At 41.4% G+C, this 71,041-nt stretch overlaps 2 protein-coding genes across 2 annotated transcripts; both read left to right on the forward strand.

The window, feature by feature from the left end:
- Positions 1-20,588: 20,588 nt before the first annotated feature.
- LOC129553801 (calcitonin receptor-stimulating peptide 2-like) lies at positions 20,589-24,786 on the forward strand. The gene is made up of 7 exons (XM_088843455.1): positions 20,589-20,605; positions 20,984-21,044; positions 21,371-21,445; positions 21,574-21,618; positions 22,451-22,545; positions 23,265-23,396; positions 23,931-24,786. Exons 1-7 carry the CDS (start codon positions 20,589-20,591, stop codon positions 24,094-24,096), a joined length of 591 nt encoding a protein of 196 aa, XP_088699581.1. The 3' UTR covers positions 24,097-24,786.
- A 7,211-nt stretch (positions 24,787-31,997) lies between these two features.
- CYP2R1 (cytochrome P450 family 2 subfamily R member 1) lies at positions 31,998-60,075 on the forward strand. The gene is made up of 5 exons (XM_055423328.2): positions 31,998-32,222; positions 40,709-40,850; positions 50,872-51,504; positions 53,070-53,399; positions 56,334-60,075. Exons 1-5 carry the CDS (start codon positions 31,998-32,000, stop codon positions 56,507-56,509), a joined length of 1,506 nt encoding a protein of 501 aa, XP_055279303.2. The 3' UTR covers positions 56,510-60,075.
- The last annotated feature ends 10,966 nt before the right edge of the window (positions 60,076-71,041 follow it).

The following is a 71,041-nucleotide window of genomic DNA, read 5'->3' on the forward strand; positions in this document are numbered from 1 at the left end:
GATCATATTCTGAAAAATATTTTTTTACTATCACCATCAGTTTGTATCCTTTCTAGTGATGTAATATTCTATCTACTCCCCATTATGGATAGAAGCTGTGTCATTTGTATGATCACTAATATTTATTTTAGAGATGAAAAAATTGTTTTCCTATTCACCTATTAGTTAAAATAGCACTACTGATCAGCTCTTTCTATTATTATTCTATAGGAGATACTGTACATCACTTAATGATGAAATTTAGATGTGGAAAGGTGAAACAAGTTTTCTAAGTCACAATTTAAACAAAAATGTAACTTCTTTTTTTCTAAAATTACATTAGTGTTGAACCTGGGATTTAAACCTAGCTCTGTGTTCTAAGCCTAGACTCTTAATTAAAATCTATCTAAAGCTTTGGGTCAAGAACTTCAGTCAAGCTTGCACATGTGCTAAGTTGCTTCAGTTCTGTTTGAGTCTTTGTGACCCCATGGACTATAGGCTTCTCTGTCCATGGGATTCTCCAGGCAAGAGTACTGGAGTGGGTTACCATGCCTTCCTCCAGGGGATCTTCCTGACACAGGGATCAAACTCACGGCTCTCACGTCTACCTGCATTTGGCAGATGGATTCTTTACCACTAGCACCACCTGGGAAGCATTCAGGCAAGCTTATCAGTAGGAAATCCTTAGTTAAGGCTCAATCTAAGTGAGCTGTGATACCCTTCCAGAAAACTCTATCCTAAGATCATTCAAGCCAGGAATATGGGTTACAGATTTGCATTTGAATACTACTAAATCTGTTGTGTTGTCTGAGAGAATACTTGAACTAACATAACAAAGCAAGATCTATAGATCCAATGTGGAGAGAACTAAATATCGTGTTGATTCTTCTCCACACTTCTCCCAACTCAATTTCATTGTTCTATAAGAGAATGCATTCTGGTGTGGTTGTCAGTGGGGCCCCCGCCCAGCCCCACCCTCAAGCCTGCTGTGTCCACACAGAGGAGGTGCTAGTCCTGGTGCCCGCCTCCCAACACATGCCCCACACAACCGTCCCCTGGAAATAAGCAGCAGCTATCCATCCACCTCAACTCTATCCACCCCCTCACCCCCTGTGGTGATCACTGTACAATTTTTTTTATTCACAAATTCCTGCTCCTCTCTCCTCCAACCCTCACCTTGAGGTCAGTAACTTATTTATTTTTTTGGCTTCTTGGAGGCACCTCTGAGTGTTTGTCCTCAGGTGGTCTTATAGATGTCTTTCAAAAACGGTTATTTTATATGATTTGTCATGGAATTTGTTCTAATAAATCATTCTTCTATCATGTGGCAACAACATAAAAAAAAGGGAAAGAATGCACTCTGATCTAATTACATATTATACTAAAACAAGGAATTAGTAGTTAAAGAGAAAGAAATTTTGTTCGTTCAGAAAAGAAATCACAGAAGCTTCCTGCAGGAGGCTGACCTTGACTAGTAGATGAAGGAAAAGAAAGATATCTTATGAAGACGCTGACATTTCAGAGTTAGTTTCCCAAACTGGCTATGCATCAGAATCACCTGGGGAGTGTAGAGACTATTCAGTGCTCACATGTGATTCCTGGAGATTCAGATTCATTAGACGCATTTGAAAAATGATTTGATGTCCCTTTTCTCATCAGATTTGTTCCCTTGGCTTTGTTTTTTTGTGGGTGGAATACCTACTAGGTGATGTCTGTTCTTTAGTAGAAGCCAAGATTCTTCTACATTCTTTTGCAATTATCATAACAAGTTATTGTAATAACCTTTTAGCTGAATCAGATGATGTTCTATTTCCATATTTTCATTAGAATTAAAAAATGGAATAAGACTCCTAGAGCATATGCTTATGAGGTACTTGATATTTTAATATTTGTATTTCTTTTAAATGTCAACGTGAATTGCCACTGAACAGGGCAAGAGATATTTGGTTGATATTTCCTTTTTAGTGCAGAAATCACTGCCTCTTGGATCAGCTTTCTTTCTTTCAATGTGTACTAAAACTTTGAAAACTGGATGGATATTACAATGACTTACCGAAAGGACGATTTCTCCCAAGACAGATCTGTTACTCTTTGGCATTTTTCAGAACCTCCTAGAAATATCTAGAAGGCTTTTAGCTCATGTCTTCCCCAAATCTATAGTGCATTAAGCAGGGTTCCTGAAAACTGTTGAGAATTTTTATATTGGTCTTCTTATATTCTTCAAATTTACTAGAAATCCACTTATTCAAGAGGGTTTTGAACATATACTATAAGAACTAGATACAAGGGTGAACAAGGCAGATATCATTCTTGCTTTAATGGGGCTTACAGTCTGATATGAAACAGATAATTATATGGGTTATAATCATAACAAGCAGAAGGAGGAATTCACTTTCTCAACAACGTCCCACTTATTCTACCTCATCACCATAGGAACTGGTTCTCCATCTTTCTGGAGAGAGAGCATAAAAGATTTCTTAGTAGTATTTTGGCCAGTGAAAATTCCTGAGACAACAATAAAAGAAACAACTCATCACAGATTGACCACAAGGCAAACTGGGAAAAGGAGAAACCAATCCTTCTCTATCCCATGCTCTCTGCTCTGCCCTTGGGCTCCTCAGGGAACTCATTCGTCACATTTTCATTTTAACTGGAAGTTTGCTGTGATGGCACTTATTGGTGCTAAAGAGAAGTTGGACATTGATTGCTTAAGCCTGTTTAACTCTGGTTGAAGACAACTGGCCCTGGGCTGATGGGTTCCCAGTGGGCCTTTAAGATCATTTGGGCATTTTATGCCAATGGATGACTCTGATCTGAACATTTGAAAGCTGATCAAAAAACATCAGCTCAAAAAACCAATTACTTATTCGCCAAAAATGAAACATGATTTCTACTCATGTCCTCAGAACCCTATTATCCAGGGACACATTCCTCCCAAGGTTGCAGCCTGGATCACCAAGCCCTTGCCATATCACAGACTTTGTCTTGTCTTCACCATGACTTCACTCTTGAAAGAAACTACAAAACGCCCACTCATCAGGTATCCTTAGACTGAAGACTTTCCTTAAACCAGACAAAGCTAAGAAGAAGAAACCAAGAAAATAGCCTCAGGATAACCTGAAATAGGCATCACAACATTTCATTACTGCCGTCCTGACCATTACTGAATTCTTATTCAATGTCTGTAGGCTCTTCATTCACACCCAGATCTAATTTGTGTGGCTAATCTCTGTTTTTCCCCTGAGCACGTTAGTTAAAGCTGTTGTTGTAAAAGACCATGAAATTGCTGATCATTACTCATAAACGTTCACTTGGTATCTATTTACTCTGTACTTACCCACAAATCACACAAGAATTGTTTCTGTTCACCAGTACAGATTAATACAGTAAATGTCCAAAAATAGGCTTTTCCTAATTCTTAAGAAATATATAACATGTATAAATATTTAAAATGTACATTATATAAAGTAACTATATACAATAAATTTACAGGTTTGCACTCAGTGTTTGCAAGTAGGCCTATTGATCCCATACTATTCTACTAAGCATGGTTTTTGCTGTTTTGTTTTTCTTTTGTTGTGTATTTTACCACACACCAAATGAAAACAGGAGTGGGCAGACTGTTGCAAAAGACAGTTACAGTGATGTAAGATGTAATAGTTGACAACCTGATGAATAGAAATAAAATACCTATCAGTTCAGTTCAGTCGCTCAGTCATGTCCAACTTTTTGCGACCCCATGAACCACAGCATTCCAGGCCTCCCTGTCCATCATCAACTCCGGGAGTTTACCCAAACTCATGTCAATTGAGTCAGTGATGCCATCCAACCATCTCATCCTCTATTGTCCCCTTTTCCTGCCTTCGATCTTTCCTAACATCAGGTCTTTTCAAATGAGTCAACTCTTCACATCAGGTGGCCAAAATATTCGAGTTTCAGCTTCAACATCAGTCCTTCCAATGAACACCCAGGACTGATTTCCTTTAGGATGGAGTGGTTGGATCTCCTTGCAGTCCAAGGGAATTTCAAGAGTCTTCTCCAACACCACAGTTCAAAAGGATCAATTCTTCGCTGCTCAGGTTTCTTTATAGTTCAACTCTCACATCCATACATGACTACTGGAAAAGCCACAGCCTTGATTAGATGGACTTTTGTTGGCAAAGTAATATCTCTGCTTTTTAATATGCTATCTAGGTTGGTCATAACTTTCCTTCCGAGGAGCAAGCGTCTTTTAATTTCATGGATGCAATCACCATCTGCAGTGATTTTGGAGCCCCAAAAAAATAAAGTCAGCCACTGTTTCCACTGTTTCCCCATCTATTTGCCATGAAGTGATGGGACCAGATGCCATGATCTTAGTTTTCTGAATGTTGAGTTTTAAGCCAACTTTTTCACTCTCCTCTTTCACTTTCATTTAGAGGCTCTTTAGTTCCTCTTCACTTTCTGCCATAAGGGTGGTGTCATCTGCATACCTGATGTTATTGATATTTCTCCTGGCAATCTTGATTCCAGCTTGTGCTTCCTCCAGCCCAGTGTTTCTCATGATGTATTCTGCATGTAAGTTAAATAAGCAGGGTGATAATATACTGCCTTGATGTACTCCTTTTCCTATTTGGAACCAGTAGTATTATATTAATTTTAAACCAGAAAAAGAAAATAAAGTGATATCAACTAGTTCAAGGCTATTGGCCTTACATGTCTTCTTCTTTGTTTTTTTAAAATATTTATTTATTTAGCTGCCCTGGGTCTTAATTGCAACATGCGGGATCTTTTGTTGAGAAGTGTAGGATCTGTTCCCTGACCAGGGATCAAACTCAGGACCCCCGTATGGAGAGCACAGGGTCTTAGCCACTGGACCACCAGGGAAGTTCTGGTTCTGCATGTCTTACAGATGCTGAGAGTGAACAGTATTAGTGTCCGGTATGTTACATTCTTATGGTATCAATGAAATCAAGACAGTATTAAAACTATATTCATTATATTCTTTTAAGAGTGAAGAGGAGCACTGTTTGCAGATGACATGATTCTCTACATAGAAGACCCTAAAGACACAACCAGAAAATTACTAGAGCTAATCAATGAATATAGTAAAGTTGCAGGATAAAAAATTAAGACACATAAATCCCTTGCATTCCTATACACTAATAATGAGAAAACAGAGAAACTAAGGAAACAATTCCATTCACCACTGCAACAAAAAGAATAAAATACTTAGGAATAAATCTACCTAAAGAAACAAAAGACCTATATATAGAAAACTATAAAACATTGATGAAAGAAATCAAAGATGACACAAATAGGTGGAGAAATATACCATGTTCATGGATTGGAAGAATCAATATAGTGAAAATGAGTATACTATCTAAAGCAATCTATAGATTCAATGCAATCCCTATCAAACTACCAATGGTATTTTTCAGAGAACTAGAACAAATAATTTCACAATTTGTATGGAAATACCAAAAACCTCAAATAGCCAAAGCAATCTTGAGAAAGCAGAATGGAACTGGAGGAATCAACCTACCTGATTTCAGACTATATGACAAAGCTACAGTCATCAAGACAGTATGGTACTGGCACAAAGACAGACATATAGATTAATGGAACAAAACAGAAAGCCCAGAGATAAATCCATGCACCTATGGACACCTTATCTTTAACAAAGGAGGCAAGAATATACAATGGAGAAAAGACAATCTCTTTAACAAGTGGTGCTGGGAAAAGAATGAAACTAGAACACTTTCTAACACCACACACAAAAGTAAACTCAAAATGGATTAAAGATCTAAATGTAAGACCAGAAACTATAAAACTCCTAGAGGAAAACATAGGCAAAACACTCTCTGACATAAATCACAGCAGGATCCTCTATGACCCACCTCCAAGAGTAATGCAAATAAAAGCAAAAATAAACAAATTGGACCTAATTAAACTCAAAAGCTTTTGAACAACAAAGGAAACTATAAGTAAAGCAAAAAGACAGCCTTCAGAATGGGAAAAAATAAAAGCAAATGAAGCAACTGACAAAGAATTAATCTCAAAAATATACAAGCAACTCCTGCAGCTCAATTCCAGAAAAATAAACAACCCAATCAAAAAAATGGACCAAAGAACTAAACAGACATTTCTCCAAAGAAGACATACAGATGGCTAACAAACACATGAAAATATGCTCAACATCACTCATTATCAGAGAAATGCAAATTAAAACCACAATGAGGTACCATCTCACACCAGTCAGAATGGCTGCTATCAAAAAGTCTATGAACAATAAATGCTGGAGAGGATGCAGAGAAAAGGGAACCCTCTTACACTGTTGGTGGGAATGCAAACTAGTACAGCCACTATGGAGAACAGTATGGAGATTCCTTAAATAACTGGAAATAGAACTCTCATATGACCTAGCAATCCCACTGCTGGGCATACACATCAAGGAAACCAGAATTGAAAGAGACATGTGTACCCCAATGTTTATCGCAGCACTGTTTATAATAGCTAGGACATGGAAGCAACCTAGATGTCCATCAGCAGATGAATGGATAAGAATGCTGTGGTATATATACACAATGGAATATTACTCAGTTATTAAAAAGAATGCCTTTGAATCCATTCTAATAAGGTGGATGAATCTGGAGCCTATTATACAGAGTGAAGTAAGTCAGAAAAAAAAAACAGCAATGCAGTATATTAATGCATATGTATGGAATTTAGAAAGATGGTAACAATGACCCTATATGCAAGACAGCAAAAGAGACACAGATGTAGAGAACAGACTTTTGGACTTGATGGGAGAAGGCAAGGGTGGGATGATTTGAGAGAATAGCATTGAAACATGTATATTATCATATGTGAAACAGATCACCAGAACAGGTTCGATGCATGAGACAGGGAGCTCAGGGCCGATGCACTGGGATGACCCTGAGGGATGGGATGGCAAGGAGGTGGGAGAGAGGTTCAGGATGAGGGACACATGTATGCCCATGGCTGATTCCTGTCAATGTATGGCAAAAACCATTACAATATTATAAAGTAATTAGCCTCCAATTAAAATAAATTAATTAATTTTAAAAATAAAATAAAATTAATTAATTTATTTTAATTGGAGGCTAATTACTTTATAATATTGTAATGGTTTTTGCCATAGCAATCGCACTCCTAGGCATACACACTGAGGAAACCAGAATTGAAAGAGACACATGTACTCCAATATTCATTGCAGCACTGTTTATAATAGCCAGGACATGGAAGCAACCTAGATGTCCATCTGCAGACGAATGGATAAGAAAGCTTTGGTACATATACACAATGGAGTATTATTCAGCCATTAAAAAGAATACATTTGAATCAGTTCTAAAGAGGTGGATGAAACTGGAGCCTATTATACAGAGTGAAGTAAGCCAGAAAGAAAAACACCAATACAGTATACTAACGCATATATATGGAATTTAGAAAGATGCAAATGATAACCCTGTATACGAGACAGCAAAAGAGACTCAGATGTATAGAACAGTCTTTGGGACTCTATGGGAGAGGGTGAGGGTGGGAGGATTTGGGAGAATGGCATTGAAACACGTATGTTGTCATATGTGAAACGAATCACTAGTTCAGGGTCAATGCATGTTATAGGATGCTCGGGGCTGGCATGCGGGGATGACCCAGAGGGAGGATAAAGGGAGGAGGGAGGTGGGAGGGGGGTTCAGGAGGGAGAACTTATATAAACCCAGGGCGAATTCATGTCAATATATGGCAAAACCAACCAATATAATATTGTAAAATAATTTGCCTCCAATAAAAAATAAATTAATTACCAAAAAAAAATAAAATAAAATAAAAAAGAATGAAGAGGAGAATGCAATATATTTTTTCTAATTTTCCATACAAGTTGATGTAATTTGAAACTTGATGGGGTGCATGCTTTTGTGCTCAGTCTCTTCAGTCAGGTCCAATTCTGTGCAACCCTATGGACTATAGCCCCCCAGGCTCCTCTGTCCATGGGATTCTCTAAGGAAGAATACTGGAGTGGGTTCCCATGCCCTCCTCTAGGGGATCTTCCCGCCCCAGGGATTGAACCCATGTCTCATAAGTCTCCTGCATTAGCAGGTAGGTTCTTTTCTGCTAGCAATACCTGGGAAGCCCACTTGATGGGGTCGAGATAAGCTTTTGTTTAATAACAATAATAGCCCCGACTCAAGTGCATACTCCATGCCAGGCAGTGTGCCAGGTGTTTAATATAAATCATCATTAACCTGCTAGGCAGTAACACTGTAACATGCCGAGGCAGGTATCTGAGAGGACAGGAAAAGCAGATTTATTCTTTTGGACCTTGACTATTAGTTTTATTTTGAGAACTGAAAACACAGATTGGCTCTTTCTTAAGAAAGCAGAGGAGTCTGTAATGATTTCATTTAATTTACTTTATATTAACCTGATACAATTTGGCACTTGAATGGATAAACCTTGCTTATAATAATAATAGCCACTACTCTTAAGTATCTGCTTCTTGCCAAGTTGGGGCTTCCCAGGTGGCTCACATGGTAAAGAGTCTGCCCACAATGTGGGAGACCTGGATTCGATCCATGGATCAGAGGGATCCAGGATCCATGGATCCCTCGGAGAAGGAAATGGCAAACCACTCCAGTACACTTGCCTGGAAAATTCCATGGACATAGGAGCCTGGTAGGCTACAATTCATGGGGTTGCAAAGAGCCAGACACCACTGAGCGACTTCACTTTCTTTCTTTATTACTTGCCAAGTAATATGTCTGGTCTTCAACATAAATACCTTTACTACTCACAGGTAGTTATCATTATTCCCATTTTACGTGCTAAGAAACTGACTGAGGGAGATAACTGTGTGCTGGAGGACAAAAAGTGAGTGGTGGAGACAACTTAAATCCGGTTGGCTAAGACACCAACTTATTATCTTCATGACCCAGATAGCCACGATGGCGTGATCACTCACCTAGAGTCAGACATCCTGGAATGCAAAGTCAATTGGGCCTTAAGAAGCATCACTACGAACAAAGCTAGTGGAGCTTTTTCAAATAGTTGAGCTATTTCAAATCCTAAAGATGATGTTGTGAAAGTGCTGCACTCAATATGCCAGCAAATTTGGAAAACTCAGCAGTGGCCATAGGATAGGAAAAGGTCAGTTTTCATTCTAATCTCAAAGAAAGGCAAAGCCAATGGATGCACAAACTACCATACAATTGCAGTCATCTCACATGCTAGCAAAGTAATGCTCAAAATTCTCTAAGCCAGGCTTCAGCAGTACATGAACCATGAATTTCCAGATGTTCAAGCTGGATTTAGAAAAGGCAGAGGAACCAGAGATCAAATTGCCAACATCTGCCGGATCATGGAAAAAGCAAGAGAGTTCCAGAAAAACATCTATTTCTGCTTTATTGACTACACCAAAGCCTTTGACTCTGGATCACAACAAACTCTGTAAAATTCTTCAAGAGATGGGAGTACCAGACCACCTGACCTGCCCTCTGAGAAATCTGTATGCAGGTCAAGAAGCAATAGTTAGAACTGGACATGGAACAACAGACTGGTTCCAAATAAGAAAAGGAGTACATCAAGGCTGTATATTGTCACCATGCTTATTTAACTTATATACAGAGTACATCATATGAAATGCCAGGCTGAATGAAGCACAATCTGGAATCAAGATTGTCAGGAGAAATATTAATAACCTCAGATATGCAGATGACACCACCCTTATGGCAGAAAGCAAAGAAGAACTAAATAGCCTCTTGATGAAGGTGAAAGAGGAGAGTGAAAAAGTTGGCTTAAAACTCAACATTCATGTGTTCGCCATTTTGAACACACATGTATACCCAGGGTGGATTCATGTCAATGTATGGCAAAACCAATACAATATTGTAAAGTAATTAGCTTCCAATTAAAATAAATAAATTTAAAAAAAAACTCAACATACAGAAAACTAAGATCACAGCATCTGGTCCCAGCATTTCATGGCAAATAGATGGGGAAACAATGAAAACAGTGAGAGAATTTATTTTTGGGGGCTCCAAAGTCACTGCAGATGGTAACTGCAGCCATGAAACTAAAAAAATATTTGCTCCTTGGAAGAAAAGCTATGACCAACCTAGACAGCATAGTAAACAGTGGAGACATTACTTGGCCAATAAAGGTCTGTCTAGTCAAAGTTATGGTTTTTCCAGTAGCCATGTAAGGATGTGAGAGTTGGACTATAAAAAAAGCCGAATGCCAAAGAATTGATGCTTTTGAACTGTGGTGTTGGAGAAGACTCTTGAGAGTCCTTTGGACGGCAAGGAGATCAAATTAATTAATCCTAAAGGAAATCAGTCCTGAATATTCATTGGAAGGACTGATGCTGAAGCTGAAACTCCAATACTTTGGCCACCTGACATGAAGAATTGATTCCTTTGAAAAGATCCTGATGCTGGGAAAGATTGAAGGCAGGAGGGGAAGGGGACGACAGAGAATGAGATAGTTGGGTGGCATCACCGACTTGATGGACATCTGAGTAAGCTCTAGGAGTTGGTGATGGACAGGGAAGCCTGGAGTGCTGCAGTCTACGGGGTCACAAAGAGTCAGACATGGCTGAGTGACGGAACTGAAGACACCAAAGTCTTACTTTTCCCAATCCCAGGTGACCCTTTATAGGCACCTCATTGTTCTTTGACAGTGTTCAAAAAGGAGTCATCAATGTTAGGACCTTTGTAGTACACTGGGAAGTTTCCTATTTCTGTTCCCCTTCTCCATAGAGCATTGTTCTCAGCCTGGGAGAGGAGAGAGATTCTGTATCTGGTAAGTCTGATCTTAGGGAGAATTTTAATCATCTAAGAAGTACCCATCCAGAGTAACTCCTTGACATGACCAGTTGAGTCTATCCATCTCTCAGAGTAGCCAGCCTGGTCCTCCTCAACCACACTCATTTCTTTCCCTGGAAGCTGAACTCACCCTAAAAACAACCTTTTGACTTCCAAAGGAATCTATCCTGGTGCTTACAGCAAGAAGGAGCCTGCAGGATTGGAAGAAGGCAGCCTGTGGAGGTTGGAAAAAGCAGCCTCCAGGGCAAGTCTGGACAGTGAAGCCTGGTGTGCTGCAGTCTATGGGGTAGCAAAGAGTCGGGCACAGCTGAGGAACTGAATAAGAGGGTTAGAACTCCCCCAACCCCAGAAGTCCACACCCTAATCCTTGGAAATGCAAATATATTACTTCACATGGCAAGTTCAGTTCAGTTGCTCAGTTGTATCCGACTCTTTGCGACTCCGTGGGCTGCAGCACGCCAGGCCTCCCTGTCCATCACCAACCCCTGGCGCTTACTCAAACTCACGTCCATTGAGTTGGTGGTGCCATCCAACCATCTCATCCTCTGTCATCCCCTTCTCCTCCCACCTTCAATCTTTCCCAATATCAGGGTCTTTTCAAATAAGTCAATTCTTTGCATCAGGTGGCCGAAGTATTGGAGATTCAGCTTCAGCATCAGTCCTTCCAGTGAATATTCAGGACTGATTTCCTTGAGGATGGACTGGTTGGATCTCCTTGCAGTTCTTTACATGGCAAAAGAGACTTTGAAGATGTAATTAAACTAAGGACTTTGAAATGGGGAGATTATCCTGGATTTATCCAGGTGAGTCCAATAAAATCACAAGACTCCTTCCAAGTAGAAAAAGGAAGCAGAAGAGGAGGCTGGGATGAGGTGATAGGAGAACTCAACTTGCCAATACTGAAAATGGAGGAAGGGCGCCTTGAGCCAAGGAATGTGCTGGCCACTAGAAACAGGAAATGGAAAGGAAATTAATTCTTCTCTAGAACCTCCAGAAAGGACCCAAGCCTGCCAAGAATTTTGCACTTTGAGCACCATGTTGGACCTAAGACTTCTAACCACAGACGTGTAAGTTAATGAACTTGTATTGAGTTATGCCACTGCTGCTGCTGCTGCTAAGTCACTTCAGTCGTGTCCGACTCTGTGTGACCCCACAGACGGAAGCCCACCAGGCTCCCCTGTCCCTGAGATTCTCCAGGCAGGAACACTGGAGTGGGTTGCCATTTCCCTCTCCAATGTGTGAAAGTGAAAAGTGAAAGTGAAGTCGCTCAGTCGTGTAGTGATAATTTGCTATAGCAGCAATACGGAATGAGTACTAATTCCCTGGGCTTCCCAGGTGGCTCAGTGGTAAGGAACCCACCTGCCAATGCAGGAGACATAAGAGACATTCGATCCCTGAGTCAGGAATATCCCCTGGAGGAAGGCATGGCAACCCACTCCAGTATTCTTGCCTCGAGAATCTCATAGACAGAGGAGCCTGGTGGGGTTACAGTCCATAGGGTCACAAAGAGTTGGACAGTACTGAAGCGATTTAGCATGCACGCACTAATTCCCTATCTTCTATTGTTGTTTAATTATTTCATTTGTGTGAGTCTTACTTCCCTCGGAGACCATAATCATTCTTAGGAGATTGGTCTTACTCATGTCCTCTCTTTTTCAGGTTCAATTAGATACAAGCTTTAGGCTCCAGGTGAACTCACCAAGCAGTCACATTGCAAAACTTCTGCTGACAACTTGCAGAAAGCATGGCATCCAGGCAAGCACTAAGAGTTGTAGACCCATTTTTATTAAGAAGAGAAAGATCTGGTGCTGCCAGTCCAGGTGGCAAGCTCTATCTCCCCTGTCAGAGGGCACTGTTACATATTTTACTATCAACAATACAAGTGCTAAATATCACTCCGCCTCTTCCTCCTATTTTGAAAATTCTCCCTCTTCATGTTTAGCAACATTTTACAGACATATATCATACCTAAGCATATAGACATAACATATATAACTATAGATTATTGAATATACCATTGCTATTTTTATTTTGAACAAATTGTTATGTTTGATTAATTATAGGAAAAATAAATTGATCTGATACTTGATACCTATTCATGTTGTTTAATCACCTTTTTAATTTTTGGATGGCTGGACATGATGTACCAGGTCAAAGGAAATGCCAGAAATAGACCATTATGTGGTAGTGAGGTGTTGGGGCATGGAAGGATTTCCACAGCTCTATAATTAGGTCTCAGCCGTTTAGTGAGACTATTCCTCCAGACTGTGAGCTTCATGGGTGTTTTTTCAATTTTTGTACTTCCCCACATAGGTGATAGAGGCGGTTAGATGGTCCTGGAGTTGGTAGTTTCCCTACTCCCACCTGAAAGCTTAGTAACAAAGTTAATTGGGAATTTGCCTTCCCCCAGGTCACTTAGGCTCTGATAATACCTCAGCAAAGTTTTTAAGTAAAAACAGAATGCTCTGGTTCATTTCAAAAGGGTTCCTTTTCTCCTTCCCGGGTTGAAAGGACAAAGGAATTTTTCTCCGATATTTACTGTGAGAACCTAGTTGAGCTACTGGGGTTAAACTGCAGACAGAGGCAGCTTAGGAAGGTGGGTTTTTAAGTTCCAGAAGTTGCCCACACTGATCCTCCTGCAATTTGTCAGTTACAGTTCAGGTTTTCCTACTCTGTCTGGGGCTGGTTTCAGGTGAGTTTGGCCTTGTGAGTGTCTGCTCTGGGAAGCCATTACTCCCTGTATTCACCTGTCTGTCTCCCGAGTCTTGAGGGCAAAAATTTGCCCATACAGTCATTATCTCTCTTAGGGTTCCTAGAAGAATTGCTGATTTTTTTATTCTATTTAACTTTTTATTTGTTATTGTGATTTCTAAATTCCTTGTAAGTGGAACCCTGTACAATCAATGTTCAATTAAAATTATCTGGTTAATTGGACAGTTCTGAGTTTCCCCCAGACTGAAAAGAATGAATTTGTGTTGTTGTTGCTACTACTCTGAAGTTGTTGGGGATTTGCTGTTGCTGCTGGTGGTGACTCTATATCATATACAAATTATATAGAATGAAAGGAATAACCTAGAGGAGAACTTCAGGAGAACATTCTTTGACATGAATTGTAGCAATATTTTCTTAGATCTGTGTCCCAAGGCAAAAGAAATGAAAGCAAAAATAAACAAATAGGACCTAATCTAATTTAAAAGCTCTTGTGCAGCAAAGGAGACCATCAACAAAACAAAAAGACAGCCTATGGAAGTGGGGGAAAATATTTACAACAATGTAACTGACAGGGTGTCAATATCAAAGATATACAAATAGCACATACAGCTCAATATCAAAAAAGCAAATGGCCCAATCAAAAAATGGGCAGAGGAGCTGAATATACATTTTTGTAAAGAAGACATACAGATGGTCAATAGACATAAGAAAGGATATGTGACAGGAATTACTTCACACTAGTCAGAATGGCTATTATCAAAGTCTACAAATAATAACTGGTGGAAAGGGTATGGAGAACAGGGAACCCTCCTACACTGTTGATGAGAATATAAACAGGTGCACCCAGTATGGAGAGAAGTATGTAGGTTTCTTAAAAAATTAAAATAGAGATACCAAATGATCCAGAGATACCATGTGCATTCCTGGGCATAAGCAGAAAACTATAATTCAGAAACATACATGCACCCCAATGTTCAATAGCAGTACTGTTTATAATAGCTAGGTCATGAAAACAACCTAAATATTCCTAAGCAGATGAATGGATAAAGATGTGGTACATATATACAGTGGAATATTACTGACCCATAAAAAAGAATGAATTAATCCTGGTGGGCTGCCGTCTATGGGGTCGCACAGAGTCGGACACGACTGAAGTGACTTAGCAGCAGCAGTAGCAGCAGCAGCAACATAGATGGACCTAGAAATCATCACACTAAGTGAAGTAAGTCAGAAAGAAACAGACAAATACCATATGATATCACTTATATGTGGAATCTAAAATATGACACAAATGAACTTATCTATGAAACAGAAAGAGACTCACAGACATAGAGAAAAGATTTGTGGTTGTCAAGGGGGAGGGATAGGTTGGAAGTTTGGGATTTGCAGATACAATTATATATAGAATGAATAAACAACAAGGTTCTACTGTATAGAACAGGCAACTATATTCAATGTCCAGTGATTTTAAAAAATGGAAAAGAATATGACAAAGAATGTATATATGCATATAACTGAAGAACTGTGCTGTACAGTAGAAATTAACACAGCATTGTAAATCAGCTATACGTGGGTAAAATAAGTTTCTTAAAAAAAATGTGTATATAGTGGAAAATTACTCAGCTATAAAAAGAATGAAATAGAAATAGATTCACAAACATAGAAAACAAACTTGTGTTTACTAAAGGGGGAAGGAGAGGAAGGGTAAGTTGTGCCGTGGGAATTACATATACATACTATTATATATAAAATATAAACAACAATGACTTACTGTATGGCACAGGGAACTATATTCAATATAATAACCTATAATGAAAAGAATCTGAAAGAATATATATATATAACTAAATCACTTTGCTGTACACCTGAAATTAATAAAACTTTGTAAATCAACTACACTTCAATAAAAAACAAAAAAGCCATCAGAAACAAGAAAAAAATTTTAAAAGACACATGCATCCCAATGTTCATAGCAGCACGATGTACAGCAGCCAAGACATGAAAACAACCAAAGTGCCCATCAGATGATGGACTTAAGATGTGGCACATATATACAAAGGATTAATACTCAGCAAAAAAAGAGAGTGAAATTATGCCATTGGCAGCAACATGGATGACTGTAAAGAATATTATGCATAGTGAAACGAGTCAGAGAAAGACAAATATCACATGATATCACTTATATGTGAAATCTAAAATATAATACAAATGAATCTGTATACAAAACAGACGCAAACACACGTAGAAAACAAGGTTATGCTTACCAAAAGGGAGAGGGAATTAGGGAGGGACAAATTAGGAGTAACAGATAAAAACTATATAAAATAGAAAAGAAACAAGATTTTCTGTATAGCACAAGGAATTATACCCTGTAATAACATAGAATGGAAAAAAAAAAACTGAATCACTATGCTGCATGCCTGAACCTAATATAGTATTGTAAATCAACTATATTTCAATTTAAAGAATAAAAGGTATAAGCCTTTAGGAGTCACCTTTTTATTTTTTTATTCTTGTTTTTTTTAATATTCATTTATTTGGCTGTGTCAGATCTTGGTTGCATCACAGAATCTTTCCTTAAGGTGCATGGACTCTCTAGTTGCAGCAATCAGGCATAGTTGCTCCATGGCGTGTGGGATCTTAGTTCCCTTGATCAGGGATTGAACCTGCCTCCCCTGCATTACAAGGCAGATTTTTAAACTCTGGAACCACTAAGGAAGTCCCTAGGTGTAGCTTTTTTAATTTGAAGATAATGAGAGGCACCTTTTTCTGCACTCCACCTACCAAGGACAGCAAGTCAGGACCTCAGACCTTCCAGGAGGGCTTAGAGTAGTAGTTCAAACAGAGAGATCCAGAAACGTGTTGGGCAGATAGAAGGGTGGAGATGCTGCATAACTGGGTGTTATATAGCATGCTTATTCTTGACAGTGAGTGCAGGCTTCATAGATATGGGTTGTAATCATCCAGGTATATGCATGTTCAGGGTGCAACTGAGAGTGAACGCCACATGGATCCCTCTGTGTGCCAGTGTAATTTTGCCAGTTCCCGTGGTTTAGGAGTAGGCTCGTGTTTGGAGACAATATTGAGCTCATGTGTGTGGAAAAGTATGACTCGAAACATGAGGATTAGGTTCTGCAGTAAGTCTTCAACACCATCAAGACTAGAGCCAGCAAAAAAAAAAATGTTCCTTTTTGTATATTCCATCATGTAAAAAATAAAAGTTCACAAATTTGTGAAACTGAAACCATGCTTTGATATGAAAGAAGTCCCCCACTTTGCAGGCAGATTCTTTATCAGAGCCACCAGAGAGCAGGGTAAATGAAATAGAGGGAGAAAAAACAGTAGAGAAAATCAAAGAATCCATAACTGGTTCTCCAAAAACATTAACAAAATTGACAATGTTTTACCTAGTAGACTAATTAAAAAAGAGAAGACTCGTATTACTTAATGAGAAATGATAGGGGGACATTACTACCAATTCGATACAAATTAAAAAAAAAAATAGTATTGTGAAAAACCACATGCCAAAAAACTGGATAACCTAGGTGAAATGGACAAATTCCTAGAAATATAAAACCTACCAAAATTAAATCAAGAAGAAATGGAAAACCCGAGGGAATTCCCTAGCAGTCCAGTGGTTCAGACTCCACAAAGCAAAGACTACTTTTGTTTCAAAGGGCATGAGTGGGGAATTAAGACACTGCAAGTCATGCCACGGGCTTCCCAGGTGATGCTGAAAAGTTAAGTGAAAGTGTTAGTCGCTCAATTATGTCTGACTGTGAGACCACATGCACCACAGCCTGCCAGGCTCCTCTGTCCATGAAATTTTCCAGGCAAGAATAGTGGAATGAGCTGCCATTCCTTTCTCCAGGGGATCTTCATGACCCAGGGATCGAACCTGGGCCTCCAGCATGGCAGGCCAATTCTTTACGTCTGAGCCACAGGTGGCACAAATGGTAAAGAATCTGCCTGCCAATGCAGGAGACACAAGCGAGGCAGCTTCAGTCCCTGGGTAAAGAAGATCCCTTGGAGTAGGAAATAACAGTTCAGTTTAGTCACTCAGTCATGTCCGACTCTTTGTGACCCCATAGACTGCAGCACACCAGCCTTCCCTGTCCAGCTTACTCAAACTCATGTCCATTGAGTCAGTGATGACACCCAACCATCGTGTCCTCTGTCGTCCCCTTCTCCTCCCACCTTTAATCTCTGCCAGGATCAGGGTCTTTTCAAAGGAGTCAGTTCTTCACATCAGGTGGCCAAAGTATTGGAGTTTCAGCTTCAGCATCAGTCCTTCCAGTGAATATTCAGGACTGATTTCCTTTAGGATTAACTGGTTGGAACTCCTTGCAGTCCAGGGGACTCTCAAGAGTCTTCTCCAACAACACAGTTCAAAAGCATCAGTTCTTTGGTGCTCACCTTTCTTTATAGACCAATTCTCACATCTATATGTGGCTACTGGAAAAACCATAGCTTTGACTAAACAGACCTTTGTTGGCCAAGTAATATCTCCGCTGTTTACTATGCTGTCTAGGTTGGTCATAACTTTTCTTCGAAGGACCAAGTGTCTTTTAATTTCATGGCTGCAATTACCACCTGTAGTGATTTTGGAGCCCCAAAATATAAAGTCTCTCACTGTTTCCACTGTTTCCCCATCTATTTCCCATGAAGTGATGGGACCAGATGCCATGATCTTAGTTTTCTGAATGTTGAGTTTTAAGCCAACTTTTTCACTCTCCTCTTTCACTTTCATCAAGACGCTCTTTAGTTCTTTGCTTTCTGCCATAAGGGTGGTGTCATCTGCATATCTGAGGTTATTGGTATTTCTCCTGACAATTTTGATTCCAGCTTGTGCTTCATCCAGCCCAGCATTTTGCATGATATATTCTGCATATAAGTTAAATAAGCAACAGTTAGAACTGGACATGGAATGACAGACTGGTTCCAAATTGGGAAAAGAGTACATCAAGGTTGTGTATCGTCACCTGCTTATTTAACTTGTATGCAGGGAATAACAACCCTCTCCAGTATTCTTGCCTGTAAATTTCCATGGGCAGAGGAGCTTGATAGGCTATATAGTCCACGGGACTACAAAGAGTCAGACACAATGAGGCAACTATGCACACACACACACACAAGCCACAGCACATGGAAAAACAAACAAGCAAAAAAAAAGAAAACAAGAAAAAAAATCCAAAATACCTATAATTCCGTTCCGTTCCGTCGCTCAGTCGTGTCCGACTCTTTGCGACCCCGTGGACTGTAGACTACCAGGCTTCTCCGTCCATGGGATTCTCCAGGCAAGAATACTGGAGTGGGTTACCGTTTCCTTCTCCAGGGGATCTTCCCGACCCAGGGATCGAACCCGGGTCTTAGCACAGATTAAATCAGTAATCAAAAACCCTTCAGCAGTGAATTCCCTAGTAGTCCACTAGCTGGGATTCCACACTGTCACTGCCAAGATCCCAGTTTAATCCTTGGTCTGTTGTTCAGTCACCTCAGTCATGTCCAACTTTTTGCGACCCCATGGACTGCAGCACCCAGGCCTCCAAGTCCTTCACTATCTTCCAGAGCTTGCTCAAACTCATGTCCATTGAATCGGTGATGCCATCCAACATCTCATCCTCTACACCCTCTTCTCCTCCTGCCTTCAATCTTTCCCAGCATCAGGGTCTTTTCCAGTGAATCCACTCATACCTGTAACTGGCAGAACCCACTTACATGCCACACAGTATCTGCATTGCCGCGATCTCCAATTTGGTCTTGAGCCCATAAGCCCCAATATTGTCTCATCGCCTGATTTCTGCTTCTAGACTTAAGGACGCGGTCCGCCGTCCTGAACCCTTCGCTTGTACATTTAGCCTTTCCCGGCTTTGTACCCCATTGCACTTGCGCACTTCCCACTAGTTACTCCGATCTCCGTGTCCCTTGCCGCCCGGTCTGAAGAGAGCCGATTTCCGATAACCTGTTTCCCCGCCCCAAGATTTTATTCCCTTGAATCGATGCCACTCCTGGGCTTAAGAAGCAGAAAATCGGGATAAGAGCAGCTTCGAGGTTCGATGTCCTGAGCCCCGAGACCACGAACCCGCAAGGGGAAGAGATGTGCCGCGAGGCAGGCGTGTCGAATGGACACTGAGGCTTCTTGACACTGAGGTCTGGGTGTGAACCTGTCCCTCGGTCACTCATGTCTCGTTTCAGCTAGAATCAGTTCTTCTGGGATCTGTGCCCCGCCACCACCACCCCGCTCCCCCGCCCCGCAATGCTGCTGCAGTGCTTGCCGCGCTGGAGGGTCTCTACAGGCTGCCTGGATCATGTGCTGTGCACTCAGACCCAGCGATCCTGTGTACAGGGAGAAGCGTCTTTCTCTGCGTTCTACTTGCTGAGGACAAGTCAGGACCTCGGACCTTCCTGGAAGGTTTAGAGCAGTCGCTCCAACAGAGAGAGCCAGAAACCTGTTGGTCAGGGTGTAGGAGGGTCGAGGTGCTTGGTAATCGGGTTTTACAGAGCACGTTTATTCCAGAGAGTCATGGATGCAGGATGGAATCCTGCTGCTGTGTGCTGTGCGCTTGCTGCCGGACTGTGAACATTACCTGGATGCCCCGGCGCACCAGTGTCATTTTGTGAGTGCCTGTGGTTAGGGAGCGTGCACATGTTTGGAGTCAATACTGAGTTTGTGGGTGTGTAAGAATAGACAGAAGCCAGCACAGGATTGCACTCCCGCAGGACTCTTCGGCACTAGCAAGCTTGGCGGGCTTTCTAGCAGAGGACTGAAATGCAGTAGATGAGGGTGCAGGGCTACCATCACAGGTCACTGGAACATCTTGGCAAACCTCAGCAGGAAGCTGGGCAAATGGTTGGGGAAGGAGGGTGAGCATTAGGTGATGAATGGTGGGGGAGGAGGCGTGGGGCTAGAGGTCCGCTTGGAAGCTGGGAGGCATCTAAGCCTTGCACTTCCCTGCTCAGGCTCAGCGGGGCATCCAGCCCCTCCTTACCCAATGAAGGACCACCCAGCATGACTCCAGGTAGCTGCAGAGGGTGTTGATTGGGAAAGTGTATCCTGATCCCAATGACTCTCCTATGAACTTCCCTGATAAGCAATTCTAGATCCCTAACTGGGTGGAGAACAGGTACATGGTCAGTAATGATAACATTCCTTCAAGATTAGAATATGATTCCCATTTCAGAGATAAGTATGTTGAGACTTTACTAGTTTCTAGCCTGCTATCTTATTACCTGGCAAAGTTACAACTGAAACAGAGTTGAAATCTGTCAAAGTTCCTGGACTTCCATTGCTTTATCTCCACATGCCCTGCTCTTCTATATGCGCTTCCTGCTGCCTGAATCCGACTCCCCGCTTGGGCACAGAATCATCCACTCTGCTGCGCATTAACCCTGAAGCGCTCTTGGACAGGGGTCTATGGTCAGATCAAGGGGATTCAGGGTTCCCGGTAATGCTGGATTCTACTCTACAGGATAGCACGACTAGGAATGGAGTTGGACGCGTGCCTGTTTAAAACCCTTGAAACCGAACAGGTAAAATTAACCGTGACGTCAAATTGTCCTCAAATTCCAACTTACTTTTCCTGTGTTTTTCATTTGTCCTCACCAAGCCCCCTCTGCGCCCACCTCCCACCCCCGCCATCAATGACCTCAACGCAAAAACAAGTGGGGTGGTACTTCTGGATGCTCCATGTTCTGGACGCAAGTGGTGACATAATCCTTCTGGGGCTCACATCCTTCCCCTCATTGGTTGCCCGGAGCTCCCGGAACCCCCCTACACCCAGAGCAGCGGGAATAAAAGCAGCTACTGGTGCTGGGAGGATTCAGAGGCATTCAAGTGTCTCCACCACTTCTGCCAGAGTGCCATCGCCTGCCGCCAAAGCTACTGCTGCTGCTCCTTCCTCTGCTCCCAGCCACCTGGTGCCGGCTGTCAGGTAAGCCCAGAGATTCCTGCTTAGCTGGGATTCTGTTTCTTTCTCCCCTTGCTTCCCTCTCTCTCTCCAGTACTTTTTTTTTTAGCGGCTCTCTTCTTGTCTCAGCGGCTCTGTCCACTTCTGTCCAGGTCTCTTCACACACACTGCGTTACTCTGCAAGGCTCCTTCCACAGGTAACCCTGAATGGTCTCTGTAAACTCCCTTCTTCACTCTCTTCATGCCCAGGCTGGCTCCAGTCTCTTTCTCGCGGCTCATGTGCTTAGGTCAGTCTGGGATGCTGAAGCTCCCCAGGGCACTGCAGGCTGATCCTGATGCAGGAATACCTTTATGAAGCCAATGCTGTTACGGGTCACATCTCATGTCTAGTGGACCGAGGGAAATGGGTTTCGAATCCAGGACAGTGCAGGCAGGTGGGAAACAGGGACAGGTAACTGTTAAACAGAAGCCCTCATTTGTGGGTTCTGGGATTTTTTTTGCCAGTTTAAGTCCTGGGTCCCAATTTGAGACTTCCAGATTGATTCTTACTGGTCATATTTATCAATATGTGGAACAGCTGAGCACTGGAATTTGGTCCTTCAGTTTCTCGGGGATTCCAACAGCAGAAATTTGTCCTTGGGAACTGCCTTCCCCCACCGTGTATAGCAAAAGTCCCACACCAGCAGGACAGCTCTTGTTTGTACAAGCAGGAAACTGGTGGTCACAGGTACTCCCAGTCCTGGAGTTGGAGGACAGACTGGGAGTGTGTAAGGTGCTGGTAGGGACCTATAGACCAACATCTTTCACCCAATTTCCTGCCAGGTTTCTTTGCTAAACCAAGCATTCCACAGGCTTACTGGATCATCTAGTGGTTCACTTTGCTATTGAGGATATGATGGTGAAAGGGAGTGAAATGACCAGCCTGAAACCAGGACAAGTGGGGTTAGAGGCATAGGCAGGAGCAGAGCCCAGTTCTGTGGGATCACGGAATTTAGACCTGCTACAGATGATAACATTCTTCCCTTGCAGAGAGGTATCATGGGGTTCTGGAAGTTCCCCCTCTTCCTGGTCCTCAGCATCCTGATCATCCACCAGGCAGGCATGCTCCAGGCAGCACCATTCAGGTAAGACAGCCCTTCTTGGAGCCCTGTCACTTCCCACAGCCCCTGGAATTATACAGTTCTATGTTCTCAGTTGTGCTGCGCTGAATCTGGCTCTTATGAGGGGGTGGTAATGTATGAATGTAAACATGTAGATAAGTTTATCATAAATTTTTTATGAGACAAAGATGTATAGCACAAAGATGTATGATATTCCTTGCAAATTTCATATACTGTGAACCTCATAGCATTCTTTTGTTGATTTTTACCAGACATTTTTATCTTTAGGAAACCTACTTACTAGTTTAACCATAATTTGAGCAATGAATTGCATCCTAATTTGCTAACTGCTTTGCCAATAAATGTTATTAAATCTGATATATATTTTATCTAATTTCTCACCTTCATTCAAATTACATTAAAGTGAAACCATTTTCAGATTTAAATAATTAATAATGGCTATATTTTATACTAAGGTCATAAAATTCCTGAAAATCTAACCATCACCTTTCACAAGTTTATATGATCCACTTGGACCAAGCCACTTCTCTAGGTCACACCAGATCCTAAATCCTGGTGAAGCAGCAATTTTGGATGGACAGTGGTCTATGCCCTGTCCATTGAGAGCTGGTTTAGTCACATCTGCAGGGGAAGTCCCAGAATCCAAGAAACTTCATTGCTTATCCTAGGATGAGGATTTTCAGAGACTTGGAGCAGCTGTTGCTCTTGTTTCTCCTCCCCAGGTCGGTCTGGAAAAATGGCTTTGTACCAGTTACACTCACTGAGGAGGAATCGTACTTCCTACTGGCCACAATGGTGAAAAATTACGTGCAGAAGAAGGCCAATAAGCTGGTGTATGAGACTGAGGACTTCGGGTAAATCTGTGTATCCCTCTCAGAACATGGCTTACCTTCTCCATCGGCATACCAGGAAGACACATCCTTAAGCATGAGATTGGGGGACTTCCTTGGTGGTCTGTGCTTCTGATGCAGGGGGTGCCAGTTTGATCCCTGGTTGGGGAACTCATGTGTTGGCCAAATGTTGATCTCATACGTTGGCAAAAAAACAATTGAGATTGGGATAGTGCCATAAGTGTCTCTCTCATCTCATAAGCCTTGGATGATTTTTAATTTACATAGAAAAGACTGGCTGTTACAGATCTATGTTCCAAGACCAGTAACCCGAGCCCCCTTTGTTTTATGATACCCCTGGAAATGTCTACAGGGAGTGATTGCATTTTCCCTAATGCTCCAGGATTTTCTACTGTGATGATCGTATGTAGCAGAAACATTTAAGTTTCACTGGTGCCTCTCAGAGTAGTAATTTTCCACTGATGGTCCCATGGGGTAGCACCTGCCCTCAACCTCTCACTGACAGATCTTTTCATTTTTCTCTATCCTACAAATCAGCATCATTGCCCAGAAGAGAACCAGTAACACCGCCAACTGCATGACCCGTAAGATGGCAGGCTTCCTGGGCAGATCTGGGAGCAAGATTAAGAGGAACATCATGTCCACCAACGTGGCTCCAAAGCCTTTGGCCGGCACCACAGGGATCTTCAGAACCAAGAAGTGAAGTAACTCCGGGAAGAAGGTCACCAGCCTAGTACTTCAAATGGCACAGCTGGTGGCTGGGTATTACAGACATGCATGCCACATTCTAACCCTCTCTTGGCCCATATCATAAAAAAATCCACAACAGAGTTGCTGAACCCAGTGTCTAGATATAGAACAGAGAGTCTCAGTATCTGAAATCCCTCTAACTTGGGTTCATTTGTTTTCCAGTGTCTCCCGGTGATACTGAGATCATCTGCCGGGAAACATAGATCCTATTAATTTAAAACACTGTTCCAGACTTCCCTGGTAGTCTAGTAGTTAAGACTGCACACTTCCACTACAGGGGGTAAAGGTTCGGGCCCTGGTTGGGGAACTAAGGTCCCACATGCTTAAGATCCCACACTGCAACATGCCACACCATGGTGCAGAAAAAGCAAGCATGCAAACAAAAACTGCTCCTTGCAGTTATAATTGTGATTATTCTAATTTTTGAGTTTGTAAGGCAAGACCCTACCCTTTAAGAATATTCCCTACAATGTCATCTGGATTCAGAGATAGACTTGGGTTCAAATATTGTGTCCTCTACTATTTCACCATGGGCCAAACCCTCTATAAGCCTCAGTTTCCCCATTTAACTTGAAGGCAACAATACTAGATACCTGTTAGCAGCTGAACTCTACTTCTTGTAATTTGCAATGAAAGAAACTTGCAGAAAAAATAGCATGGGAGACCCAAATGTATGCATGCTTGTTGATGTTGAAAATGTTCTTTTCCTTGAAATAAACTGAAGCTAAATGCAAAATAAAATCATCTGCAGTTATCTAGTGTGCATCTTTTTAATACTTGATTCTATGTTCAGTAAATATGATTCATGTCTCATTGGCTTATCTGGCAGAAAATTAGGGACCTGTCAGCCAACTTTGCCAAGAGGTATTACATCCATTATGAATTCAAACTAACTTAGTCTTCACAGACATATTTTGTCCTTAGAAGTATTTTGATTGTGAGATCTTTTAGTGATAACATATCTGACAATGTTTATTAAATGGCAACCAAACTCTTAGTTTAAAACAAACTTAGCCAAAATACACTACGTGTTTTCCCTGTCCTCTAAAGTTAGAATATCCTTAAAATAACTTTAATATTCTTTAATGTGTGTGTGTATGCTCAGTCGAGTCTGAGTCCTTGCAATCCCATGGACTGTAGCCTGCCAGGTTCCTCTGTCCATGGAATTCTCCAGGCAAGAATACTGGAGTGGGTTGCCATTTCCTGTCCCAGGGATCCTCCTAACCCAGGGATTGAACCTGCACCACTGAGGCACCTGGGAAGCCCAATCTTCATTAATAAGCATGTTCAGTTTAACCTACTGTTTATTTTGCTTCTTCAAAGTTAACTCTTTTTAGAAGCACAGTCTAAGAATATTTATCAAGATCTTCTGCAAAGCAAGAGTAAAAAGGCTTCAAATTAGGACTGAAGTGACTGAGCGAGGTTCACAGATTTAAAGAATGGACTTGTCATGTTCTGTTTCCTTACTCTTCCCACTTGGCGCTCAAAGTGCCATAGAAGCTCAGTTGCTTGAGAAGAATTTCAGTAAACTTTGCAGTCAACGTGACTGTGGGGAAGACAAGTCCCTGGCTATGAGCTAGTACTGTGCCCCAGACAGCAAATTCTGACCTCCACTGATTACATTTCCTGTGTTATACAGGCTAATAATACTATGTCTTTACATCAGAAAACTTAACTATTTGTAATGATACATCTATTTGTGATTATTTGATTTATGTACACATTCCCCAATAGACTATAAATACCACGAAAGTGAGGACCATGGCTTGTTTTGCTCACCATCGATAATTCTGTGATGAATGACTGAAGAAACATGTGCCAAGTCTAGAGCCCAGATTTTTGGTGCCACTGGTGCTGCCTTGCATGACCTTGGACAGAGAACTACATTTCCACTGAGTCTCAGATACCACGTTCGGAAGAGGGTCTTCAGCAAGATGGTCACTAAGTGTTTGTCCATCCACTTTAGACTTCTAATCTCTTTAAATATAAAGGAAGAATGAGAAGTCGTCCAGATTAGAAAATGGCCCAGTAGGGTGCTGTAGGAGAGGCGATGGCAGAGGGTTGTTGGCTGAGTATCCCTAGGAAATGGCATGAATGACTCCCGAATGAAGTGTGACCTCTCTACAGCCTTTGGAAAAATTGTGAAGGGAAAGAAGTTTCTCACTGAAAACCACTTTTTTCCTTCCTCTATCAGTTTCTTAAATTCTCACATCCACCACCATCAACATGACCATGCTGACAACTCCAACAGATCAGTGTCCTCTCACCTCCCATTCTGTCCTGACTCTAAAAAAAAAAATGCTGAAATAAACACATTCACATATAAGCGCACTTTTAGGAAGTTTTTTTTAACACTTTACTCTCCTGCCATTGGGGTTTGCATTTTCCAACTTAAGCTGTTTGAGGGGATGTTTAACTCATACGAATTAAATAGTAAAGACTGAACTTCAGGCACAGTGGGAACTTTTCTTAGTGGTTTAAGGGAGGCTTTCATAAGCTTCCTCAAATCCCATGCAGAGGTGCCACACTTTACCAGCTTTACCTCACTGCCTGACTCCTAGGAGCATCAATGAAATCCAAGTGCACAAACCCATCCTACATAACACTTTGTTAACAAAATCATCACGTAGGTACCCTTTCAGGGCTAAGACTCTGGTGAGGTATGTGAGGTATTCACCTTGGGAGCAAATTAAGGGGGCACCAAAAAGCTTAGTAATCAAGGTAATATTTTAATGTAACACTTTAAAATAAAAATGCAGAAAAAATTCATGAACAAGATATCAAGTTTTCAATGAGCCAACATCGGTACTGATTTTTTTCTTTTTGCCTTAGACTTCAGTACAGCTAGGCAATATGGCTAGGCATTTGAACTCTTCCTCCCTGCCATTCTGATGAAACACAACTGTGAGTGTACATAATGAAATGCGCCAACAAGGCCCCTGGTGCTGATTGCATCACTGTAGGCTGGGGGAAGGGCTGTTGGGAGGGTAACCGGGGCTCAGACCATGGGAGCAGGCATCCAAGAACTGACCGGGAACCTTCAGAATGTGTCCTGGAGGGAGGCTTCCAAGTTCAAGAAAGAGGCTTCCGCTGGAGCACACACACTCTTTAAAACCATTACCTGTTTGCACATAGAAATAGCAGAGCCATGGCAGCCATTCAGCCCTGCACACTGAAGAAGGGATCTCTGCCATGAAACAGTGAAATACTTCATTTCCTGTTCTACCAAACATCCCTGTCCTGATAAAGTCCAGAGACAAACATAATATTGGTTGTTTTCTCTCACTCTAGGAGCAAATGCAGGGAGGGGGGACAAAGAGAGGGCTTTCTCTCACTGAGCGCTGAGAGAACACAGAAAATGATGACAGGAAGGATCTGTGTTCCGAGAGACTTTAAGTGAGTCGTGACGACCTCCCACACACAGTGTCCCTACGGGGCAGTGGGGGTGGGGATGAGGCATCTCATCAGTGCTGTAGTGAGTCAGGCTGCCGTCAAGGCTTCAGCTCTCCTCTGCTAACGTAGGCAGGGGGAAAATGCCAAAGGAGAAATGCTCCTTACTTTACGTGAGTGGGAGAATATTTGGGGAGTGAAAATTAATCCTTTTTGAAAATAAATGATGGAAGGGGGCCACTCTTGAACCAAGCACCATACTGCCTAACAGCTGTGGCCAGCTAGACAACGCAAGCAGGATGATGTTGGGGAAAGCAGGCAGGGCTGACCTCAGACATCCAGTAGCTGATATGACTCCATTCCTGCTGCCTCTGCATCACTGTGCTCCACCTGCAATGCCAATATCCTCCCTGGGCCATTTCCACTGACCTCTGGTTAGACACTGAGGACTAAGTTTAGAATGGTCACCTAACATATTATTTTTTCCATTTTACAAGAAAGTTATTGATTTGTACAAGAGACAGGGACCAAGACCATCCCCATGGAAAAGAAGTGCAAAAAAGCAAAATGGCTGTCTGAGGAGGCCTTACAAATAGCTGTGAAAAGAAGAGAAGTGAAAAACAAAGGAGAAAAGGACAGATATAAGCATCTGTATGCAGAGTTGCAAAGTATAGCAAGGAGAGATAAGAAAGCCTTCCTCAGCGATCAATGCAAAGAAATAGAGGAAAACAACAGAATAGGAAAGACAAGAGATCTCGTCAAGAAAATTAGAAATACGAAGGGAACATTTCATGCAAAGATGGGCTTGATAAAGGACAGAAATGGTATGGACCTAACAGAAGGAGAAGATATTAAGAAGAGGTGGCAAGAATACACAGAAGAACTGTACAAAAAAGATCTTCAAGACCAAGATAATCACGATGGTGTGATCACTGACCTAGAGCCAGACATTTTGGAATGTGAAGTCAAGTGGGCCTTAGGAAGCATCACTAGGAACAAAACTAGTGGAGGTGATGGAATTCCAGTAGAGCTATTTCAAATCCTGAAAGATGATGCTGTGAAAGTGCTGCACTCAATATGCCAGCAAATTTGGAAAACTCAGCAGTGGCCACAGGACTGGAAAAGGTCAGTCTTTATCCCAATCCCAAAGAAAGGCAATGCCAAAGAATGCTCAAACAACCGCACAATTGCACTCATCTCACACGCTAGTAAAGTCATGCTCAAAATTCTCCAAGTCAAGCTTCAGCAATAGGTGAACCGTGAACTTCCAGATGTTCAAGCTGGTTTTAGAAAAGGCAGAGGCACCAGAGATCAAATTGCCAACATCCGCTGGGTCATGGAAAAAGCAAGAGTTCCAGAAAAGCATCTATTTCTGCTTCATTGACTATGCCAAAGCCTTTGACTGTGTGGATCACAACAAACTGTGGAAAATTCTGAAAGAGATGGGAATACCAAACCACCTGACCTGCCTCTTGAGAAATCTGTATGCAGGTCAGGAAGCAACAGTCAGAACTGGACATGGAACAACAGACTGGTTCCAAATAGGAAAAGGAGTACATCAAGGTTGTATATTGTCACCCGGCTTATTTAACTTATATGCAGAGTACATCATAGGAACGCTGGGCTGGAAGAAGCACAGGCTGGAATTAAGATTGCTGGGAGAAATATCAATAACCTCAGATATGCAGATGACACCACCCTTATGGCAGAAAGTGAAGAGGAACTCAAAAGCCTCTTGATGAAAGTGAAAGAGGAGAGTGAAAAAGTTGGCTTGAAGCTCAACATTCAGAAAATGAAGGATCATGGCATCTGGTCCCATCACTTCATGGGAAATAGATGGGGAAAGAGTGGAAACAGTGTCAAGACTTTATTTTTGGGGGCTCCAAAATCACTGCAGATGCTGACTGCAGCCATGAAATTAAAAGACGTTTACCGCTTGGATGGAAAGTTATGACCAACCTAGAGAGCATATTAAAAAGCAGAGACATTACTTTGCCAACAAAGGTCCGTCTAGTCAAGGCTATGATTTTTCCCGTGGTCATGTATGGATGTGAGAGTTGGACTGTGAAGAAAGCTGATCACCAAAGAATTGATGCTTTTGAACTGTGGTGTTAGAGAAGACTCTTGAGAGTCCCTTGGACTGCAAGGAGATCCAACCAGTCCATTCTAAAGGAAATCAGTCCTGAGTGTTCATTGGAAGGACTGATGCTAAAGCTGAAGCTCCAATACTTTGGCCACCTCATGCGACGAGTTGACTCACTGGAAAAGACTCTGATGCTGGGAGGGATTGGGGGCGGGAGGAGAAGGGGACGACAGAGAATGAGATGGCTGGATGGCATCACCGACTCGATGGACATGAGTTTGAGTGAGCTCCAGGAGTTGGTGATGGACAGGGAGGCCTGGCGTGCTGTGATTCATGGGGTCGCAAAGAGTCGGACACGACTGAGCGACTGAACGGAACTGAAAGGCAATATATTAGGCATTTTTAATAGGCAGTAGGTAGACACTCTGTGACTGGAGATCCTGTGAAACATACAGGACACTGGAGATGTCCATTTACCAGATAGTGAGCTCAAAACAGTTAAAAAGGAAAACTTAAGGCTAACTAACTAATTAGCTTCCCCTTCAGTGTTCTTGCATCAGAGACATAGAAAGTGAGAGACTAGAAACACTCTCAGAGGACAAGGCAGATGGGGGTCTTTGCTCTTGGCATTCCTTCTTTGGAGTATTTTCCCCACATCTCTTCCCCTGAGTGCCCCTCCATCCCTACCCCTCACCTCCAATATATCCACATCCTAATTCCTAGAACCGGAATATGTTAGGTTTCACGTCATGGGGCAATAAAATGGAATTAAGATTGATAAGGGCTTCCCTGGTGGCTTAGAAGGTAAAGAGTCTGCCTGCAGTGTGGGAGACCCAGGTTCGATCCCTGGGTTGATAAACATCTGTCCGTTGAGAAGGGGAGATTATCCTGGATTATCCAGGTGGGCTAAAGTAATCACAACTGTCTTAAGTAGAAGAGGCAGGCAGAGAAGGGGGCAGAAGGGTCATTGAGATCCAATGTGCTGCCTTTGAAGATGAAGGAAAGGGAACATGCCTTAAGAAATGTGCGTATCCCCTAAAATTTGAAAAAGGTAAGGAAACTAATTCTTCCATAGAGCCTCTAGAAGGAATGCAGCCATACAAACAAACTCCTAGCTTTTGGCCTCTAAGACCCACTTTGGACTTCTGAGGACAAAAATCTGTAAGACAATAAATTTGTGCTTTTAAGGCACTCTAGTAATTTGTTACAGCAGCAGTAGGAAACTAACACATCTTATCATTTGATCTAAGTTCAAATGTCATCTTCTTAAAAAGACTTCTTGACATCTCTCACCTGATAAAGGATTTTCCCATGCCCAAGCACTTTCTGTAACACATTTTCATTTTGTCTGCTTATCATTGTCTACAATTACTTTACTAATATGTTTACTACTTTCTTCTCACAAGAACGTAAGTTCTAGGAGTGTAATGGTTTTCTTTTCATATATTATCTCCATTGCTTTGCATACTACTACATGTTAAACACTTATATAATATCTGCAGTATGAATAAGCCTTAAGCTAACAAGGACCATAACATTCCTACTACTGCTCAGTCACAAAGGGCAGCTGTTACAAGTGTCCCATGGCCAGTAGGTCCTGTGTTGCAGGGAACTCCCAACACAAAACAGGAATAGAAGCAGAAATAGCAAACAGAATTTTCCAAGTAGTTAATCAGTTGCTTAATTTTAGGTACCTGGAAGCAAAAAGTTTGAACAGTAAGCACTACCCCTGGACAACTGTAGACCAGGCAGCCTTCTGTGATGGCCAAGAAGTAACCAGTTGGGGATGACCAGAAACCTGTGAAAATATATGTAATTAACTCAGGTTGCCTAAATACCATGTAACTACAATTCATAAGGGAATCACATGTAAAAACACCTTACAACGTAAGGACAAAAGGATAAATGAAAAAAGGCCAAATAGTGAGATTACTTTCTTTTTATATTGATAGGTCAATTCTTTAATGGAAATTCTGAAGAGTATCAGCTTCTGCTAAAGACAACAGTATTGATAATCTCCAGCTGTCTAAGTCAATTACAAGCAGACCTGGTTCTTTAAAGGACAGCCACAGAAAGGGCTGGCAGTCAGGGCCGTTGGATCCGCCTGCTCCAGTGAGGGAGGCGGTGCTGTCTCGTCTTCCAGGCCCAAGCGCCCAAACAGCTGGGACTCGCCTAGAGTCGCGCATAAATCAAAAGCGCCGCACACCCTCCCAGACCAGAACAAAGCCAGCAGTAACAAGCCCGAGGGCCTTACACTCAGCCAGCCAATAGCCATAGAAATGGGGCGGGACCTCGGGGGTAATGGACCAATAGGATGCGGCGGGGTTGGAGCTCTCCCAGGGTCCTAGGGCGGCCCGGGTTTGCAGCCCCCGCCCCAGGCCATGTGGGAGCCTCACAGCGCCGAGGCGTTTGCGGCGGCCCTCGGCGGGGTCTTCTTCCTGCTTCTCTTCGCCCTGGGGGTCCGCCAGCTGGTGAAGCAGAGACGGCCGTCGGGCTTCCCCCCGGGACCGTCGGGGCTGCCATTTATCGGCAACATCTACTCACTGGCCGCCTCGGCCGAACTCCCCCATGTCTACATGAAAAAGCAGAGCCAAGTGTACGGCGAGGTACAGCCGACGGAGGGCCCGCGCCTTCTTCCCAGGGCTGGGGGGTGGGTGGTAGCTGATGGGGGTCCGACGCTCGTGGGTGCCAGTTGTCGGGAGCCTGCTCCGTGTGCCCGCAGCGTGGGAGCAAGCCCGCTCCCTGTGCCTAGGGACAAGGTCCTCAGGCGGCGCCACTGCCGGGGGGGCGGGAGAGGAGAGCCCTGCCCATCCGTGAGCCCCACCCACCCGACGCCCGCGGAATCTGGGCGGGATTCTCCCGCCCCCGAGGGCGAAGAGGTGCGGCTCCGGCGCATGTGCAGCGGGACCGTGGACCCGCGCCTGCCGCCCCGTCGGGCGTCACAGGCGCTACCTTCAGCGTTCATACCTCGCACCCGGCTTCTCGGGTTCACGGAACCTCGCGCCGCGCACATAGGTTAGCGTCCCCTCGCGGCTTCTGGGGATTTCTAGGGTCGAGTTATTGGTTAATAGGAGGTCGTTGGGTGTTTGCATTTGAGAATGGCTGGTCTAGGCGTCCGCTGTGAGGAGGAGAGAGCGCAGGTGAAGGACTGTGAAAGAGCGAATGAATTAAATGAGCGAAGATCAGTGCGGTGGCCCACTGCTGTGCTGCTACCTAGAGATAGGAGCGCCCCCACAGCAAACACGGAGCCTCCCTTGCAGGATGACCTCTCCAGGCAGGCCTTCTAGTCTTTTTTTTCGGCGGGGGAAACACTGGCGCAGACCTGCTGAGTGACTTGTAGGTTGCCACACAGCTGCCAAAAGCAAGAGAAAGGCCAGAGTCCTAGCTTGCCTTGTGAAGAGTGTCCTAACATGGAGGAGGCAGAAGTTTCCAGAAAACGCCTTGACCCAGCTCAGTTGATTTGTTTTAAATCCTTTCTTTTATAGGAAACTACTAGCTAGACTCTGCCAGGTTCTGGGATGAAGAGGTGAAGAAGGTAGTGTCAACTTAAAAAAATTCCTGATGTGAGAGTTGGGAGTTAAGTTTTATTTGGGGGCAAATGAGGACTGCAGTCTGGGAGACAGCACCTCAGACAGCTCTGAGAAGCTGTTCCGGAGGCAACGGGGGTAAGGCCAGTATTTATGTGACTTTGGTGAAGGGGTTGTTCATGTAATCTGGGCACATTTTTGCAGAAGGTTTTGTAGTCGTGAGGAGCATATGTCACCATGAAGGAATTGAGTGCTTTTCTAGATATGAAGAGATGCTAGAATTGGATTCATAAAATCTGCTCCTGAAAATAGCCTATCTGAATACCTGTTCTGCCAGTTTTTTGGAATTGAGTGCCTCATTCCTGGTCTCCATCCTGGCTGCCTTCAGGGCATATTGAAGGTCAGCAGGTGCAATAGCACTTGATGTTGAGGTAGATGGCAAGTGCCAATTTGTAGTTGACAGCAGTCACAGCCTGATTTTAGGTAGTTACAGTCCAGTGAGAGAGAAAAATTAGTGAACAGCCACAAGTTGTGTGTGTTTTGAAAAAACAGGACTGTTTGGCTGTTGTGGCATTCAGGTTTGGGATTACATTCATATTTAAACCAGTTTTTACAAGAATTATTCTAAGTTTCTGCAGTTCACTAATGGTCTGTATCACTATAGGAAGCCTGGACTTAAAGCAAATACATATAATTCTTAGATTTTATTTTCCATCCTCCAGTTCATGAGTGTATTTGCATGGTTTTCATCGAATATATTTGATTTCTGGTGTGTTGGTATGAAGCATCATCAATATTACAGAGAAATCAGAAGATGTGAAAGCACAGGACCAGAGGTTGAGTCCTCTTTCATCAGATAAAACTTGACCTTTTCTTGTCTAAATCTTAATTTTTCCTGATATGCATCATGGCAATAACACAGCTAAGTGCTACTCAAATGTTCTTGGTTATTAATTACAGAAGAATTTATTAGACCTACATAGTAGAAAGTGTTTTTAGACCAGTTATGTGAAATGCTGTCATTCAGAATAGGAAGTTGTTTTTTGTATGTAGCTATTTGAAGTGAACTCAATTTTCTATGAACATTCTTTTGGGGAGCGGGTAATCTAAATCTCCCAGGAATGTAGCCTGCTAGGCTCCTTTGTCCATGGAATTTTCCAGGCAAGAATACTGGAACAGGTTGCCATTTCTTACTCCAGAGGATCTTTCCAACCCAGGGATTGAACCCACGTCTTCTGTGTCTCCTACACTGGTAGGCAGATTCTGTACCACTGTGGTGGTTGTTCAGTGGCTCAATCACGTCTGATTCTGCGACACCATGAACTGCAGCACACCATGCCTCCCTGTTCCTCACTGTCTCCCATTGAATTGGTGATGCCATCCAACCATCTCATCATCTGTCACCCTCTTCTCCTTCTGCCTTCCATCTTTCCCAGCATCACAGTCTTTTCTAGTAAGTCAGCTGTTTGCATTAGGTGGCCAAAGTATTGGAGCTTCAGCTTCAACATCAGTCCTTCCAATGAATATTCAGGGTTGATTTCATTTAGGATTGACTGGTTTGATCTCCTTGCTTTCCAAGGGACCCTCAAGAGCCTTCTCCAGCACCACCAGAGCCACCTGCAAATCTCCCAGTAGTGGGACCCAAAAAACTGGGTTTGCTTTTTTGAGGGTGTGGAACCAAAAGATAAAACTAACCCAAAGATCAGTAGAAGGAAGGATTTATTACTTGCAAGTAAAAAGAACACAAGGGATCTTTCCCCAAGGCAGCTTTTCTAGACGAGAAAATTGGGGATGTTTTAAGTTAAGGTATGTGTGCACATTCATGAAGGGGCTTGAGGAAGAAAATTCAGCATAGAACTGGGACAGAGGTTGACAGGTCAAGACAGTTGAATGAAGTCCCAGAGTTCAAAAAAGGTTAACATTTCTTAGGTTCTAGTTGATATGGTGGATGAACGCTTCAAGCTAATGTTTACCATTTAAAGAGATCTGGGATTCTTTACAGCTGACACATTATCTTTGCTATTGTTACTTGTTTTGCATGATAAATCATTTGTTCTTTTATTCCCTTAAGATTAATTACTGAGACCTGTAAAAGGGCAAGTATTGTGCCCAGGCTTAGATCCCCAGATGGCTTAAGCAGAAAATGACTTCTCTTAAGAAAGCCATTCCTGGTTCTTCCTTTCTGGGGACCCGCCATCCTATCTGATGATAAACAATAGAATATATGAATGTGTTGGAAGATTGTCATCTTGGGATAGGTAGCTCTGGTTTAATGGATTTGTGGCACAAATTACCAGTTTTATTGCTGGTACAACTATTTAAGGCAGCCATGGATCTTTACAGGCTTCCCTGATAGCTTAGCTGGTAAAGAATCTGCCTGCAATGCAGGAGACCCCAGTTCAGTTCCTGGGCTGGGAAGATCCCCTGAAGAAGAGATAGGCTACCCATTCCAGTGTTCTTGGGCTTCCCTTGTGGCTCAGCAGGTAAAGAATCTGCCTGCAATGTGGGAGACCTGGATTCGACCCCTGGGTTGGGAAGATCTCCTGGAGAAGGGAAAGGCTACCCACTCCAGTATTGTGGTCTGAAGGATTCCATGGACAGTATTGTCCATGGGGTTGCAAAGAGTCGGACACAGCTGAGCAACTTTCATTTTCACTTTGGATCTTTACAAAGTGGTCTTTTTACTGAAGGTGGTAAAATTAAATAGGACTAACCTGTGTTATTGGGCTTCCCTGGTGGCTCAGAGGTTAACGCGTCTGCCTCCAATGCGGGAGACCCAGGTTCGATCCCTGGGTCGGGAAGATCCCCTGGAGAAGGAAATGGTAACCCACTCCAGTATTCTTGCCTGGAGAATCCCATGGATGGAGAAGCCTGGTAGGCTACAGTCCACGGGGTCGCAAAGAGTCGGACATGACTGAGCGACTGAACAGAACAGAACCTGTGTTATTAGATACAAGAGTGGAGGGAGAAGAAAATGCAGAAATTGAAAGGATGTATGCATTGAAGAACAGACATTGTTTGAATAACTCGGCTTTAGACTTAAGTTGAAAACCACCTAAGTGTTAACCCTTTAATCTGATTGCTCTTTGACTTAGTTGTGAGACACCCTTACAGGTCTCTCATTGTCTTAGAGGTATGTTCCAATTATGACAAAGTCTCAGAGTTGGTTTGAGTTTTTAAAGTGCTATACTTTTCTTGGAAGCAGAAAGAAACTATTAGCTCCTATATTTCTAGGAGGTTGTGGAAATTTGTTTATATGTCTTACTTATAAATAGAATCTTATTTTTCTACTGTTTCATGATGATCTGGAGATGTGTGCTCAGAGAAAATCGTGGACTTTAAAATTGCTTATGAGAAGTGACAGTCACTTCAGATGACACCTACTTTTATGAAGTCTGTGAATTCAATTTTCCTTCATAATTCTTGAAAGGAAGACAACGGGTCCTCAAGTCTTATACAGTCATTTTGAAGACATTCTTATATAGAAGTGTACCACACTGAGACTTAACATTACCTTAGAGATCCACCCTGAATGTGTAAGCTTCTGCAGTGACTAATCTTAACCCAGGTTTTCAGAAGCATTCCCTAGCTAGCAAAGCTAGTATGAGGGGTTTTAACAGATTATTTTCAGGTAATGCACATAAGGATAATAAAATAATTACTTTGAGGCAAGTGGAGTTGACAACCTATAATTTGTTTATACAGTAATCATTTATTGAGATTTATGCAAGGCACTGAATGAGATTTTATGGAGTGTTCAAAAGTGAAAGGGATGAAATCACTGAATCAAAAGAGTTTATAATTTAGCCGACAAGCAGAAGATAAGCATTCATATAATGCTTCTGGGTTTTTGTGCTAGTGCTATGTTGCGTCAGTCGTGTCTGACTCTTTGTCTGTAACCCACTGTAACCCACCAAACTCCTCTGTCCATGGCATTTACCAGGGAAAAATACTGGAGTGCGTTGCCATTTCCTGCTCCAAGGGATCTTCCTGACCTAGGCAGGCAGGTTCTTTTCCATTAGCACCACCTTTGGTAGTATTAAATAAGTGCCACGGGAGCTTTTAAGCATGTGCTGTGGTGGTTCAAGGGAAAAAGAGAATGCACCAAGAAAGGCTTCATGGTGGTTGGTCCCTAAAGACTTGGTGGTTTGGACAGTATGGCAGTCAAGGGGGGCATTCCAAATGAGAATAACAGCCCAAGCAAATGTTGAAAAGTATATGGCAATTACCAGTTTTTATCAAAGGACTTTTTACATTCCTCTGTTATTAGCACTTAGTCTATAGTGTTGTAAAATATGCTTAAATGTGTTTCTCCACCACTTTTCTTTAATTCAGCATATATTTATCAGTTGTTAGCATATTCTATGTACTATCCTAATTGTGGAGATTTATCAAGGAACAAAACAAGTGAAAATCCCTGCTCTTGTGTGATTTACATTATAGTGGTAGAAGGGAGGCAGTGAGTAGGATAGGAACAAGGTAAACACGGTAAGTATATAACATGTTAGAGAATAAAGTATAAAATAACTAAATTAGGGTAAGGAAGATGGAGAATACTAGGGGGTGAAATTTTAATGGGTTAGAGCAGGTCTCACTGCAAAAAAGGAATCTGAGCAAATACTTAAAGGAAGTGAAGTAGCAGGCTGTGGGAATATCTAGGGGAGGAACATTCCAGGCCAAGGGAACAAGTATTAAGGCCTTGAAGCTGGAATATGCCATGTTGAGAGTCACCTGTAAAGAGACAGGAGGCAATTGAGATCATATAGGGGAGAAATGAAAGATTAGAGTGATGAAAATTACACTAAATGAAAGATTAGTGATGAAGCTGGTAAGAAATTGTCATATTTTGTCTGTATTGTTAAGTTGAAAAGTGATGAGAAGTGATATGGGGCTTGGGTGAAAAATGGAGTCAACATGGCCAGCTCAGGACTTGCCTGACTGTCCACTGGTTAGGAATCTGTACTTCCTCTGCAAGGGGTGCAGATTCAATCTGTAATCAGGGACCTATGACCCAGCATGCTGTATAGTGTGGCCAAAAGAAAAAAATCCAAAACAGAAAACACCATGGGCAGTTTGGGACCTGAATATAGTTGTAGGACATCTACCTGGTGTCCCAGAATCGATTGATATATGGAAAATCACACATCTGGTGTCATAAGGATTGAAGAGTTGAGACACACAGGAGGAAAAGGTTTTTCTTTGTATTTACTTAAAATTATGCTTCTGGGAAAAGATTTTAAGACCGTCCCATTACTGCTTTGGAAACTGAAAAGAGCCCCTCCTTTGCTCAGCTGGTAATCACTTCCTTTGTACTGAAACTCTCACACCGCCACTTTTGACATACCATTGTTATGGCAGGCAGTCCATGACCCTTCCCCAGAGTTCTGGGTGTACCTTCTGCTCCGTTAGCAGGGTACATTCTTGTGCCAAAAACTGTATTGCTCAGGTTGTTGATTCTATTGCTACTTGGAGGTCTTTATCACTTTTTCTTCTGCAAATACTTCTGTTGAACTTCAGTTCTCTGCTAAGCCTTCTGGTTTCCTCCATCCCACCCCCCAAAAATTGTGTGAATTATGGCTAAAATCCATTCTGCCTGATTGCACAGAGATGAGGCTTGACTCAGCATTTTTGGCACTCGAAAACCCTCAGCCAGGAACTTCCATGGTGGTCTAGTGATTGAGAATCTGCCTTCCAATGCAGGGGACATGGGTTTGATCCCTGGTTGGGGAACTAAGATACTGCAGGGTAACTACTGCAACAGGAGAAAGCCTGGATGCTGCAGCAAAGAGCCCTGTACACAGCGATGTAGACCCTGCACTGCCAATTTTTTTTTTTTTTTAATTTCTCAGCCAATGCCTGAGAGGATGAGGATAAGCAATCATTGCATCTCACTGATAAGGTAGCACTGTTCCTTCACTGAATTAGGCCCCTATGTGGGGCTAACTAGAATAGAGTACAGGAGGTATGACATTTTAAGTGAACCTGTAGTGAAGCACGTGAGAAACTACAACAAGAAATAGGTTGGATATTCCATCTTTTAGCTCAGAGGCAGTCACCTGTACCAAAGTGGCAAATGCCTATACTCCAAGGTCAGATACCCTTAGGGCCCTCTGTTAACTTCATAGCATTCAGGGGCCTAAATAAATAAACCAATGAGTTTCAGTATGTTTTGTTGAGAAAGGGGAAATTTTCCCTCTGCCCCTTTTGAGATCTTATGGCTGGACTAATAATAGAATTAACACAAGACAGAGTAACAGGAGAGAAACACATTAGAATTCACGCGCGTGGAGGTCTCATAGAAATGGGATGGAGGAAATGACCAAAGCAGATTTTATATTTTTTAGATAAAGAACAAATAAATTTGCAAAGAAAAACTTTGAGTTTGGGTGTCCAATTAGAGAAGAATCTAAACAGGTCTTGTGATTGGGCAGTAAATTAAATAACAAGATTTGTTTAAGAAAGGCTCCTCAGCCCCAAATTCCCTGTCTTTGGTAATTGGCAATAAGGAGTCCTAGGGCTTCCCTGGTGGCTCAGGTGGTAAAGAATCTTCCTGCAATGCAAGAGACCCAGGTTCAATCTCTGGGTCAGGAAGATCCCTGGAGAAGAAAATGGCAACCCACTCCAGTATTCTTGCCTGGAGGATTCTATAGACAAAGGAGCCTGGTGGGCTACAGTCCGTGGGGCCATAAAGAGCTGGGACATGACTGAGCGACTAACACCAACACAACGGCCTGCATATGCAAAGAGTGCACCTTTCACATGAGAGATTTATTTCCTACTTTCAGGGAGATAAAAAGAGAGAGGTGTCCCTCACTTTTGTTTATTTTTATTTTGACTTGCAGGATCTCAGTTCCCTACCAGGGATCACACCCAGGCCACAGCAGTGACAGTTCCAAGTCCTAACCAGTAGGCCATAAGGGAACTCCCTAGAGTATCCCTTTTGTGTTGGCCATTTCTTCAGTATCTTTTTATTCAAAATAATTAATGTGCCATTGAGGCATATTTTGGGATTACATTTCCCGGGCACCAACAAAAGTTGTCTTCAGTTTCAAGTCTCTTGGGCCTTTGACAATCCCCTCCCCTACCTAAACCTAGAATAATAAATAATATATAGATGGAATCACCTCCTCAATTTTTCTTGGAAATAAACAGAGATTCTGAGATATCATTGACTGTTTTGAGTCGAAATGAATTTTAAAAGAGCATATAACTCAAGTATTTCTTGATTTTCTGTAGCAGCACCGAAGCCCAAAAAGATTAAGGGTTCTATCCAGTATCCTATATCTGTTTAATGGCAAAGCTTTAAGTATAACCCAGACCTCCTGAATCTGGTACTGTTTTCATTACACCATTTACAAGGTTATGTCACTGAATGCATAATGAAATCATTGTGCTTGATATGCCTTGTATAGAGAAGGCACTCTAAACAGTCAGCTGGGTAATAAATGCCAGTATTTTCAAGAAATAACAAATACTGAGAAAGCTGGACTTAGTACATGTAGATTTCTCTGGTTATATTTCTCAATATATTTTGCCATTTAAATATTTTTCTTTTCTTCTCAAAGATCTTCAGTTTGGATCTTGGAGGTATATCAGCTGTGGTTCTAAATGGCTACGATGTAGTAAAGGAATGCCTTGTTCATCAAAGTGAAATTTTTGCAGACAGACCATGTCTTCCTTTATTCATGAAGATGACAAAAATGGGAGGTATGTTTGTTTTTCACCTATCTAGTGATTTACTAAACTTATAAATTGCAGTTCTTATTTTATGACTGAACAACTTACTTACAACAACAGACTTAGCAGCTGAACAACAACATTCACATAGTAGAGATTGGTTTCTGTTGTGCTGATTAATTTTTATTGTTCAGTTACAAAGTCATGTCTGCCTCTGCAGCCCCGTGGACTGCAGCACACCAGGCTCCTCTGTCCTCCGTTATTTTCTGGAGTTTGTGAAAATTCATGTTTGTTGAATCTGTGATGCTATCTAACCATAAAAATCTCATCCTCTGCCGCCCGCTTCTCCTTTTGCCTTCACTCTTTCCCAGAATCAGGGTCTTTTCCAGTAAATCAGCTCTTCACATCAGGTGACCAAAGTATTGGAGCTTCAGCCTGGCATCAGTCTTTCCAATGAATATTTAGAGTTGATTTCCTTTCGAATTGACTGGTTTGATCTCCTTGCTCTCCAAGGAGAGAGTCTTGACTCTGAGTCTTGTCCAGTACCACAATTTGAAAGCATCTGTTCTTCCATGCTCAGCCTTCTTTATGGTCCAACTCTCACGTCTATACCTGACTACTGGAAAAACTGTAGTCAGGCTTAAATTGAAGAAAGTAGGGAAAACCACTAGGACATTCAGGTATGACCTAAATCAAATTCCTTATGATTATATAGTGGAGGTGATGAATAGATTAAAGGGATTAAATCTGGTAGACAGAGTGCCTGAAGATTGTGGACAGAAATTCATACTGATTAACAGGAAAGCATTAATTAGTTAATTTAAGTTTTAGAACCTAACATTTGAGGACTTTCAGGCTGTATTACACTCATATTTTACACGCTAATTCTTCTGTTGTAATCTAGTTCTAATAAATACTGTAAATGATGTTTTAAAGAATTAGCACAAATATTAATATGTGCAGGTTTCGTGAAACAAGTTTACATATGTGTGCACACATACTGGAATCAGAAGTATGCTTTAAGCTAGTCTTGAGTGCCTGGTGACATTTTACGATCATTTTACTTCTAAGTTTATAAACCCTGAAAAGGCCTTTCTTAACTACTAATTAATATGATACGTAAATGAAGAACTGTACAGTATGTGTGAAGGACTAGTATTCTCTATGGTTTAGTCTTGATCAGTGTCAGATGATTACATATTCAACAAGAGAGAAAGGCTGAAAGTTAACAGAATGGAAGAGAAGAAAGCAACAGAAGACTAACATAGAATGTTGATATCCGTACATCCGTTTTCATACTTAATAGTATGACTTTTTATGAACTTCAAATTTTTCCAATTTAATGAGAGCTTCACTTTCATTTCCAAGAAAAATGTAATAGCTTAGTTACATAGACTAAAAAAATACATAGATTTAAAATGAAAAAGATAAAAAGTAACTATTTATTAAATTGCAAAGCCAATCAACTTGTGCAAAGAAAGCACTAATTTAAAAAGCTGAATTATCAGGCCAGGGTATGATGAAGCTTGAAAGCAACAGTATAACTAAAAAGCAAATCTCCAGCTTCTTAAATACTCTTCTAAGTAATAATTAGACCAAAGAAGAAATTATACCGCAGATATAATAGAAGACCTTTTAGGAAATTAAGAAAATGAATGATACGATCAGAGTAATATTTAGGATAAAATATAAGTTTTTGGCATCGCCTTTCGTTGGAATGAAAGGCATTCCATTGGAATTGGATTGGAATAAAAGCTGAACTTTTTCAGTCGTGTGGCCACTGCCGAGTTTTCCAAATTTGCTTGCATATTGAGTGCAGCACTTTCACAGCATCATCTTTCAGGATTTGAAATAGCTCAACTGGAATTCCATCACCTCCACTAGTTCGTAGTGATGCTTCCTAAGGCCCACTTGACTACACATTCCAGGATGTCTGACTCTAGGTGAGTGATCACACCATCGTGGTTATCTGGGTCATGAATATCTTTTTTGTAAAGTTCTTCTGTGTATTCTTGCCACCTCTTCTTTATATCTTCTGCTTCTGTTAGGTACCTACCATTTCTGTCCTTTATCGAGCCCATCTTTGCATGAAATATTCCCTTGGTATCTAATTTTCTTGAAGAGATCTCTAGTCTTTCCCATTCTGTTGTTTTCCTCTCCTTCTTTCCACTGATCACTGAGGAAGACTTTCTTATCTCTCCTTGCTATTCTTTGGAACTCTGAATTCAAATGGGTATATCTTTCCTTTTCTCTTTTGTCTTTAGCATCTCTTCTTTTCACAGTAATTTGTAAGCCCTCCTCAGACAACCATTTTGCCTTTTTGCATTTCTTTTTCTTCAGGATGGTCTCGATCCCTGTCTCCTGTACAATGTCACGAACCTCCATCCATAGTTCATCAGGCACTCTATCAGATCTAATCACTTGAATCTATTTCTCACTTCCACTGTATAATCATCAGGGATTTGATTTAGGTCATATCTGAATGGTCCAGTGGTTTTCCCTACTTTCTTCAATTTAAATCTGAATTTGGCAATAAGAAGTTCATGATCTGAGCCACAGTCAGCTCCTGGTCTTGTTTTTGCTGACTGTATAGAGCTTCTCCATCTTTGGCTGCAAAGAATATAATCAGTCTGATTTCGGTATTGACCATCTGCTGATGTCCATGTGTAGAGTCTTCTCCTGTGTTGTTGGAACAGGGTGTTTGCTATGACCAGTGTGTTCTCTTGGCAAAACTCTGTTAGCCTTTGACCTGCCTTGTTTTGTACTCCAAAGCCAAATTTGCCTGTTACTCCGGGTGTTTCTTGACTTCCTGCTTTTGCATTCCAGTCCCCTATAATGAAAAGGACATCTTTTTTTTGGGTGTTAGTTCTAGAAGGTCTTATAGGTCTTCATAGACCCATTCAACTTCACCTTCTTCAGCATTACTGGTTAGGGTATAGACTTGGATTACTGTGATATTGAATGGTTTGCCGTGGAAATGAACAGAAATCATTCTGTCGTTTTTGAGATTGCATCCAAGTACTGCATTTTGGACTCTCTTGAAGACTATGATGGCTACTCCATTCTTCTAAGGGATTCTTGCCCACAGGAGTAGATATAAGGGTCATCTGAGTTCACTGATTCCTAAAATGTCGATGTTCACTCTTACCATCTCCTGTTTGACCACTTCCAGTTTGCCTTGATTCATGGACCTAACATTCCAGGTTCCTGTGCAATATTGCTCTTTACAGCATTGGAATTTACTTCCATCACCAGTCACATCCACAAATGGATGTTGTTTTGCTTTGGCTCCGTCTCTTCATTCTTTCTGGAGTTATTTCTACACTAGCGCATTCAAGTATGACCTAAATCTAATCCCTTATGATTATACAGTGGAAGTGAGAAATAGATTCAAGTAATTAGATCTGATAGAGTGCCTGATGAACTATGGATGGAGGTTCGTGACATAGTACAGGAGACAGGGATCGAGACCATCCTGAAGAAAAAGAAATGCAAAAAAGCAAAATGGCTGTCTGGGGAGGCTTTATAAATAGCTGTGAAAAGAAGAGAAGTGAAAAGCAAAGGAGAAAAGGAAAGATATACCCATTTGAATGCAGAGTTCCAAAGAATAGCAAGGAGAGATAAGAAAATCTTCCTCAGTGATCAGTGGAAAGAAATAGAGGAAAACAATAGAATGGGAAAGACTAGAGATCTCTTCAAGAAAATTAGAGACACCAAAGGAATGTTTCATGCAAAGATGGGCACAATAAAGGACAGAAATGGTAGGGATTAACAGAAGCAGAAGATATAAAGAAGAGGTGGCAAGAATACACAGAAGAACTTTACAAAAAAGATATTCATGACCCAGATAACCACGATGGTGTGATCACTCACCTAGAGTCAGACATCCTGGAATGTGTAGTCAAGTGGGCCTTAGGAAGCATCACTACAAACTAGTGGAGGTGATGGAATTCCAGTTGAACTATTTCAAATCCTGAAAGATGATGCTGTGAAAGTGCTGCACTCAATACGCCAGCAAATTTGGAAAACTCTGCAGTGGCCACAGGACTGGAAAAGATCAGTTTTCATTCCAATCCCAAAGAAAGGCAATGCCAGAGAATGCTCAAACTGCCGCACAATTGCACTCATCTCACATGCTAGTAAAGTCATGCTCAAAATTCTCAAAGCCAGACTTTGACAATACGTGAACTGTGAGCTTCCAGATGTTCAGGCTTTTTGTAGAAAAGGCAGAGGAACCGGAGATCAAATTGCCAATATCCGCTGGATCATCGAAAAAGCAAGAGAGTTCTAGAAAAACATCTATTTCTGCTTTATTGACTATGTCAAAACCTTTGACTGTGTGGATCACAATAAACTGTGGAAAGTTCTGAGAGAGATGGAAAAACCAGACCACCTAACCTGCCTCTTGAGAAATCTGTATGCAGGTCAGGAAGCAACAGAACAGGACATGGAACAACAGGCTGGTTCCAAATAGGAAAAGTAGTACGTCAAGGCTGTATACTGTCACCCTGCTTATTTAACTTATATGCAGAGTACATCATGAGAAATGCTGGGCTGGAGGAAGCACGAGCTGGAATCAAAATTGCCGGGAGAAATATCAATAACTTCAGATATGCAGATGACACCACCTTTATGACAGAAGGCAAAGAAGAACTAAAGAGCCTCTTGATGAAAGTCAAAGAGGAGAGTGAAAAAGTTGGCTTAAAGTTCAATATTCAGAAACTAAGATCATGGCATCCGGTCCCATCATTTCAAGGCAAATACATGGGGAAACAGTGGCAGACTTTATTGTTTTGGGCTCCAAAACCACTGCAGATGGTGATTACGATTACAGCCATGAAATTAAAAGGCGTTTATTCCTTGGCAGGAAAGTTATGACCAATCTAATAAGCATATTAAGAAGCAGAGCTATTACTTTGCCAACAAAGGTCCATCTAGTCAAGGCTATGGTTTTTCCATTGGTCATGTATGGATGTGAGAGGTGGACTATAAAGAAAGCTGAGCACCGAAGAATTGATGTTTTTGAACTGGTGTTGGAGAAGACTCTTGAGAGTCCCTTGGACTGCAAAGGAGATCCAACCAGTCCATCCTATAGGAGATCAGTCCTGGGTGTTCATTGGAAAGACTGATGCTGAAACTGAAACTCCAGTTCTTTGGCCACCTGATGGGAAGAGCTGACTCATTTGAAAAAACCCTGATGCTGGAAAGGATTGAAGGCAGGAAGAGAAGGGGACAACAGAGGATGAGATGTTTCAATGGCATCACCAACTCAATGCACATGAGTTTGGGTAAACTCCAGGAGTTGGTGATGGACAAGGAGGCCTGGCGTGCTGCAGTCCATGGGGTCGCAAATAGTTGGACATGACTGAGTGACTGAACTATCTCCCGTAGCATATTGGGCACCTCCAGACCTGGGGAGTTCATCTTTCAGTGTGCTATCCTTTTGCCTTTTCATGCTGTTCATGGGGTTCTCAAGGCAAGAATGCTGAAGTGGTTTGCCATTCCATTTTCCAGTGGACCACGGTTTGTCAGAACTCTCCACCATGACCCACCCATCTTGGGTGGCCCTACATGGCATGGCTCATATCTCATTGAGTTAGACAAGGCTGGGGCCCATGTGATCAGTTTGGTTAGTTTTCTGTGATTGTGGTTTTCATTCTGTCTGCCCTCTGATGGATGAGGATAAGAGGCTTATGGAAGCTTCCTGATGGGAGAGACTGACTGAGGGGGAATCTGGGTCTTGTTTTGATGGGCGGGGCCATGCTCAGTAAATCTTTAATCCAGCTTTCTGTTGATGGGCGGAGCTGTGTCTCTTCCTTGTTGTTTGACCTGAGGCCAAACTATGGTGGAGGTAATGAAGACAATGGCGACCTCCTTCAAGAGGTCCCTTGCATGCTTTGCTGCATTCAGTGCCCCTGACCCTGAAGCAGGCCATGGTCTACCCACGCCTCCACCAGAGACTCCTGGACATTCCCAGGCAAGTCTGGGTCAGTCTCTGTGGGGTCACTGCTCCTTTCTCCTGGGTCCTGGTGCACACAAGGTTCTGTTTGTGCCCTCCAAGAGTCTGTTTCCCCATTCCTGTGTCCGTTCTGGTGGCTCTATGGTGGGGTTAATGGCGACCTCCTCCAAGAGGGCTTATGTCATCCATACCCAGGTCTGCTGCACCCAGAGCTCCTGCCCCTGCGGCAGGCCACTGCTGGCCCATGCCTTTGCAGGAAACGCTCATGCACGGCTCTGGCCCAGGCTCTGTGGGGTCTCTGGGTCCTGGTGCGCACAAGGTGTTTTTGAGCCTCTGAGTGTCTCTGGTGGGTAAGGAGTTTGATTCTAAACACGATTTCACCCCTCCTACCCTCTTGCTGGGGCTTCTCCTTTGCCCTTGGACACGGGATATCTTTTTTTGGTGGGATACAGCATTCTTCAGTCAACGGTTATTCAGTGAGTTGTAGTTTTGGAGTTCTCGCAGGAGAAGATGAGCACATGGCCTTCTACTCTGCTATCTTATGCCACTGGAAAGGGTGTAATCCCAAAGAATTTCTAATCCCAAAGAAAGGCAATGCCAAAGAATGTTCAAACTACCACAGAATTACAGTCATCTCACATGCTAGCAAAGTCATTCTCAAAATTCTCCAAGCCAGGCTTCAGCAGTATGTGAAGCATGAACTTACAGATGTTCAAGCTAGATTTAGAAAAGGCAGAGGAACCAGAGATCAAATTGCCAACATCCATTGATTGGATCACTGAAAAAGCAGGAGAGTTCCAGAAAAACAGTCTATTTCTGCTTTATTGGCTATGCCAAAGCCTCTGACTGTGTGGATCACAACAGACTGTGGAAAATTCTTAAAGAGATGGGAATACCAGACTACCTGACCTGCCTCCTGAGCAATCTGTATGCTGGTCAAGAAGCAATAGTTAGAACTGGACATGGAACAACAGACTGTATATTGTCACCCTGCTTATTTAACTTATATGCAAAGTACATCTTACGTAATGCTGAGCTGGATGAAGCACAGGATGGAATCAAGATTGCTGGGAGAAATATCAGTAACCTCAGATATGCAGATGACACCATCCTTATGGCAGAAAGTAAAGAAGAACTAAAGAGCCTTTCTTAATGAAAGTGAAAGAGGAGAGTGAACTCAACATTCAGAAAACTAAGATCATGGCATTCAATCCCATGACTTTATGGCAAATAGATAGGGAAACAGTGGAAACAGTGAGAGACTTTATACTTTTGGGCTCCAAAATCACTGCAGATGGTGACTGTAGCCATGAAATTAAAAGACGCTTGCTCCTTGGAAGAAAAACTATGACCAATCTAGATAGCATATTGAAAAGCAGAGACATTTCTTTGCCAACAAAGGTCTGTCTAGTCAAAGCTATGGTTTTTCCAGTAGTCATGTATGGATTTGACAGTTGGACCGTAAAGAAAGCTGAGCACTGAAGAATTGATGCTTTTGAACTGTGGTAGTAGAGAAAACTCTTGAGAGTCCCTTGGACTTCAAGGAGATCTAACCAGTCCATCCTAAAAGAAATCAGTCCAGATTCTTTATGGAAGGACTGATGCTGAAGCTGAAACTCCAATACTTTGGCCACCTGATGGGAAGAACTGACTCATTTGAAAAGACCCTGATGCTGGGAAAGATTGAAGGCGGGAGGAGAAGGGGACGACAGAAGATGAGATGGTTGGATGGCATCACTGACTTGATGGACATGAGTTTGAGTAAACTCTGGGAGTTGGTGATGGACAGGGAGGCCTGGCATGCGGCAGTCCATGGAGTTGCAAAGAGTCAGACAGGACTGAGCGACTGAACTGAACTGAACTGTTTTTTAAAACCATAAATTTATAGTTTAGACTGTTTTTATCATGAAGAAATAGTATTCAGCTTAAGATTTTCAAAGAAATAATAGAAAAAACAGAAAATTAGATGTGGATTTTTTTTTGTTTTGTTTTGGCCACAATGTGCAGCTTGTAGGATCTTAGTTCCTACCGAGGGATTGAACCCAGGCAAACAACAGTGAAAGTGTGGAGTCCTAACCACTGAACCACCAGGGAATTCCCTAGATGTGTGGTTTTAAGATACATGTACACTGAACTATATATACTTGGAACTGGGAAATCAGAGCCACCATAAACCCACTGTTTGAATAGGAAAAAGTGGCCCCTTTTTGGTGGGTTTGGCCCATGCCTGGGCATACAGATTGGCCAGTGTAGGCTTATAATCAGGTTCCTGTGCACCGTCTTATAGGTAACTATATGCATATGTTACAAACACGTATCCAAATGCATACATCTCCCTTGGGCTTGCTGTCATCCTTGGATATCTGCTTGACTCACTTCCATCCTCTATGCTTTTATGTATGTCACCTTCTCCCTCAGTGTTTTCCTGACCACTCTTACATCTCTTACCTTGCTAAAGAATTTGTTTGACTCTCCTCAGTAGTATGTAAGGTCCATGAGAAAGAGCCATCTTTGCCACTTTTGTTTACTGATATATCCCTGGCACTTTAGCTCCAGAAGTACATTCATGTTGAGTGAATAGTCATCTGGGAGTATGGGGAAGAAAAGAGAGTATGGAATATAAGATTGTTGCACAGCCTTAAAGACCGTCTTATGTATGGTTAACTTTATCATAAGTTCCAAATTTTGTGCAACTACTGTTGCACAAAAGTTGTTGAAATGTGAATTACATAGGCACCTCAGGTTGACTAGAGAACATGACGAAATTCCAAGTGAACTACATGTTATATAAATATATGTGCCAAAGATATTTTTTTTCTTTATAGTTGATTTAAAGGGAAAATATTCCATAGTAGACATATCAGAACAGCTGAGTGTTCTGTGGAGACTCTGAAATTTTAAGGCAACTAATATCAACAGTATAAGTTTGAGTTTCATGTTTGTCTTCTTAGTTTTGGCTGCTGTAACAAAAATATAGAGAATGAGTACCTTAAACAATAAACGTTTATTGTCACAGATCTAGAGGCTAGGGAGTTCAAGATCAGGGTGCTCACAGAACAGTATCTAGAAAGAGCCTGCTTCCTATAGACTGTAGACTGCTGTCTTCTCCCTGTATCCTCAAAAAACCAAGGGCAATCATCTCTACCCACATCCCTTCTTATAAGGGCACTGAGCTCATTCATGAGGGCTCATGACTTCATTGGGCTTCCCTGGTGGCACAGTGGTAAAGAATCCGCCTGCCAGTGCAGGAGACACCAGTTCGATCCCTCAGTCAGGAAGATCCCCTGGAGAAGGAAATTACCCACTCCCGTATTCTTGCTGGGAAAATCCCATGGGCAGTGAAGCCTGGCAGGCTACAGTCCATGGGGTCAAAAAGAGTCTGACATGATTAGCGAATAAACAACAACAAACTCATTCATGAGGGCTCATGACCTAATTACTTCCCAAAGGCCCCACCGCCTGATCCCACTACCCTGGGAACTGGCAGCACATTCAGTCCTTAGCACCTCCTTTTGGGTTGAGTATTTCCACTACCTCATTCAGGCCATCCTTGCCTCTGCCAGTTGTATTATCAGGTTACATATGCCTTTCATGGGAGTAATTTGTATTCTAAAATCTAGTCTCTTAAAACAGAAAATTTCTAAATCTCGAAGAATAATTTTTCAAGTATGTGTTTAGTTCAGAATAAAAAGTTGTCAATAGAACACACGGTCATTTGTCCTTTGTAAAATAGGCTTGTAGTAGAAGTTGAATAATAAAGTCATCCATGCCTACTTCACCCAGGTTGAATTACACAACATAGATCAGTTTCTTGTGATGGAGATTATAGGTCTTTTCTGCCTGTCCCCAGGGAAGTATAGATAAGTTTATCTGTTTATAGTATTCCATGGCTATTGAGGAGTAAAGAAAAGGGCTTGACTGCCGGGTCTAGTTTTATAGAAAATTTGAAAAAGGATGAATAACCATCTCCTCCCGAACCCCACTCTGCTACCATAGCATTGGATGTAGGACTAATAAAATTTTGTAATAGTTTTATAAAAAGATAATTGGGAGAAAAATTACTAACCATCCCTTTTATTTTTTTTTTTTTAGGCTTACTCAATTCCAGATACGGCCGAGGATGGGTTGATCACAGAAAATTAGCTGTAAATAGCTTTCGCTGCTTTGGATATGGCCAGAAATCTTTTGAATCTAAAATCTTAGAGGAAACCAAATTTTTCACTGATGCTGTTGAAACATACAGTGGTAGCCCTTTTGACTTAAAACAGTTAGTAACAAATGCTGTTTCAAACGTAACCAATCTGGTCATTTTTGGAGCACGATTCACTTATGAAGACACCGATTTTCAGCACATGATTGAGTTGTTTAGTGAAAACGTGGAACTAGCTGCCAGTGCGTCAGTCTTCCTCTACAATGCCTTTCCATGGATTGGCCTCTTACCTTTTGGAAAACATCAGCAACTGTTTAGAAATGCAGCTGTGGTCTATGACTTTCTCTCTAGGCTTATTGAAAAAGCTTCCATCAACAGAAAACCGCAGTTACCTCAGCATTTTGTTGATGCTTATTTAGATGAGATGGAAAGAAGTAAAAATGACCCATCATCTACTTTCTCCAAAGAAAACCTAATTTTCTCTGTGGGTGAGCTCATCATTGCTGGAACTGAAACTACGACTAATGTGCTACGGTGGGCAGTTCTTTTCATGGCCCTTTATCCTAACATTCAAGGTGAGGATTCTCAGGATCTTAAGATCTGTGCTTACATTGAGGGCTCATACATGTTTTATAGTCTTTGGCTGTATACAAAGCATTTTAGTTAGGAACTCCTGCTATGCTATCCAAAAAGAGAAGTAGCGAATAGCTATAAGGTTTTTAAAACTGTTAATTCATGTAAAAACCTCAGATAAAAATCTTACAATACCTGTATTATAAATGAGGGAAAAGGCTAAGTGACTGATTTGCCCACTTCCTTCTAGTTCTAAGCCAGAACCCGAACCCTAGTTTTTTGGGATTTTTTGTTTGTTTGGTTGGTTTGGTTTGGTTTTGGTTACACCATGCAGCATGCAGAATCTTAGTTCCCCAACCAAGGATTGAACCCACGCCCTCTGCAGTGGAAGCATGTAGTCTTTATAGCTGAACTGCCAGGAAAGTCCCAACCCTGGCTTTTTAAAAATTATTGTTTATTTTTAATTGAAGGATGATTGTTTTACAATATTGTGTTGGTTTCTGCCGTACATCAACATGAATCAACCATAGGTAAACACATGTCCCCTGCCTCTTGAACCTCCCTCCTACCTCCCACTCCAGCCCACCTCTCTAGGTTGTTACAGAGCCCAGATTTGAATTCTCACTGACTGTTTACATGTGGTAGTCTATATGTTTCCATACTACTCTCCATTTGTCCCACCCTCTCCTTACCCCCAACCCTGTACCCACAAGTCTGTTTTCCATGTCTGTGTCTCCATTGAAAGTGAAAGTCACTCAGTTGTGCCCAACTCTTTGTGACCCCATGGATTGTATGTAGCCTGCTAGGCTCCTCTGTCCATGGAATTGACCAGGCCAGAATACTGGAGTGGGTAGCCATTCCCTTCTCCAGGGATCTTCCCAACCCAGGGATAAAACCCAGATCTCCTGCCTTGCAGGCAAATTCTTTACTGTCTGAGCCCCAGGGAAGCCCCTGAGTCCCCATTGCTGCCCTGCACATAGGTTCATCAGTATCCTCTTTCTAGATTCCAAATATATCCATTAATATACAATATTTGTTTTTCTGTTTCAGACTTACCTCACTCTGTATAATAGGCTCTAGGTTCATCCACCTCATTAGAACAGACTCAAATATGTTCCTTTTATTCACTGAGTAATATTCCATTGTATATATATATATATATCACAACTTTATCCATTTATCTGTTGATGGATATTTGGGTTATTTCCATGGCCTAACTGTTGTAAATAGTGCTGCAATGAACATTACCAACCCTGGTTTTTTTTAATTTAAGTTTCTAATGCTTCATTCTTTTACTTGATGAGAGTAATGTTATTCTAATTCTAGATTTGTTTAATTTTTATTACCTATAATGTGTGTTTCACAACACAGTTACTTGTAGTCTTAGGTACTGGTTGTATAAGATATGTGGCATGTATTTAAATAGAACTCCCAGATAATGAAAAATCTGAATCTGAATGTACCCATACCATGTTGGCTGGTTATCGTTTGTTTTATCCTAAAGAGAGGTTACTTTACATATAATTCTAAGAATTGAATAATAATGGGAACACTTTTTCTCTTACAGGACAAGTTCAGAAAGAGATTGATTTAATTATAGGACCCAGTGGGAAGCCTTCTTGGGATGACAAGTGCAAAATGCCTTATACCGAGGCAGTTTTGCATGAAGTTTTAAGATTCTGTAACATAGTGCCATTAGGGATTTTCCATGCAACCTCTGAGGATGCAGTTGTACGTGGTTATTCCATTCCTAAAGGCACAACAGTAATCACAAATCTTTATTCTGTACACTTTGACGAAAAGTATTGGAGAGACCCAGAAATATTCTATCCAGAGCGATTTCTGGACAGCAGTGGATATTTTGCCAAGAAGGAAGCTTTGGTTCCCTTTTCCCTAGGTAAGAAAGCTTTTTCACAGGGGCTTAACTTTAGAACAAAGTATAGTGATGATTCATTATGTATAACATCTTAATATGAAGCATTCTGTTGTATGAATGTTGTATGAACTCTGAAAACAGCATTGACTCTTACAGGAGAGAAACAGTGTCAGACTTTATTATTCTGGGCTCCAAAATCACTGCGGATGCTGATTGCAGCCATGAAATTAAAAGACGCTTACTCCTTGGAAGGAAAGTTATGACCAGCCTAGATAGCATATTAAAAAGCAGAGACATTACTTTGCCAACCAAGGTCCATCTAGTCAAGGCTATGGTTTTTCCAGTGGTCATGTATGGATGTGAGAGTTGGACTGTGAAGAAAGCTGAGCGCCGAAGAATTGATGCTTTTGAACTGTGGTGCTGGAGAAGACTCTTGAGAGTCCCTTGGACTGCACGGAGATCCAACCAGTCCATTCTAAAGGAGATCAGTCCTGGGTGTTCATTGGAAGGACTGATGCTAAAGCTGAAACTCCAGTACTTTGGCCACCTCATGCGAAGAGTTGACTCACTGGAAAACACTCTGATGCTGGGAAGGATTCGGGGCAGGAGGAGAAGGGGACGACAGAGAATGAGATGGCTGGATGGCATCACTGAGTTGATGGACATGAGTTTGAGTGAACTCCGGGAGTTGGTGATGGACAGGGAGGCCTGGCGTGCTGTGATTCATAGGGTCGCAAAGAGTCGGACACGACTGAGCGACTGAACTGAACTGAACTGACTGAACACCTGTTTCTACTCAAATAAACAAGGCATAATTAAGCAGCTAGAAAGTAACGGTTGAGAAGCTCCGGCTTTTTTTTGAAACTCTCTTGTTTGTGAATTTTGACTTGTAATCAAAGATTTGTAAAGCTGGAAGTCAGTAACAGGCACCTTGAGAAACTGAGACCCAGGGACAGGAATGGCATCATAATTTGAAGTGAAACTGGAATCTAGCTCTCCTAACTTTTAATTATTATACCTTATCTCCAAAAATATTGTGTCTCCTGTGAAAAAGTACACAGACCACAAGACCCATGGAAGATGGCTTGGAGAAATCTTTTCACTGGGGAAGGGTACACATACAGTCATTTGACATGAAATGAACTTCTCCCGGGTCAATAGAACTAAGGGTCACACCTTAGATCTTTCATGGCATATCTCAGGCTCCGTTGCAAAGGAAGCAGAGAGTGAAACTAATGAGCTTACAAAAGTACATGACCTGACAGAAGAAGGTAAAAAATGGGCCCTGGGAACCAAAATGCTTGGGCCCATTTCTGTTCTTTGGGGCTTAAGAAAATCCTTTAATAAACATAACTTCCTCTCAGTTCAGTTCAGTTGCTCAGTCATGTCCAAGTCTTTGCGACCCCATGGACCATAGCACGCCAGGCCTCTCTGTCCATCACCAACTCCCAGAATTTACTCAGACTCATGTCCATTGAGTCAGTGATGCCATCCAACCTCTCATCCTCTGTCATCCCCTTCTCCCGCCTTCAATTTTTCCCAGCATCAGGGTCTTTTCCAGTGAGTCAGTTCTTTGCATCAGGTGGCCAAAGTATTGGAGTTTCAGCTTCAACATCAGTCCTTCCAATGAACACTCAGGACTGATCTGCTTTAGGATGGACTGGTTGGATTTCCTTGCAGTTCAAGGGACACTCAAGAGTCTTCTCCAAAACCACAGTTGAAAACCATCAATTCTTCGGCCCTCAGCTTTCTTTATAGTCCAACTCTCACATCCATGCATGACTATTGGAAAAACCGTAGCTTTGACTAGACAGACGTTTGTTGGCAAAGTGATGTCTCTGCTTTTTAATATACTGTCTAGGCTAGTCCTTCTTGCAAAGGAGTAAGCGTCTTTTAATTTCATGGCTGAAGTCACCATCTGCAGTGATTTTGGAGCCCAAAAAAATAAAGTCAGCTACTGTTTCCACTGTTTCCTCATCTTTGCCATGAAGTGATGGGACCGGATGCCATGATCTTAGTTTTCTGAATGTTGAGCTTTAAGCCAACTTTTTCACTCTCCTCTTTCACTTTCATCAAGAGGCTTTTTAGTTCCTCTTCACTTTCTGCCATAAGGGTGGTGTCATCTGCGTATCTGAGATTATTGGTATTTCTCCGGGCAATCTTGATTCCAGCTTGTGCTTCCTCCAGCCTAGCATTTCTCATGATGTACTCTGCATATAAGTTAAATAAGCAGGGTGACAGTATACAGCCTTGACATACTCCTTTTCCTATTTGGAACCAGTCTGTTGTTCCATTGTCCAGTTCTAAGTGTTGCTTCCTGACCTGCATACAGATTTCTCAAGAGGCAGGTCAGGTGGTCTGGTATTTCCATCTCTTTCAGAATTTTTCACAGTTTATTGTGATCCACACGGTCAAAGGCTTTGGCATAGTCAATGAAGCAGAAATAGATGTTTTTCTGGAACTCTGTTGCTTTTTCCATGATCCAGTGGATGTTGGCAATTTGATCTCTGGTTCCTCTACCTTTTCTAAAACCAACTTGAACATCTGGAAGTTCACAGTTCACATATTGCTGAAGCCTGGCTTGGAGAATTTTGAACATGACTTTACTAGCGTGTGAGATGAGTGCAATTGTGCGGTAGTTTGAGCGTTCTTTGGCATTGCCTTTCTTTGGGATTGGAATGAAAACTGACCTTTTCCAGTCCTGTGGCCACTGCTGAGTTTTCCAAATTTGCTGATATATTGAGTGCAGCACTTTTCACAGCATCATCTTTTAGGATTTGAAATAGCTCAACTGGAATTCCATCACCTCCACTAGCTTTGTTCGTAGTGATGCTTCCTAAGGCCCACTTAACTTCCTCTAACATTCTTTAAATACCAGAATTCCTGAAAGATATTTATTAAACATAAGTTTTGGTAAATAATTTAAGAAAACTATTATGCCTGCTTTCTGTTTAGGGAGAAGACATTGTCTTGGAGAACAGCTGGCTCGGATGGAAATGTTCCTGTTTTTCACAACATTGCTTCAGAAGTTTCATTTGCATTTTCCACATGAACTGGTTCCAAATCTGAAGCCCAGGTTAGGCATGACATTGCAACCCCAGCCCTACCTCATCTGTGCAGAAAGACGCTGAAAGTACACAGATGTTTTGTGGAACAAGCTGTTTGCCTCACCCTCACCCTGTGTTTGGACAGGAATCACAGCATCATAAAACCAAATGAACAGAGATGTGTCTTTGAAAACAATACGACCATAATAATATGCATTAGCTATTGTTTAAGTCTTATGACTTATAAGGTGGAATTATCTGAGGAAAACAGAGGTGCAAATGGCAGCTCTTGCTTAAGGTACTAAGAAGGGTACTATTGAGCACCAGGTACCTTGTCATCCATTCTTGACTTCAGCTTGCTCCTTTCTGATCTATTTGCTTCAAATGCCAGTGCTACCTCCTTTCTAATCAGGTATTGTCATTAATAGATTGTGTTACCACACAATCCAGTCCAGTTTCCTAGTGGACTAAAGAAATTAAAACCCAAATAAGTGAGTTTGGACTACAGAGGTATTTTATTAGACACAGTGATAGATGACAATATATATTTATACAGTATATTTAATATAAAACCGGCTAATACTTTAAAGTCTTACTCCCTACTATAGTTTCATAAGAGTTAAATCGTTCTTCCTACATATGAGGGTCCCTATGATATATCCAACCAGTCCATTCTAAAGGAGATCAATCCTGGGTGTTCATTGGAAGGACTGATGCTAAAGCTGAAACTCCAATACTTTGGCCACCTCATGCGAAGAGTTGACTCACTGGAAAAGAGTATGATGCTAGGAGGGATTGGGGGTGGGAGGAGACAGGGACGACAGAGAATGAGATGGCTGGATGGCATCACCGACTCGATGGACATGAGTTTGAGTGAACTCCGGGAGTTGGTGATGGACAGGGAGGCCTGGTGTGCTGTGATTCATGGGGTCACAAAGAGTCGGACACGACTGAGCGACTGAACTGAACTGAACTGATGATATAGAATAATGATATGATAATGATATATAATAATGTATTTAAAATTGACAGGTAGCATGACCTAAATGCTTCATGGTGTAATAAAGATCCTGTTTCTTCACATCCCTCAAGCTTGCTTTCCAGATGATACTACTTTTATCTTTAGGCTGACTTATGGAAGTACATGTTCTTTGCGCATGTCCTTTCAAGATACTGAGCTTGGATTGTTTTGGGGAGAGCAAGGGAGCTTTTCAGATGTTCCCTTAAAACTGTTCTTTGTATCCCATAGATCCTAACTAAGCTATGTGTCCACCCATTAAAACTATGTCTTAGGACTTCCCTGTCGGTCCAGTGGTTAAGACTCTGTGGTTCCAATGCAAGGGACACAGGTTCAATCCCTGGTCAGGGAACCAAGATCCCACGTGATACATGGCCAAAAAACTAAAATAAAAACAAAAAAACCTGTCTTGTGAACATGGAAGCAACCCAAGTGCCCAGTAACAGATGACTGGATTAATAAAACGTGAGATATATATATATATATATATGCTGTTTATTTTCTTTACGTTGCATCTAAGGAAATGTTGTATTTTCCCTAATCAGTACAAACCTGATGAAAATGATTTAAATATATAGATTCAAAACTTGTTAATGTTAGAAGAGGTCTAATCTCACTTGATGTGCTCATTTTATGGCCAAAGAAGTAGGCATTCAGACAGGGAAATGAAGAGCATGGCCCTCTTTCACCTCATCTATGTATTTTTTTAATCTAAACTGTTTATTGGGATGGTTCCTCATTCATCCTGATTCAGAGTGCTTTTAGTGCTTCCATCTGAAGGAATATCCTTTTGTAAGCCTTGTTTTTCCTGCTGTGGGCTGGTGGAGTCCTGCTGACTGTGCCAGAGTCACCTTGTTAACAGTGGTGGTGATCTTAACACCCTTCTAGGCATTTCACATTCATGAGGTAAGAACTGTGGCCCTGTACCAGGTGCTTCTTTTTGTGTATTCTCTTCTCTTCTGAAGAGGGATGAAGGAGCTTCTTTGTAAGATGCACATTCTTGTCAGGAGGTCATCAGACCATCTCTTATTCTTTTTACTCACACCCAATAATTTATACTATGCTTTATAGTTCATATAAGCAACTGAACTGAACTTACAGTTCATAAAGTTGTTTTCACACTGTCAACTCTTGACTATTTTCAGCCAATAACTGGTAAAAATAAAATACTGCAAGTTTAGAAAAATATAAATTAACATGAATTTAGTAAGTAATCCATAATGGACAATATTTCTTTTTTGGAACTACATGGTAACAGACTATCGATCTACTATAGTGAGAATGCCTTCTCTCTGATCAGTCAGTGGTGAGCTACTAACTTAAAATGTTAGAATTCACTTATGGTTCAAGATGGCAACCAGGCATGCTTATTTCTTCTCAACAAGTGCTACTGAAATAACCATAAGGATAGAAATACATAGAAAAAGGGATAAAGGCATTGATGATGGGGTTGGAGGGATATATTAGTGAATCAGCTACGTCCAGGTTCTAAAAGATGGAATGTAAATGGGATTGTATTGAAAGAACCTCAGATAGGACCATGCATAGACAAAGCCTGAGGTAGAGATAGGAGCTCATTCTTCACAGCTGATTATGGAAAAAGCAAGTGGCCAAGGAGAGTAGTTCATAAGGACAGCAAGAGTGGAAAGAAATCATGTTGATGCTCCTGTCCTCACCCTGCTTTCCCTTCTTGTTTGTGCAGCTATCGAATGTGCTCCCAGTGCTAAAGTAAACGTCTGAATAAATTGAATATTATGTCTGGGAGGTAGTGGTGCTCCTACACAGGGATTGGAGCTGTCGATTGGCAGCCCCTTAATTTGGTCTGATTTTGGACCTAAAGTTCTGCATAACCCAAATGATTAATCAGGTAGGAGGGCACATTTCAGTCAACCAAGTGATGACTGGGGAAACATCAGCAAAAGGGCTAGTGTTAAAAATTGAATATATTTAACTGTAGTACTAAGACTAAAACAAAGGTTGGAATAAGTGCAACAAAATAATACGTAAAAGTTTATACTCTGACAGTGTGGAAATAATGTATCTAACAAAAATAAATGAGAGAAAAAAAGGTGGAAAGTAGAATATATTTCACTGCTTCATGTATAATAGTGCGAAGTCAAAGGATATAATTTGACAAATCAAGTAGTAAATGAGTAAATTTAAGAGCCCAAAAGTAAATGGTAGTAATACTGCTTAAAATTGGGTACTGGAGGACACGGTTAGAGGAGAAGCAGATATTATCCAAACATATTATATAAAGGTATAAACATAAAGATGACCACTAAATCAGAAGTGCAGGCCCGCAAAAAAAATAAAAAATACAAGCCTTCCTAAATGTCAGGAGAACTAAAATTAATATTGTAATAAAGAACAGATTATATGAGAGAACTAAATAGGCTTATCTTACCTATTAAAACCGTATTCAAATTGTATCACAGAGATAACTTGATGATATAGTTATGTTGTATATGAGAGACATCTAAAAAAAAAAAGAATATAAGGATGAGTAAGGTCATACCAGGCAAATGCAAGTAGAAAACATGACTCATGATCTTAATAAAACAAGGTAGAATTCAAGGCAGAAAGCATAAGCAAGACAAAGAAATTCACTCTTTAATCCTAAAGACTCTGATTCTAGAAGAAGTTATAATAATTATGAATAACTATTGCACCAAAAAGCATCTTTAATGAAGCAAAAATGGCAAGAAGTACAAGGAAAAATTTATGGATGTATATTAATACTAAGAAACTAATTCACTTCTCTCAGCCTAAGACAAATCAAGTGGATCTCAAAAAATGAAGATAAAGAAGACTATACACTAAGAATTCCCTGGTTGTTCAGTGGTTAGGACTCCACTCTTCCACTGCAGGGAGCACAGGTTCAATCCTTGGTTGGGGAACTAAGATCCTGCCTGCCCTATAGTGAGGCAAAAAAAAAGTCGTCTGTACTACATAATCAGTAAGGTAGAACTGAGGAATACACATCAAATTTTATATCTGATAATAGAGTATGCCATTTTTATACATGTTGATGAAAATTGACCATTCAATGTATCAAAAGTTGAACTTTGAAAAATTTCACAAGTATAAATATTACAGATTTCATTATCTGAACATAAGATAATAAGAATGGGTATTAATAACAATAATAAAACCAAAATTGCCTTCGCATCTTGAAATTAAAATTGTAAAATAATCACTGGACAAGGGGAAAATGCAAACAATAATTGGAGAATTTCTAGAAAACATGATAAAAACATCATGTATGGAATACAGCTGCAGTTGTCTTCAGAAGAAAATTCATAGCCCTATGTACTTGTTTAGATGAAAAAATAAATCTTGAGGATGAGCTAGGCATGCTTTTTTTAAATTAGAAAAACAGCAAACCAAAGGAAAGTAGAAGGAAGAAATGACGAATTCCGGATAAGCAAGAATTAATGAGTTAGACAATAGAAAATATAGGGTGTATCCTTTTTTAAAAAATCCATATGCTAAATCAAGGGTCAACAATTTTATACTTCACAGGTGAAATTTGGCTCACCATCTGTTTTGTATGACCCCAAGTTAATGGTTTTTACACTTTTACATGCATGGTTGAAAAAAATAAGGCTGAAAGAGGGGAATTAGGGTAAATGGATCAAGATGTGATAAAGCAATATAGGAAAATGTTAATTCTAGCATCTAGACTGTTTAAGGGTGTTTCTTCTATAATTCTTTCAACTTTTCTGTTTGTTTGAAATTTTTGATAATGTTGGGAGGAACACTAAAAATAATATTTTGTGATAAATGAAAATTTTCTGCATTTCAAATTTAATGTTCATAAAGTTACATCTCTTTCCAGAAAGAGAATTTTAATCATCGTAAGAAATTGATTTGTAAAACTCAATGCAAAGAAGTTTGAAGACCTGAATGAAATGGATAATCTCCATGAAAACATAATTTACCAAAATCTAGTTTTCATAAAAGAAAAAGTTGCCAGAGATGACCTTCAGAAAACTATTTGAGCTCTTCTAGAGCATAGAATCGGAGAAGGCAAAGGCAAGCCACTCCAGTACTCTTGCCTAGAAAATCCCATGGGCGGAGGAGCCTGGTGGGCTGCAGTCCGTGGGGTCGCTACAAGTCAGACATGACTGAGCGACTTCCCTTTCACTTTTCACTTTCACACATTGGAGAAGGAAATGGCAGCCCACTCCAGTGTTCTTGCCTGGAGAATCCCAGGGATGGGGGAGCCTGGTGGGCTGCCGTCTATGGGGTCACACAGAGTCGGACACGACTGAAGTGACTTAGCAGCAGCAGCAGAGCATAGAATGGAGAAGGAAATGGCAACCCACTCTAGTATTCTTGCCTGGAGAATTCCATGGACAGAGGATCCTGGCAGGCTACAGTCCATGGGTTGCACAAGTCAGACACAACTTAGTGATTAGAGAGAGACAGCAAGAGAGAGCATAGAAATGGAAAGGAAAAAAAATTTTTTTTGGCTGCTCCACTCAGCATATGGAATCTTAGTTTCCAGATCAGGGATCGACCTGTGTCCCTTGCATTGGAAGCAGAGAGTCTCTGAATCACTGGACCACCAGGGAAGTCTCCTGGATGTCAATTTAAATGTCCTAAATAAGTTATTCAGAAAGGATCCAATAGTACATTTAAAAATTAATACATTCCAATCAAGTCAAGTTTACTCCAGGAATATATGAATGGTTCAATATTAGAAAATGTTATTATTATTAATCATTTACAGGGAAAACTCCTATGGACAAGCTCACACATACTGAAAAGACATTTGACAAAATTTGGCATTGAGTGAAATACAAATAGATAGAATGAATACATCAATATATACATATATATACCTCTAGGGGACTTCCCTGATGTACAGTGGTTAAGACTCCGAGCTTAATGCAATGGTGGAGGTTCAATATCTAGTCAGGGAACTAAGATCCCACATGCTGCATGGTGTGACCAAAAAAAAAACCAAATATATATATATATACCCCCACACACAAACAACATATATATACTCTACAATATGCTATATATATATATAAAGCAAATAGTATATATATTATATATATGTATTATATATGTTGTTCAGTCACCCAGTTGTGTCCGACTCTGCAACCCCATGGACTGCAGCACGCCAGGCCTCCCTGTCCCTCATCATGTATTATATATACACATTCCAAAACTGATGTGAAAATATTGGAGGGATTCCCTTAAAGTTACAAACAAGAAAATGAGTCCACTTTCACCATTCTATTTTCATATTGTATTGAAGGTGTTCGCTAGCACAGTAACAACGTTAGATTAAGAAACTTTGAAAGAGTAAAACTTTTTTTTTTATTCTATTTTTTTTTAATTAATTTATTTTTTATTGGAGGCAAATTATTTTACAATATTATATTGGTTGGTTTTGCCATATATTGACATGAATTCGCCCCAGGTGTACATGAGTTCTCCCTCCTGAACCTCCCTCCCACCTCCCTCCTCCCTTTATGCTCCCTCTGGGTCATCCCCGCACGCCAGCCCCGAGCATCCTGTAACATGCATCGACCCTGAATTGGTGATTCGTTTCACATATGACAACATACATGTTTCAATGCCATTCTCCCAAATCATCCCACCCTCACCCTCTCCCACAGAGTCCCAAAGACTGTTCTATACATCTGTGTCTCTTTTGCTGTCTTGTATACAGGGTTATCATTTGCATCTTTCTAAATTCCATATATATGTGTTAGTATACTGTATTGGTGATTTTCTTTCTGTCTTACTTCACTCTGTATAATAGGCTCTAGTTTCATCCACCTCATTAGAACTGATTCAAATGCATTCTTTTTAATGGCTGAATAATACTCCATTGTGTATATGTACCACAGCTTTCTTATCCATTCGTCTGCAGATGGACATCTAGGTTGCTTCCATGTCCTGGCTATTATAAACAGTGCTGCAATGAACATTGGAGTACATATGTCTCCGAAAGAGTAAAACTTTTTATTTGCAGATAATATGACTGTATTCCTGTACAATCTATGAAAAGAAATAGAAAGTAAGATTATTTAATAAAGTATTAGGATATTTGCTGAGAAAGGTTCCTATCATCAAAGCTATGATTTTTCCAGTAGTCATGGACAGGCGTGAGAGTTGGACCAGAAGGAAGGCTGAGCGCCGAAGAATTGATGCTTCGAATTGTAGTGTTGGAGAAGACTCTTCAGAGTCCCTTGGACTACAAGGAGATCAAACCAGTCGATCCTAAAGGAAATGAGTCCTGAATACTCATTGGAAGGACTGATGCTGAAGCTGAGGCTCCAGTACTTTGGCCACCTGATGCAAAGAGTTGATTCATTGGAAAAGACCCTGATGCTGGGAAAGATTGAGGGAAGGAGAAGGGGGCAACAGAGGATGAGATGGATGATATCACCAACTCAATGGACATGAGTTTGAGCAAACTCCAGGAGATACTGAAGGACCAGGAAGCCTGGTATGCTGCAGTCCATGGGGTCACATAGAGTCAACATGACTTAGCAGGATTTAAGATTTACATACAAAAAATCAATAGCTGTTATATATACAGCAACCATTAGTAGATCTATGGAAGAAAAAGTACTATTTTTCAATTAAAAGTACTGTGAATAAACATAACATAATAAACATAAATACTGGAGTGGTTAGCCTTTCCCTTCTCTAGGGGTCTTCCCAAACCAGGGATCAAACCCAGGTTTCCCACATTGCAGGCAGATTCTTTACCAGCTGAGCCACCAGGGAAGCCCCTTATAAACATAACAAGAACATGCAAAAGATGAGTGGGGAAAACATTAAAACATTCTTGAAGGAGCTGTCAGGGAGAAAGAAATTTTCCTGTACATTTCTACATTCCTCTTGTATATCTAAGAATTAAATTGAGAGATTAACAAAAAATCAAAATTTAAAAACATATATACATGGGAGGGGCCTCAGAACACTGAGTAACTTGCCAAAATGGCTGAAGCCCTCAGGTTGAATACTTTTCTCAGCTAAAGACAGAAGAGGATGATCAAGGTGGGAAAAAGTCAGTTCTGGGAGATTACCAAGAAGAGCACAATAAACACGCGAGTGTGATGCAGATTTAAGTTGTTGACTTCTCCCAAGAGTTTCTGGAGCTTTGTTCATTTTCTGGTACAGAGACACCCTTACAATTGGAGTTTTCCCTAAAAAATGTAAACTTCACTGAGGTTTTAGAGATTTTTCCCAGGTCTGCCGTTTCTCTGAAAATAATCAGCTTAAAACAATACGTCAAAAAATAAAAAAAAAAATATGTCGTAGAGATGAATTTTAGGGTGGCAAATGCTGCTCCCCTACAGAGCTAAAAAGGAGACTTTTGACAATTGAATAAATATGTTCTTGGATAAGAAGACAACACAAAGATGTTGGTTCTCCCGAGGCTAAGGTGTGAATTTAATGAAACCATGTAGTTTCTTTTGTTTGTTTTCCCCATAAAACTAGACAAGCTGTGTATAAAATTCACATAAAAAGGTAAAAGAATAGCCACAAACAATACCAGTGTGGAGGTTTTACCCCATCAGATTTTGAAATATACTTTGAGTTTGGCTAATTAAAATTGTTGTAATGGCATGGATAGACAGAGTTGAAAACGAAGAAATTCAAGTACTTAGAAGAATATCAAGTCAGTGAAATAAAGGTGGACTTTTTAGTAAATGGTGCTACTTTTAGTCATTTGGTAACCAGTTAAACATTTGAACCCATATCCATGGCATATACCTTGATATTACTTCTATAGACTGAAAAAATGCACAGTCTAAATGTTGAGGATTATGCTTTATTTGGGGTATTACTAAGGATTATTCTTGCCTGGAGAATCCCATGGAGGGAGGAGCCTGGTAGGCTACAGTCCACAGGGTCACAAGGAGTTGGACCTGACTGAGCTACTTCACTGAGGATTTAAGCCTTTGATACAGCCTCTTAGAGATAAGGGAGAAGGCAGGATATATTGGAGTTTTTGCAAAAAGCAAGCAAACAAAAACTCAGTGGTCGAACATCAAAATATTACTGCTAATTAAGGAAAAACCAGACTTCTAAAGTTAACGAGTTTAGCACTTTTCTGTATATGGATAGATGCACATCTGGGCTTATTTAAACTCTTCTTTGACATGCACCTTAACTGTCTATAGCCAGTATCCTGTTTTTTCTCCATTCGGTATGCACAGTGGTGGTGGTGGGTGGGGCTGGGGTGGGGTGGAGATGGGTAGCTGCTGCAATGGCTGAAGGCTGAATGGCTGTTGCCTCCTTTGTTTACATTCTGTGAACTCTTGTTTAATATTTATCCTGGTGATCTCTCCATATTGCTACATATAAAACTTATTTATTCTTTATATAGTGTTATATATTCTATTGAAGGATGTATTATAGAAACATAAAACACAACAACACAACATAAATCCACTACAAGGCAAACAGTAGTATAAGTGGAAACAAGCTGGGAAGAAATAGGCAAATCTTATTGCCAACAAATGGCTAATCTCCCTAATATAAGAACACTGAAGGAAAAGTTTTAATAATGCATTAGAAAACATTGGTCAGAAAGAAAGAAAATGAAGTGGCTTAGTCGTGTCCAACTCTTTGCAACCCCATGGACCCTACCGGGTTCCTCCATCCATGAGATTTTCTAGGCAAGAATACTGGCGTGAGTTGCCATTTCCTTCTCCAGGAGATCTTCCCAACCCAAGGATTGAACAAAGGTCTCCCACATTGTAGGCAGACACTTTACTGTCTGAGCCACCAGGGAAGCATTGGTCAAAGGGCCAGTTATGACAGTTCACATAATATACACCACGTTGTAAACATCTAAAAAGATAACTAAACCTCACTCAAAAAAAGAAATGCAAATGTAAACTTTACTAAGATAACATATCTCATCTACCATACAGCAAAAATCATAGAACTGTTAGGCAAAACACACTGACTGAAACTGCCCACCTGGCCAGCCACCAGGGTAACCATTTGCTTGAGTTATTATGACAGGAGGTCCTGGTAAGGATCACGGAATTAACAAGTCACCAAAAACCGGAAGAATTCGGGAAAGGTCAAAAGGAGATGTCTCATGTCCCATCACCTCCCAGAATTCTCTCATTCATCTTGGCTGAGCAGTGCCTGTGCCACAGGAAGGACCGTGAGTTAGAATAATTGGCCAAAGACAATTTGGAAACTAATCCCATTATCATAAAACCTGAGGCCGTGAGCCATGTGGCAGAGCTTCTGGGTTCCCTTATGCATCTGCTCTCCAGCTGGGCGCCCTCTCCCAATAAAATCTCTTGCTTTGTCAGTACATGTGTCTCCTTGGACAATACATTTATGAGTGCCCGCTCTCGGGCCCTGGAAGGGGTCCCCCTTCCTGCAGTAGAACTTGACAATAATCACTATTGAGAAGGTAGTGCTGAAACATGCCCTTTCATACGTGGGTGATGAAACTACAAATTCACACACATTTCCTATGGAAGTGAATTTGGCATTATCTGTTAAATAATAGATGTGTTTTGCTTTAGAACAGTTCTAATTCTTAGAATTTCTCCTGCAGATAACACTTGAACACTTAAGAAGAGGCATAAGTGCCAGGTTATTCACTGATGTGTTATTTCTAATAGCAAAAGGGAACAAAAGGTTCAATGTAACAATACATATCTATCAATAGAGGAATAGTATATCCTGTAATAAGATATACTATTATAATAGTAATAACTTTAGAGTCAGGAAGTTTTCTTTGTAGTGATCTGGAGAGAGCTCCAGGATAAGTCACATTAAACAAGGAACACCAACATACAGAACGTGGTAGCCAACCTCCGAAAATACTCTCAGTGACCCTCACCTGGTCTAATAGCCTTGTTAATCACAGCTGGTCAGTAGGAGGGATAGTATGTGATGAAAGTCAGTCAGTTCAGTTCAGTTCAGTCGCTCAGTTGTGTCCGACTCTCCGCGACCCCATGAATCACAGCACGCCAGGCCTCCCTGTCCATCACCAACTCCTGGATCTCACTCAAACTCACGTCCACAGAGTCGGTGATGCCATCCAGCCATCTCATTCTCGGTCGTCCCCTTCTTCTCCCACCCCCAACCTTTCCCAGCATCAGTCTTTTCCAGTGAGTCAACTCGTCGCATGAGGTGGCCAAAGTATTGCAGTTTCAGCTTCAGCATCAGTCCCTCCAATGAACACCCAGGATCGATCTCCCTTAGAATGGACTGGTTGGATCTCCTTGGTACAAGGGACTCTCAAGAGTCTTCTCCAACACCACAGTTCAAAAGCATCAATTCTTCGGCGATCAGCTTTCTTCACAGTCCAACTCTCACATCCATACATGACCACGGGAAAAACCATAGCCTTGACTAGACGGACCTTGGTTGGCAAAGTAATGTCTCTGCTTTTTAATATATTATCAAGGTTGGTCATAACTTTCCTTCCAAGGAGTAAGCGTCTTTTAATTTCATGGCTGCAGTCAGCATCCGCAGTGATTTTGGAGCCCCAAAAAATAAAGTCTGACACTGTTTCCACTGTTTTTCCATTTCCCATGAAGTGATGGGACCAGATGCCATGATCTTTGTTTTCTGAATGTTGAGCTTCAAGCCAACCTTTTCACTCTCCTCTTTCACTTTCATCAAGAGGCTTTTGAGTTCTTCTTCACTTTCTGCCATAAGGGTAGTGTCATCTGCATATCTGAGATTATTGATATTTCTCCCAGCAATCTTGATTCCAGCCTGTGCTTCTTCCAGCCCAGCGTTCCTCATGATGTACTCTGCATATAAGTTAAATAAGCAAGGTGACAATATACAGCCTTGACGCACTCCTTTTCCTATTTGGAACCAGTCTATTGTTCCATGTATAGTTCTGACTGTTGCTTCTTGACCTGCATACAGGTTTCTCAAGAGGCAGGTCAGGTGGTGGTGCATAAATTCTAAGGCTTGTCTAAAAGCATTGCAGCTTTTCACCTTGGTTTCTCTGAATGGGGAAGCCAGCCACCATACCATGATCACACTCAAGCAGTCCTGGGGAGAGGCCCACATGGAGAGAAATTGAGGTCTCCCACCAACTGCCAAAGAATTGATGCTTTTGAACTGTGGTGTTGGAGAAGACTCTTGAGAGTCCCTTAGACAGCAAGGATATCCAACTAGTCAATTCTAAAGGAAATTAGTCCTGAATATTCATTGGAAGGACTGATGCTTACGCTGAAACTCCAATACCTTGGCCACCTGATGTGAAGAACTGACTTCTTGGGAAAGACCTTGATGCTGGGAAAGATTGAAAGCAGGAGAAGAGTATGAGATGGTTGGATGGCATCACCAACTCAATGGACATGAGTTTGAGCAAACTCCAGGAATTGGTGATGGACAGGGAAGCCTGGCGCACTGCAATCCATGGGGTTGAAAAGAGTGGGACACAACTGAGTGACTGAACTGAACTGACCAATTGCCCAGACCAACTTGCCAACCTGCCAACCACGCAAGTGAGCCAACTTGGAAATAAATTCTTAAACCTTAAGATGCCTTCAGACCCAGCTATCATCTAATTACGAACCCATGAGAGAGATCCTGAGCTGTTTCTAAATTCCTAATTCAAAAACTCACAATAAATACAGTATTTGGTTTTCATCCACAGTTCCTGGCTCACAGTTCCCAAAACCTTGGAGGTTTCCTAAACAATAAGACCAGTGGGAGCAAGTTTTGTTACAGTATTTTGTCTGTTGTCCTCAATTTCTAAAAAACTCTTCAGAGGCATAAAGGCAAAATGGGTGTCTTGTTATTCATAACAAGCGTTTTTCCACAACAATTGGGTTTATGTTAATGAGGTGATTTTGGAAAGCACCTAAGGACTGGGGCTGGTTATCAGGGAACCAAGCTGATTAAAGGGTTGAAACTTTCAGCCCCGCCCCCTGATTACCTAGGAGGAGACAGATTCTGGAGGTTTAGTTAATCACCAGTGTAGTGAAGCCTCCATTAAAAACCCAGAAGGCAGGTTTCCAAGACTTCCCGGTTGGTAAAGCAGAATGTCTCTAACAGGCTGCTGTACCAGCCTCCAAACTCCAAGAGGACTGAATTTTCTTTGTTGCCCTATGAATCTCTTTATCTGGCTGTTGGCTCCTATGTTTTAATATCTTCGGTAATAAGCCACTCCATCTGGTGAGTAAATTGGTTTTCTAAGTTCTATGAGCTGGTCTAGCAAATTGAATCCAAGGAGAGGGTTGCGGGAGTCCGGTTTATAGCTGGTTGGTCAGAAGTACAGGTAACAACGTGGACTTGAGACTGGCATTTGAGGGGGAGAGCTGGTTTGTGGGACTGAGCCCTCAGCTTGTGGGATTTGACGCCGTCTTTGGGTAAACAGTGTCAGAGTTGAACTGTAGGACTCTGAGGTGCTGTTGGAGAATTGCTCATTGGTGATGTGGGGGAAACCACACTACTATACGACATAGAAATTTGTTCCAGAATGTTTATTTTTAGATTTGATTTAAATAAAACTTAAGTTTGACATTAAAAATAAATCTAGATTTCTTGTAATACATTTTTAAAAAATCTAGATTTCTTGTGATATCCATATTTTCAGCTTTTCTCTAAAAAAGAAGTGACATTCCATCAATGCTGGGCTGGCATTTTGAATAGCAAAAAACAATTAGAGCTGAACTGTGTGTTTTTACATGATATATACATATGTACTACACAAACTCCGCACCATCGAAGTTCATGTCATTATTTGAACGTTCTATTTGGTCTCATGGGTATTTGAACATGTCCCCCCCACCCAACCTTTAAACATTGAAAGAAAGCTTCCACTTTGGTTCCCCTGTGAATCTTTGCTTCTCCCAGCTAAAATATCATAGGTTCTTTATCTGATTTGGCACTTACCACTCTTCTCTGGACTTTTAATTTACCAATGTTCCATTTATTTTATCTGGCTCTTTCAGAATGGGGTGGATGCAGACAGTATATTTTGAGGAATGCAAGTTAAGACACTTTTTTGCTTTTTTATTTTTTTTCCTTAACCAGAGGAACATAGGTAATTGACAACAGCTCCCAGGGCTGTTATCATGAGAGGGCTTATTAAATCAGCCCTTCTCCATTTATCCTTTTCTGAAAGCAGTTATTTGAACTTAAATGCAATGAATCATACTAAGTCTTCTTAATGGTGGATATTTTATATCTTTTTGGATCTTCTTTGTCTTCATTCAGGCTGATGATACTGAAACGCCTATTAAGGGAAAATAGATCGAGACAAAGCGTTAGCAACCAGATCTCCACTTACACTGTCTGTCTTCTGATGACATTTAACTGTGAATATCCTCTTTAAAAGCTTTCCTTTGAAAAAGCAAGGACCCCCCCTCCCCCGCCCCCTGCCCGCTGGGACTTTAGACTATATGTGAAGCCTCAAGAGAATTAAAGTGTGTCTGGGACCCTGAACTTGGGGATCATTTCCAAGCTGAAACTGGTGACAGCAGAATTTGATGCTGTTCTCTGAAAATGCAATGAAAGTGTTAGTCACTCAGTTGTGGCCGACTCTTTGCAACCCCACGGACTGTACCCCGCCAGGCTCCTCTGTCCGTGGAATTCTCCAGGCAAGAATACTGGAG

This window comes from Moschus berezovskii, chromosome 14 (assembly GCF_049115385.1).
Source record: "Moschus berezovskii isolate FMDL1 chromosome 14, NW_MosBer_1.0, whole genome shotgun sequence".
Classification (NCBI taxonomy): domain Eukaryota; kingdom Metazoa; phylum Chordata; class Mammalia; order Artiodactyla; family Moschidae; genus Moschus; species Moschus berezovskii.

What these genes read in the sequence shown, in the direction of transcription:
- LOC129553801 (XM_088843455.1), top strand. An exon ending in CTCCAGGCAGCACCATTCAG is followed by an intron (nt 22,546 to 23,264) that starts GTAAGACAGCCC and finishes TCTCCTCCCCAG; the next exon opens with GTCGGTCTGGAAAAATGGCT. An exon ending in TATGAGACTGAGGACTTCGG is followed by an intron (nt 23,397 to 23,930) that starts GTAAATCTGTGT and finishes CCTACAAATCAG; the next exon opens with CATCATTGCCCAGAAGAGAA.
- CYP2R1 (XM_055423328.2), top strand. Translation starts at nt 31,998, where the DNA reads ATGTGGGAGCCTCACAGCGCCGAGGCGTTTGCGGCGGCCCTCGGCGGG. An exon ending in AGAGCCAAGTGTACGGCGAG is followed by an intron (nt 32,223 to 40,708) that starts GTACAGCCGACG and finishes TTCTTCTCAAAG; the next exon opens with ATCTTCAGTTTGGATCTTGG. An exon ending in CCTTTATCCTAACATTCAAG is followed by an intron (nt 51,505 to 53,069) that starts GTGAGGATTCTC and finishes TTTCTCTTACAG; the next exon opens with GACAAGTTCAGAAAGAGATT.